The following is a 72,089-nucleotide window of genomic DNA, read 5'->3' as shown; positions in this document are numbered from 1 at the left end:
GTCTCTAACAAGAACTTAACTCATCTTGGAAGTGAGTCAACTCAAGTTTAAACTCTACATACGTTAAACTTTCCTCAGAAGTTAATCGTACGACTCCTACAGAAATGGAGATGAGAAGAGGAAAGCAAATAAACACCAACACAAGTAAACAAACATCACACACTATATCCATACAAGAGGCTCAAACAATGGATGGGCTTTAGTCAAGAGGGAGTGCTCAACCTCGACAAACAAGCCAAACTGTAAGGGGTAATCTGTAGCTCTTAACCACTAACATTGAACGTCAGGGTAAAGCTGATCAAAGTCTAAATGAGGATGAGACCTCATGCTCTTAACCCTGGCCAGGGTGAGCTCATGACACAGAAAGTGTGGGGATCCCGAAAGTGGGATCCTTTTCCACTTGACAGACTCTGGACAAAAGATCTGGGGCACATGTTCAGAAGCATCAGCACGTAGTGCGAGCATAAAGAACGACACATTGAATAACGGGGAATCGGTTACAGATCCCTACCTTCCGTCAATTGCCTCTTCTCTTGGAGGTCTTATCAAATATAACACATGCCTCTTCTTGGAGGTCTTTGGGCACAATTTCAAACAAACACAAACAGAGCCTCTGAAGGAGGACTTGCCAGCAAAATGCCTGCCAAAAAGGTGACAAGACTCCAGACTACATGAAGTAAGAAGCTAACTACCTGAGTGGTGTGTCAACCACAATCCAATGCTCAAGCAAGAGATAAAGCAAATAAGCAACTAAGGTACATGTACAAAGACTAAACAGTTAGTACTTCAGTCATAAAACCAGAAGACAAACAGTGAAACCCTCTAACAGTTACACAATTCAATGCATAAGTGCCCTAGCACTCAAATGAGCTCATGAGCTCACCACATCAATTAAAACCCTACAAAACAAAAATAGGTCAGAACTCAATGCATTTTGTATCTCACAAGATGAGAAAAAAACCCAATCATCAATGATGAATATCCAAACCTGAAACAAGAGACAAAGTTAGTTTATGTACATCCAATCAACACAACAAAGCATAAACAAACAATGGCCTGAGATGAATGGAATCAAGATCACCCCAAGTTAGAAGTAGGTTCCTTCAAATGACCACCCAATAATCCATACTTCAATGATCCAAAATCAACCATAAACCCCTTGAAAACTCAAGTAGAACAAGCTTGCACTCAAAACTTGCTCACAATGGCTTCATACCTCTTCAAACACTTCTTAAAGCCTCCAAAAGATATGAGAACCCCAAACAATCTCCATCCAACGATCACAAGCCCTAAACAGAACCATATGAACCCCTAAACATCAACCACCAAGGCCAAAGATCCACCATACTTCAAATACCATTCAATTACTTCAAAAGCTCCAAAATAGGCTTAAATCACTTCAACAAGTCACCACAAGCCTCAAACCATTCCAAAGTTCACAAGTCAGTAGGATCATGCTTCTAAAATAATCTCTATTGAGTCACAAATCCAACTTAGAAGCCCATCAATTCATCTCATATCAATAAGAACCTCCATCCCCTCAATACATTATAAGTCTCCTTGAGAATTCACTTGTGTTCCCAACCTTCAAATAAGCACCAAATAATGTATGACTTGAATGAATGCACCAATTCAATGACTCAAGACTCAAAAATCAGGGACCAAACCAATGCAAAAGAGGCAAAGGCTCACACTACAAAGAAGACCCTAAACTAAGTCAAAGAATGGACCAATAGCAAACCCTAAAATTGGGTCAAAACCCTAGTACAAAGACAAGATTCAAAACCTAACCAAATGACCAATCCAGGACCCATCCTTTTGCACATCACACATTCAAACACTCCCTCCAATGTCCTCAAAAGGACCAACATCAAATCAATGATCAAGTATCTCAACTTGCCTATGCAATGTAATGACCAAAAATATGCACAAAATGAACTTCCAACTTAGAAAATTCATATCAAATCAGAAATGCATGCAATGACTTTGGGATTTTTTTGTATAAGTTCCTTATGCCATGAATGTTCAATATGCAAAAGATTAAGTCCAGAATGATGCAAATACTATGTGAACAAAAATGCACCAATTCAATGTCAAAAATTTGACACAAATTGTCACATTTTTCTCTATGTGTCAAAAATGATGATAACATGTGAGAAAAAATCCAAACCAGTGACCAATAATTCATGCCAAGTATGAATGTCATGTATGCAAAAGAGTGGATCAAAAGGTTCAATATTGAGGATTTCACAATGCATTGAATGCACTAGGTCAATTTGGCACAATATTGATTCAAAAATTCACACATAAAGATCCATACATCAAAAATTCTTGAATTTAACACCATAAAAAAGTAGACACAAATACAAAACTATGAAAAAAAGTTGGGACTCAATTGGGAAATTTTTGGATTTTTTATGAATTAAACAAAATGACCAAAATAATTGCAATATAAAATAGAAAAAGGAGGGAAACGAATTATTTGAATTAAATCAGGAAAAACATAGACCACTGGATCTGGCGCGCATCTGAGATCAATGGTCCATATTCAAACTAGTGAAACGCACCGTTTCACTAATTGAGTCACCCACCCCAGTCAGCATTCAACGCCTGCGTGTCCTTAGTCAAACAAATCTCATCCAATCAACTTTCCACGCATTGAACCACATGGCGCACACTCAGCAAAACCCTAGTTATAACACAGACGTCGGAGCTCCGCTCCGATCATCTTCCCCGGCGAGTTCCCGGTGGCTCCCACGGTGGCGCCACCCTAAAATTTTCCAGAAATTCATCAGACTAGTGTCATTCCACTCAGATTTCCACGCTGATTCCAAAAATCATATTAGATTCTCCTAATTCTTCCTAGGTTTTGCAATTCTAAGAGGAGACATTTTCAGATCCAAACTTCCAGTCACAATGAAATCCTTAATATTCACTCAATCTCAATTCTAACCACATATTCATGACCTATGCAGCAAGATCTTCTATTCTATAACCTAAAAACAGCAACAACAAAAAGAGTGAAAATGGAGTCACCTGGAACTGGAGATCTCTGGAATCACGATCTCACGAGCTCAGCTGCTCCAAATCAACTCCTTTGAACTTCCTTTGAAGCTTTATGCAAAAAGAAATGGCTGAAACCTCTTGAATGTGCCTCAATTTCCAAATCCGATCATCATGATAATGCACTTGAACTGCTCGATTTCTTGAGGAACAACACCAAACGACGGGTGATTCTTGATCAGTGAATTGTGAGGATCAAGAATCTGCAATAATCTTTGAGATTTGTATGAATAAAATGCAAATTCGAAGAGAGAAAGTTTGAGAGAGTTTTCTTGAATTCTAGATCTGAAAATGCAGTTCTGAGGCTTGTGATTAGGGTTTCCCTACTTATACTTCTTGCTAACAACACTGATAATCACTTTAGCCATTTACTAAACATGATTAGTGAGTTGTTATGAAAATTGCAAAAATGCAAATTGAGTTCCCATGGCCATAATGCACGTGCTCAGCCCCATGCTAGGATTTTAATCCACTCAAGAGCAACCAAGGACCAGGATTTGAAGGTTGTTTTGCTTGCATCTTAAGCCAAGAATGGATGGTGAAGATTTGCTTCATTTTGAACATGTGTGAAACAAGGAACATACACGCCTCTATCATGCATGGCAAGGGCTCCTTTTTACTCAAATATGGTCTATGAAGAAGGCTGAAGTGAAGCCTTGCCTTGGTTCTTTGTGAATTTTGATTTGTAGCATGATATCATCCTTAGAACAAATGTGAAATAATGTGACTTTTGACCATGATTCCTTGAGGCTTAGTTTGCACAATTGAGTCAAATGATGTCATTTTGAAATTCCTTGAACATGAGAAGCACTTTGCAAAAAGAATGAACCAATTTGAAGCATTATATCAAAAGTTATGCCATTTTGAATTTCCATGCACACTTTGTGATCAAATGACCATAACTCCTCAACCATTCATCATATGGACATGAATTAGGACTTTTTGGAAAGGGGAGACAAAGATATACAACTTTCATGTTCACCAAAAATCCATTTGAAACTTATTTGATATTGAAAAGTCAAGTTGAAAGTGGACCAAAAACTTGCCAAATTTGGAAACTTTGAATTATAGGTCATTTTCCATTTTTAGTAACTCTTGCCATGGCCTTTGAATCTTCAAGATGGACATTTAGAATTATGAATAGACCCCATTTGGACATGATTGAGGTGTCTCAACTCATCTCCCCACCTCATAACCCTCAGTTGACTGCACAGTTGACTTTTGGTCCTCAGATGACCTTGAAATGTCTTGATCAACTTGAGCCTCTACCACTTGGTGAAGTTGCTTCAAAATGAAACCCTAGCTCAGGTAAGCTCCTTATAATAATCATGTGATCTTCATCCCAAGAAAATACCTCATCTCTTTGAGAAACCCTAGTTGGAAGAACTGCATTGATTAAGGTTGACCAGAGGTCACAACCCTAATCCAGAGGAACTTGAGGGTGAACTCTGAAACCCTTGATGATGATAGAACCATGATGATGGTGATATATCCTTGCAGATAAGATGATACTAAAGACCTTTGAAGAATCAAGAAACCCCAATTGGAGCCCATACCCTCAGATGGTTGATGATCAATTCATAGAGACCCTCAGGCTTGAATCACCTAACTTCCCCATCTTTTGAAAAGACTTTGGAGGATGACCTTCTCATTTTCATATGAGATGCAAAATGCAATGCCTAATGCCCTAAAACATGAAATGCAATGCCCCAAACTAGTCTTAAGAAGAGGAGGGCAAATTTTAAGGTGTTACAGCTGCCCCTATTCAATCCACTGTGAACCTGTCGATATGAACAACCTCGGCTTTCAGATGATCAGGGTGAAGAGTGGTTGAATACCAAGAACAAACGAACAATTTGAGCTCCACTGGAAAATTTCTTTTTGTTATTATCTTTTTGCTTTTCTTGAACCCCAAAAACTTCTTTGATTTTTTTTCTTGGACCCCTACACAAATATTTTTCTTTCGCGCGGATGATCCCTGATCACTGCATTTGAACCCCGACAACTTCATGTCACTCTTGCTGCCAGGCAATGAACCCCGTTCTCCATTTGAACCCCAGTCGCCTGACGATAACTCTCGATCGTCGTTATGAACCCCATTTTCCAGAAGACACCATGTGTCTCCTTTTCTCGATTTGAACCCCGTTCTCCATTCTCTTGTGATAATTCTGTTGGCAACGTCAAAAATAACACCAACCACTACTCTGATGGCGACATACCAGAGGGTACACCTTCATAAAAGGAAGGTAACATGTGTTTTTCTTCCCTTGAAGACACCCATAACGACTTCTCTTGGCCTCGCCAAAGTCTAAGGTGACACATGATCAGAAGACAATCCTGAGGACCTCATCCCGGATACAATCTTCAATTCCAATCTCCATCTCCAGTTGAACCCCGTTCTTCAGAAAATACCCAGCACTTCCTCTTCTCCTAGTGGACTCCAATCTCCGCGTTGATCGCGTAACGTTCTCCAATCTTCATTTCCATCTCCGAACGACGGAATCTCCCCCTCCAATATCGCGCTACTGGGGAATACTGTTGATTCAAAATCACGATGCCAAACTCCTCAGAGTAACATCTTCACCAACCAGCTAAACCAACTCTCAAACGGTAACCACGGCTCGAGACTAGCTTATACTTGCAATGCCGATGCATGAGTTTTACAGTGTAATGCTCCATAACCATGGAAATGCTACGCAATTAGTTATGCAATATGTTATGCTTCTCTAAATGATGAATGCATAAAAAGTATCCCCCTCAGGGGACGGCACGAGCAACTTTGTTGAGGAACTCGATATCGCTCCAATCTCCAACCCTGCTTGGGATAACACTGATGCCGAGGAAAGAGTAACCCTCACCGGGGATGACCTCCACTGAACTCGATCTGCTTGGGGGAAGAAAATCTACCAACGCGCACCCCTACCGGGGAAGCAGCAACCTTCAGGCCTGGCTGCTGAGGAAACATCGACCTCGAACCCGCTGGGGAGATACGGAATATTTGACACAGAACACCCGTCGACTCGTCGAACACTGGTGTCCACCATCTAACCACAGTGTCAATTTTCCACTTTTGAAAGCTCCCAGACTCATCCGGTCTTTTCCGATTCATCCCCTTGTACTCTCGACTTCTCCCTACTTCAAGAAAATCGACCTCCTTAAATTCGTGCCAACTCTCCAGTCTTCAGACTTTGAAGAGTCTTCTTGATTAATCCTCTAGGATCGTCACAATTCTTTCGCCGTCTCTACACCATTCTTCAATTCCTCGTCCCTGATCGGACCTCAAAGGAATCTTTTGTCAAAAAGAAACGCTTCGCACCACAACCTGCAAGTGAGTGAAAATAACCAACAGCACCTGCAAAAGAGATCGTCAGATAAAATGTGCCCCAGGCGCGCCAAAATTTCAACACCCAGGTCACTCAACCTTCTGAATAAGATTTCAAGTTTCAATCCTCTAAACATGCATTGGAAGAGACCCCTACATCTCAAAATGCAAAGATTCTTATCAAAATAAATGGATGTTTTTGCAATCAAAGCAGTAATGAAAACAGAAACAAAATTATTTGACTGAATATACATTTTATTGATTGGAAAAGGTGGCTCGTAACTGAGCAGTACACAGGAAGCAATCCCTGAAAAGAGGTAATTGCGCACAAAAGGAAAATCTATCCTAATGGCAATGTGAACCCGTGATCTCATCAAGTTCCAACCCGGTTACAACCCATATGTCCTCAAGACTCTCCGCGCTTTCTGCCTTCCGAAACAAGACGCTTCCGACCGATCTCAGCTTTGAGATTATCCATGTGTCATATCCAAACGACCATGCTAGACGCAGTTGTTCGTTTCACTCCCTCGTTTTCCTGGACCGCCCTTTCGGGTTTTCAGTCCACCGTGATACCCTTTTTTTCCCAAGCCGCCCTTGTGGGGTTTTCGACCTGCCGGGTGTACAGTTTTTTTCTTTTTATCCCTAATTTTTGCCCGAACCTTTTTCATTTTCATTTTTTTTGGTCCGCCGGGATGCCCATTTTTGCCTGGACTATTTTATTCTTTCCATCCAGCGGGTCTCTTATACGAAGTATTTTTTAACTGCGTCCGCATTCACAGGGGATGGAAAATCCTTACCATCCATGGTCGTCAACAACAAGGCTCCGCCAGAGAAAACCTTCTTGACCACGAATGGACCTTCATAATTGGGTGTCCACTTGCCCCGACGATCGTTCTGAGGAGGAAGAATCCTTTTCAACACCATATCTCCCACATGGTACACACGAAGTCGCACCCTTCGGTCAAAAGCACACTTCATTCGCTGCTGGTACAACTGCCCATGACAAATGGCTGCCAGCCTCTTTTCCTCAATCAGGCTCAACTCTTCATACCGAGTCCTTATCCATTTAGCCTCTTCCAATTTCACATCCATCAGGACTCTCAATGATGGAATCTGAACCTCAACTAGTAGCACAACTTCCATCCCATACACAAGCGAGAAAGGCGTTGCCCCAGTAGATGTACACACTTAGGTTCGATACCCATGTAATGCAAACGGCAACATCTCGTGCCAATCCTTATAGGTCACGACCATTGTTTGCACAATCTTCTTAATATTCTTATTAGCCGCCTCGACCGCCCCATTCATCTTTGGACGATAAGGAGAAGAATTGTGATGCTCGATCTTGAACTCCCGGCACAGTTCTACCATCATCTTGTTGTTGAGATTAGAACCATTATCAGTGATGATTCTTTCGGGAACCCCATATCTGCAAATGATGTCTCTTTTCAGGAACCTGGCCATGACCTGTTTCTTCACGTTTACATAAGACGCCGCTTCCACCCACTTGGTGAAGTAATCAATAGCCACTAATATGAACCGGTGCCCATTTGAAGCCGTAGGCTCGATCTTTCCGATCATATCAATGCCCCACATAGCAAACGGCCACGGAGACGACATCAAACTCAACGGATTTGGAGGCACGTGCATCTTGTCAGCATAAATATGGCATTTATGACATTTCCGCACGAAGTTGCAACACTGAGCCTCCATTGTCATCCAGCAATATCCAGCTCTTAGCAACCTTTTCACCATTGCATTCCCGTTGGCATGGGTACCAAACGATCCCTCGTGCACCTCTTTCATCAATTGGCTTGCTTCTTTGTCATCGACACATCTGAGCAAAACCCAATCAAAATTCCTCTTGTACAAAACCCCATCTTTATTCAAATAGAACGCCATGGCCAACCTCCTCGGAGTCTTTCGGTCCTTCTTAGACGCTCCCTCGGGATACTCTTGGGTATCTAGATAACGCTTGATGTCATAATACCACGGATTTTCATCATCAGGCATTGTTTCGACAACAAACACATAAGCCTGTCTATCCAGCCGTCCCACCTCAACACTAGGAACTTGATTCCACCACTGCACTTTAATCAAAGCGGCCAGAGTAGCCAAGGCATCTGCTAAAGGATTTTCTTCCCTCAGCACATGGTGTAATTCCACCTTGGTGAAGAACGTCAACAATCTCCTCGTATAATCCCGGTATGGAATTAAGTGGGATTGATGCGTATGCCATTTCCCGTTAACCTGGTTCACAACCAAAGCTGAATCTCCATAAATGATAAGGTTCTTGATTCGCAGATCAATCGCCTCTTCGACACCCAAGATACAAGCTTCATATTCAGCCACATTATTGGTGCATTCAAATGTTAGTCGGGCAGCAAAAGGAATGTGGGATCCCTTCGGCGTAACCAAAACAGCACCAACTCCGCTACCATTCACGTTAACGGCCCCATCAAACATCAGAATCCATTCGGACTCAGGGTCAGGCCCCTCCTCCGGGACAGGTTCCTCACAATCTTTCGATTTGAGAAACATGATGTCCTCATCGGGGAACTCAAATTTCATCGGTTGATAATCCTCAATGGGTTGTTGGGCGAGGTAATCAGACAACACACTCCCCTTTATTGCTTTTTAAGAAGTGTACTGGATATCGTATTTAGTCAAAATCATTTTCCATCTCGCAACCCGTCCAGTCAATGTTGTCTTCTCAAATATATACTTGATCGGATCCATCTTGGAAATCAACAAAGTGGTATGAACCAGCATATACTGTCTCAGTCGGCGAGCAACCCATGCCAAAGCGTAGCAAGTTTTCTTGAGCAGTGAATATCTTGTTTCAAAGTCGGTAAACTTTTTGCTAAGGTAGTAAATTGCATGCTCTTTTCGACCAGACTCGTCATGCTGCCCCAGTACACACCCCATAGACCCCTCAAGGACGGCCAAGTACAAGATTAACGGTCGCCCCTCCACAGGAGGCATCAGAATCGGAGGCTCCTGCAAATATTCTTTTATTTTTTTCAAATGCCGCTTGGCAATCATCATCCACCTGACCGTTTGATCTTTTCTTAACAACTTGAATATGGGTTCACACGTGGCTGTTAGATGAGATATGAACCGTGAAATGTAGTTCAATCTACCTAAGAAACCACGAACCTCTTTTTCCGTTCTCGGTTCAGGCATTTCTTGTATCGCTTTTGCTTTAGCAGGATCAACCTCGATTCCTCTTTCACTTACAATAAACCCTAGCAACTTGCCGGACCGCACTCCAAAAGTGCACTTATTCGGATTCAACCTCAATTTGAATTGTCTCAACCGGTCAAACAACTTGTCCAAGTCTACCAGATGCCCCTCTTCTGTTTGTGACTTCGCTATCATGTCATCAACATAGCATTCGATCTCATGATGAATCATATCATGAAACAAGGTCACCATAGCTCTTTGATACGTGGCACCGGCGTTCTTGAGACCGAATGGCATCACCTTATAACAAAAAGTGCGCCATGGTGTGATGAACGTTGTTTTCTCCATATCATCTGGCGACATTTTAATTTGATTATAGCCAGAAAAGCCATCCATGAAGGAAAACACCGAGAATTGAGTTGTATTATCTACCATTACATCGATGTGAGGTAACGGGAAATCATCTTTCGGGCTAGCTCTGTTCAAATCCCGGTAGTCCACACACATCCTTACCTTTCCGTCCTTCTTCGGTACCGGCACAATGTTCGCGACCCAAGGTGGATAATTAGTGACAGCCAGGAAACCAGCATCCAACTGCTTTTGTACCTCCTCTTTGATTTTCATGGCCATCTCGGATCGAGTTCTGCGCAACTTCTGCTTTACTAGAGGACAATCTTCTTTCAATGGCAACTTGTGTACAACAATATTGGTATCTAACCCTGGCATATCTTGATAAGACCAGGCGAAGATATCAACATACTCTTTCAACAGTGCTACCATTCTACTCTTGACATTCATCTCCAAAGCGGCCCCAATTTTTACTTCCTTTCTGACCTCCTCGGTGCCTAGATTAACAATCTCAACTTGCTCCTCGTGCGGTTGAATCACCTTCTCCTCTTGTTTCAACAACCTGGCTAACTCTTCTGGCAGTTCACAATCTTCTTCGCCTTCTTCTTCGGCATGATAGATCGGGTTGTCGAAGTCATATAGGGGTGTAACAGAATTGTCATCAATGAGATCCGGAGAATAATCGTGTCTGCATGAATGTTGATTCATGCGTTGCTTTAGAGTCGGAACGAGACAAATTAAAAGGAAGGAAAATGAAAATAAACATTGCCATTTTTATTATATTATTTTTTTTAACTGCAAAAATAAATGAAAAACAGAGAACACCGCTTTTAATGCGAAAAACATCCGTTTATTAATGATGCAAATACTGCAAAATGAAACACATGAGGTGGCCCTTACAATGAACCATTACGTTTCGGGTAAAACGTATGGCTTTCATGCAAACAGAATTAACAAACAGAAATATTACTCTTCACGCAGAGTGGTAGTGATGATCTTTTCGGCTTTCCAGTTCTGGATCTCCATTCCTGGTATGCACGGTTTTATCCATGAGTCGAGCTCGCAGTCACTGTTAGTCTCTTCACCCACAACACAGATACGGCCTGGGTCTAGCATTCCAGCACTGGTGAATGTGAACGGTTGGCGACAACCTTTATTCTGTCCAGACGAGCCTTGGCCTGACTGATAACCAATCCCAAACTTATCCTCCTTCACTATGACATCAATCATTCTTCCCCAATCTGGGGCCTCTCCACTTTTCACCACCTCCACAGCCTGTTTATAAGAAGCAATGGACGACTTCCTCTCTCTTTCGGCGAAAACGACATTCTCCACCTTGACGGTTTTGAACGCCTGGCTTGGTGTTTCAAATATTTCACCGTCCATTTCCACATATTTAAATGATGACAACTGGCTGACAAAAATATCCTCCTCACCGCAAACTGTCACGACTTTCCCGTCCAAGATATACTTTAACTTCTGATGTAGAGTCGATGTTACTGCCCCAGCAGCATGTATCCATGGACGGCCCAACAAACAGTTGTACGCCGGCTGAATGTCCATGACACAAAACACAGATTTGAACACCTCAGGACCAATCTTTATGGGGAGCTTAACTTCCCCGAACACAGCCCTTTTAGAGCCATCGAACGCTCTAACCACCAGATCAGTAGGCCTCAAAATCAATCCCTCCCAGTCTAATTTAGCCAAGGCCTTCTTAGGCAACACATTGAGTGACGAGCCCGTATCAATCAAAACATGCGAAAGCACAGCTCCTTTACACTCCATCGAAATGTGTAGTGCCTTATTGTGATTGCGCCCGTCCATAGTAAGACCGAGATCAATGAAACCCAACCCATGGCTGGCATTAACACTCGATACCACTGTCTCTAATTGATTGACTGTAATCTCCTACGGGACGTAGGCCCTCTTCAAGATCTTCAATAAAGCATCTCTATGACCTTCTGAACTCAACAGCAAAGATAAGATCGAAATTTTGGACGGAGTCTGCTGCGAATAATTAACAAGTTTGTACTCAGACTTCTTAATAATTCTCAAAAACTCCTCGGCTTCAGCGTCAAACTCACTTTCCGGCTCAACAGGCGCCTGTGCCACTCTAGGAGTATCCTCATTCACCACCTGCTTTCCTTTTGCCCTGGCTAAAGCCTCGGCCTTATCTCTCTGTTCTTTTTCTACATCGCCACCTCTCAACGTGTTAGGCGCAAACAACCTCCCGCTGCGAGTGAAACCACTAAGCCCGGCATTGTCCACCTTTGAAACGACGGTGTCAACTGCAGCCTGATCTTCCTTCTTTTCCCCATTGCAATACACATCACCACCATAGTCCCATGGCACAACACCATCACTTTCATACGGAATACGTCCAGGTACCGTGATGGTAATTGGAGCCACATCTGCCGGCACTGACAAGTGGACAGGATCGAAATAAATGGTTATTGTTGAAATATCCTCATTCTCCAAAGCAACTTTCTCGAATCGGAGACTTCCCTCATCCATCATTTTCTGAACCGTCTCCCTCAACGTTACACACCCATTTGCAGTTACAGTACAAGCAGCACAGTAATTATCACAACTAGGAAAAACTCCATTCTTTAACAAATGACTCTTGACCACAGACATTGGGGTCCTCAACCGATCCACATCCTTCACCCAGATTTTACTTTTATCCTCAGAAATTACATTCACCATCATCTGACCATGCGTCGGCATGGGATTAGCATTAACATTCGGCGTTGGTGCAAAATTGATGGCTTTGGAATCCACCAAGTCTTGAACAACATGCTTAAAGGCTTTACAACCCTCAATATTATGCCCGGGAGCACCAGAATGGAACTCACACTTGACGTTCTCATCATAACTTGCAGGCCGCTGATCTGGTCTTAACGGAGCTAACGTCCTCAACTGTACCAACCCGAGATCCTTCAACCTCTTCAACAGAAGGGCATATGTCATGGGTGGCCTATCAAACTGGCGATCTGCCATCCTTCCCCTAACTTGGTACCCAGCCCTTTGTGTTCTCTGCTGAGGTGGGTGATGTTGTTGTTGCTGTTGTGCGGGTTGATTACCAGCAGGAATTGTTACTGCAGCAGTATATTGGTGGTAATGACCCCTACTGTGTCCTCTTTGGGCATACACAGCACTCGAGTCACCCTCTTTCTTGCGCTGACCATTGCCGAAGGGCTTTTTCAATCCAGACGACGGAGCATTTCCTTGTATTTTTCCCAATTTCAACCAGCTTTCAATCCTCTCACCAGCCACTACTATATCCGCAAAACCAGTAACTGGACATCCCACCATCCTCTCAGCAAAAATCCCCTGAAGAGTACCCATGAACAAGTCTGACATCTCCCGATCCACTAATGGGGGTTGAACCCTGGCAGCCAACTCTCTCCACCTTTGTGCATACTCTTTAAACCCCTCGTTCGGCTTTTGAGACATACCCTGCAACTGGGTACGGCTTGGTGCCATGTTAGTGTTGAATTGGTATTGTTTTAAGAAAGCATCCCCCAAATCCTGCCAGCTCTTTATATCTGACGATCTCAGCTTGGTGTACCACTCGAGAGACCCGCCAGATAAGCTATCCTGGAAAAAGTATATCCAGAGCTTCTGATCCATGGTGTAGGCAGATATCTTTCGAACAAAGGCCTGAATATGAGTTTCCGGGCAAGAACTTCCATTGTACTTATCAAACGTGGGCACCTTGAACTTCTGTGGGATCACAATCCCCTCAACCAGCCCCATATTTGTCATGTTAATAATCCCAGGAGTGGTATGGCTTTCTAGAGCCCTAATTTTTTCTGCTAGTACCTGAATCTCTTTGTTCGGCGGTTGAACAGCATACTGACCGAACTGCTCATTCAGCATAGAGAACTGATCCTCTTCTTTATCCTCCACAGCCCCAAAGAAAGGAGAAAACTGAATTTCCTTCGGAGTGTTGCCAACATGACCTGGGCCACTGCCTGCAGCAAAACCAAGACCACCACCATTATTGAGGACTACACCACTATTAGTTGCCTTCTTTCTGGGATCGCCATCATCCCTAGAACCACCAGGACCATTGTTGGAGTTACTCTCTTGATTATTGCTATTATTGGCAATCGAAGTCAGCTCAAGCTTCTCCACCTTCTCGGTGATTGCTTTTTGCCCCAGGGTGAACCCTTGCATGGCGTTGATCAACTCACTCATCTTCTCTTTCAGCTCGAGAATGTCAGCGTTGGATGGATCCATCATTCTGGGTTTGTTGCGTCTGGTAAAGTATCTGTGCGGACGAGCTACGTGCAGAGGGATGACTCTGCGTGCGCGAGCAATGATTCCTGTAACAATCAAACACGTTAGAAACCGACACCTGCAAAATAGAGGACAAGTTATTATGATTCATGCATGAATGCAATGTCTATCCGTATGAGGAACATTCTGTCCTTCGATCCTGGCTTCATTGAGACGGATAATAATTCGACAGCAACATTTTGACATCAATCATCTGGCTTTGCCATACGGAACAGAAAGTCGTGCTTTAGCAAAGATATCACCTGACCATGTGTGTGTTACGTAAGTGTGACACGGAAAAGAAAATAAAGCTTTGAGATCAATCACTGACTGATAATAACCACTATGTAGCAAAAGTGCGTAACACGTGCGAGAGTCATATATCATATCTGATACAAATCAACTTTACAATCCTCCAGAATCGAAAAGAAATACGAGCAAGTGAATTCCATCAACATGCCTGACGGTAACCCAACACATGATAACAACTGCAATAAAAATCTAATCTGAAGAAGGTCCCACAGAAGGCTCTGCATCATCAACCATCCCGGTAAACTTCACAGTGAACCTGAGCTTAGTGTTCTCCTGCTGAAGTCTTCCCACATCTTTCTGATGAATCTTCATCTGCCGGAAATAATGGTCCCTCTCAGCAAGATAGTGATCTCTCTCGGCCATAATCTTCGCTTTCTCTTCTTCCTTAACCCTCAGTTTCGCTTCCCACTCTGTGGTAAGGGCTTTGGCTCTAGCTTCCCTCTGAGTCTTCACAAGGACTTGTCTCTTCTTTTCATCTTCAATGACCTTCAAAGCTCTAGCCAATTGCCCTTTGGTACGGTCGTGCTCATTCGTAGATGACTCTAAAGCTTGGCTGATCTTACAGTAATAGGCGGTGTCTTTCTCAAAACGCTTCACCTCCTAGGCATGTCTCTTAGCCTGGTCTTCTGCTTTCCCCTTGACTTCCTGATTAGCCAGTTGAATTCTAGCAACACTCATTTCTATCTCAGCCTTCTCTGCTTGTAGTTGATCTCTTGCCCTCCTCATCTCAATAAATTCTTCCATACTGACAGAAGAGCGTGGCTCCTCAATCAACGGATACCAAAGATCACTCACAGGAAATGGCAGACGAGTGAGTTCAACCCTCTTTCTGAGCCAATCATCAAATGGAGGAAAAGACCTGTTATTAGCTCTACCAAAAGGAATCTTGCCTTTCCTTTGAATGTTGCGCCATGCATCAGACACTTGCCCCAACAATAACTGATTACCCTCAACCGGGAAGTAGAAAGACTCCTGAATCTCACGCTCGAGGGGAGGAACCTCCATAGAAAATCCCATTTGTCTCTTAAGAAGCGTCGGGTTATAATTAATACACCCTTGAACTCCTATAAGGGGAACATTGGGAAAACTCCTGCAACTGTAAATAAAATCTCGTCCAGCCACATCAATGTGAGTCCAAGTTATGTCCTTGGCTCGCAAACCCATCAACTTGGTTGCCCAATTTACAGTATGGTCAAGAAAGACAAAGGCACCCTTGGAAGGCAAATATCCCATGAACCACTTATATAACAATTGAGCACAACATCCAACCAATCCTCCACGCTGTTTCTCGTTCCGATTATGGACTGAATAATAAACATCCCCAATCAAGGTAGGAATGGGATTCTTCTGAGCAAACACCCGGATGGCATTAATATCCACAAAATTCTTCTGATTAGGGAACAGAATAATTCCATAAATGCTTACGGCAAGCAAAGCACAAACAGTCTTCCAACTACCCAAAACAACATGTTCCTTGGCTTTGGCCTCCAAGAAACTCAGATGAAAACCGGGCAATTTTCCTTTCTCCTTCAAACCTTTCTTAGTCACTTCCGGGCTCAAATAAAGAGCACGAGAAATCTCAACAATATCAGGTTCTTCCTTATTAACATAAAAAGGAATCTGGTTTCTGACCCCGAATGCCCAGAATACCGGCATAATCCTCCATCAAAGGTCCCAACAAATAGTCTGGAAAGACAAAACATCTCAAACCCGGATCATAAAACTGGATAAGAGTATGGATGGCACTCTTATCCCCATCTGTGAGCCTGAAAACCATCTTCGTAATACTGCCATAAGCCTCGTGGAACATCCCCACATGGTCAGGCATAATCAATGTTATCATACCCTTCAACACGCTAATCTCTGGATCAAAGAAATTGTAGGCACCATCATCTTTTAAGTCGGTCCTCATTCTTGGAACAAGGATGTCTCTCAACCAGAATCTCAATCAAGAATGTACCCTGCATATGGATAAACATGAGTTAGATGCGGATAAATGCAAAATGGGAATGATGCAGATGCATGAATGCAATTCATAGTGCCATCCTCCAAGACATCTGAACATCAACTGTACTGGGTTCCAGTCTCAGAACTGATCACAACCATCTAAGGGACTAAGTAACCACAAATCCAACTCGGGGGTTCCGAAATAAACGGAACCGGAGGATACATCACCATCATCACAGGAAAGTCACTGAACGGATAGCAACAAGATCATCTGAACAAGTAACCCCAAATATAACCCGGGGGATCCGAAATAAACGGAACCCGCTAATAAATACCACGGACAAAACTCCGGCGTGTCAGAAATAAATATCCATAAATCCAACTTATAAATAGAAACCCAGATCACGAACCGAACCAAAGTCACCCTCCAAGAGTCACCAACAGAACCTGTACCTGTAGGAACCAAACCCCTCCCCCCACAGGTGAATTCTAATAAGGTCATCCTAAGGCGGATAATCGGTCTCGACAATCGGATGAGATACTCAACGGGTTTGCCCTTTCGGGAGTACCGTGCAGCTCTCATAAGATCATCTAAACCAAAGATCCTAGAAAGAACGGTCACCGAAGTCAACAGCTCAAAAGAGATAACCCAACCATAGTGGAAACTCCACAAGGAAGAGCTTTCTCAAAAGAACCTTGTCCGATTGTGGTATGTCACATCACAACAACATGTTGATCTAACATGAGAGGAGACATGAGACCACGCTAATCCTAGGTGTATACTCGGGCTTGGGTTTTAGCCCCACTCAGAACACCCACCCCCAAATCAGAGGAATCACACCTGTCCAGAATCCAGCACAGCGATAACATGATGCATGCAAACATATATGCAGATATACATAATCACAGTATAATAATCACAAATGCAATAAATAAAGCAGTAAAAGCAACCCAAACTACCCTAAAAACTACGCTAGAGAGCGCTAGGATTGACTCGCTTAGGGAAAATGGACCAGTAAGAGGTCAACTAACGTTCCCAGCAGAGTCGCCAACTGTCACAACGCGAAAAACTACCGGCGGGGAAAATACAGAGCCGCCACCGACGTTATTCATCCTATGACAGAAAGGGAGCGCAGGACTAACCTAAGAAAGGGAAAGGAACGGTCTTACGACCAGAGATTACAAGGTACGGGAGTCGGTTACGCAAGGGGAAGGATTAGCACCCCCTCACTTCCGCCGTACTCGACGGGATCCACGCTCAAAAGATAGCTCAAAGAAAAGGAAAGGGCTGCTAACAAATTGCTCAAAGAAACTGCACAAACTGGAACGATAAACAGGTGGGGGAGAGAAAGAAAATGGAGGAAGTGGACTCGGCAGGATGTTACATCCTGGGCCTACGTAGTTTGTCAGAAACAAACATCAGAGTCAACGTAGTTCGGAGAAAGGAGACATGCTCGCTAAGACATCGCATCTTATGCCTACGTATCTTCTCTATCCAGAGGAGAATCAGAGCACTCGTAGCTCGGCTAACGCACGCTGAAACAGGACACCAAAAGGGGACGCTGAGACGTCAAAAGAAACACCTAAAAGGAAACAGAATGCCAATACATGGACTTACACCCGACTCCCAACAATAACAAACGCTAACCAGCAAACACCAAAGAAAAAGGTTATCAGAACGAAGCCCAACAAAGTAACCAAATATCCAGAATAAATTCCCGATATGTATAACCAGTCACCACAAATGAACCCCAAAGATGAACCCTAAGTGAATAACAAGTAATAACGGAAAAAAATCCCCCAAGTCAATATAGGTGAACCCCGAACGGATAACAGGTAACCAAAGTGAACCCCAACTAGTGAACCCCGAATAATAACAGAAGAAATCCCCCAAGGTATGAACATACAACACCCACACACGCTGAACAAACGGGTACTCACACCAAAGAAAACAAATGCTAGAAACAAAGGCACAAAACGGTAAACACAAGTTGAGGATAAGGGTAAACAAACAGAGACTCAACAATGGAAGAGGGAAAGAGGAAACAACACAAATATAAAAGAAAACAACTAAGGGGTGAACACACGCGAAGACAAAGAAAATGGTGCCCGGAGAGATTGCCCTCAACCTCCTGCCTACGTATCTCATCTGGTATGAGAATCAGGGCGACGTAGTTCCCCTTACCAGGGGTAAAACACTCTCCTAACCAGGGACCGGGGAAACAACAAACTAATAGGGAGACTAAGACTCGAGCCTAATAGTTGTCATGAAATCAATATCACTAAGTTGAGGTCTCTAACAAGAACTTAACTCATCCTGGAGGCGAGTCAACTCAAGTCTAAACTCTACATACGTTCAACTTTCCTCAGAAGTTAATCGTACGACTCCTACAGAAATGGAGATGAGAAGAGGAAAGCAAATAAACACCAACACAAGTAAACAAACATCACACACTATATCCATACAAGAGGCTCAAACAATGGGTGGGCTTTAGTCAAGAGGGAGTGCTCAACCTCGATAAACAAGCCAAACTGTAAGGGGTAATCTGTAGCTCTTAACCACTAACATTGAACGTCAGGGTGAAGCTGATCAAAGTCTAAATGAGGATGAGACCTCATGCTCTTAACCCTGGCCAGGGTGAGCTCATGACACAGAAAGCGTGGGGATCCAGAAAGTGGGATCCTTTTCCACTTGACAGACTCTGGACAAAAGATCTGGGGCACAGGTTCAGAAGCATCAGCACGTAGTGCGAGCATAAAGAACGACACACTGAATAACAGGGAATCGGTTACAGATCCCTACCTTCCGTCAATTTCCTCTTTTCTTGGAGGTCTTATTAAATATAACACATGCCTCTTCTTGGAGGTCTTTGGGCACAATTTTAAACAAACACAAACAGAGCCTCTGAAGGAGGACTTGCCAGCAAAATGCCTGCCAAAAAGGTGACAGGACTCCAGACTACATGAAGTAAGAAGCTAACTACCTGAGTGGTGTGTCAACCACAATCCAATGCTCAAGCAAGAGCTAAAGAAAGTAAGCAACTAAGGTACCTGTACAAAGACTAAACAGTTAGTACTTCAGTCATAAAACCAGAAGACAAGCAGTGAAACCCTCTAACAGTTACACAATTCAATGCATAAGTGCCCTAGCACTCAAATGAGCTCATGAGCTCACCACATCAATTAAAACCCTATAAAACAAAAATAGGTCAGAACTCAATGCATTTTGTATCTCACAAGATGAGAACAAACCCAATCATCAATGATGAATATCCAAACCTGAAACAAGAGACAAAGTTAGTTTATGTACATCCAATCAACACAACAAAGCATAAACAAACAATGGCATGAGATGAATGGAATTAAGATCACCCCAAGTTAGAAGTAGGGTCCTTCAAATGACCATCCAATAATCCAAACTTCAATGATCCAAAATCAACCATAAACCCCTTGAAAACTCAAGTAGAACAAGCTTGCACTCAAAACTTGCTCACAATGGCTTCATACCTCTTCAAACACTTCTTAAAGCCTCCAAAAGATATGAGAACCCCAAACAAACTCCATCCAACGATCACAAGCCCCAAACAGAACCATATGAACCCCTAAACATCAACCACCAAGGCCAAAGATCCACCATACTTCAAATACCATTCAATTACTTCAAAAGCTCCAAAATAGGCTTAAATCACTTCAACAAGTCACCACATGCCTCAAACCATTCCAAAGTTCACAAGTCAGTAGGATCATGCTTCTAAAAAATCTCTAATGAGTCACAAATCCAACTTAGAAGCCCATCAATTCATCTCATACCAATAAGAACCTCCATCCCCTCAATACCTTATAAGTCTCCTTGAGGATTCACTTGTGTTCCCAACCTTCAAATAAGCACCAAATAATGTATGACTTGAATGAATGCACCAATCTAATGACTCAAGACTCACAAATCAGGGACCAAACCAATGCAAAAGAGGCAAAGGCTCACACTACAAAGAAGACCCTAAACAAGGTCAAAGAATGGACCAATAGCAAACCCTAAAATTGGGTCAAAACCCTAGTACAAAGACAAGATTCAAAACCTAACCAAATGACCAATCCAGGACCCATCCTTTTGCACATCACACATTCAAACACTCCCTTCAATGTCCTCAAAAGGACCAACATCAAATCAATGATCAAGTATCTCAACTTGCCTATGCAATGTAATGACCAAAAATAAGCACAAAATGAACTTCCAACTTAGAAAATTCATATCAAATCAGAAATGCATGCAATGACTTTGGGATTTTTTTGTATAAGTTCCTTATGCCATGAATGTTCAATATGCAAAAGATTAAGTCCGGAATGATGTAAATGCTATGTGAACAAAAATGCACCAATTCAATGTCAAAAATGTGACACAAATTGTCATATTTTTCTCTATGTGTCAAAAATGATGATAACATGTGAGAAAAAATCCAAACTAGTGACCAATAATTCATGCCAAGTATGAATGTCATGTATGCAAAAGAGTGGATCAAAAGGTTCAACATTGAGGATTTCACAATGCATTGAATGCACTAGGTCAATTTGGCACAATATTGATTCAAAAATTCACACATAAAGATCCAGACATCAAACATTCTTGAATTTAACACCATAAAAAACTAGACACAAATACAAAACTATGAAAAAAAATTGGGATTCGATTGGACAATTTTTGGATTTTTTATGAATTAAACAAAATGACCAAAATAATTGCAATATAAAATAGAAAAATGAGGGAAACAAATTATTTGAATTAAATCAGGAAAAACATAGACCACTGGATCTGGCGCGCATCTGAGATCAATGGTCCATATTCAAACTAGTGAAATGCACCGTTTCACTAATTGAGTCACCCACCCCAGTCAGCATTCAACGCCTGCGTGTCCTTAGTCAAACAAATCTCATCCAATCAACTTCCCACGCATTGAACCACATGGCGCACACTCAGCAAAACCCTAGTCATAACACAAACGCCGGAGCTCCGCTCCGGTCGTCTTCCCTGGAGAGTTCCCGGTGGCTCCCACGGTGGCGCCACCCTAAAATTTTCCAGAAATTCATCAGACCAGTGTCATTCCACTCAGATTTCCACGCTGATTCCAAAAATCATATTAGATTCTCCTAATTCTTCCTAGGTTTTGCAATTCGAAGAGGAGAAGTTTTCAGATCCAAACTTCCAGTCACAATGAAATCCTTAATATTCACTCAATCTCAATTCTAGCCACATATTCATGACCTACGCAGCAAGATCTTCTATTCTATAACCTAAAAACAGCAACAACAAAAAGAGTGAAAATGGAGTCACCTGGAACTGGAGATCTCTGGAATCACGATCTCACGAGCTCAGTTGCTCCAGATCAACTCCTTTGAACTTCCTTTGAAGCTTTATGCAAAAAGAAATGGCTGAAACCTCTTGAATGTGCCTCAATTTCCAAATCCGATCATCATGATAATGCACTTGAACTGCTCGACTTCTTGAGAAACAACACCAAACGGTGGGTGATTCTTGATCAGTGAAGTGTGAGGATCTAGAATCTGTAATAATCTTTGAGATTTGTGTGAAGAAAATGCAAATTCGAAGAGAGAAAGTTTGAGAGAGTTTTCTTGAATTCTAGATCTGAAAATGCAGTTCTGAGGCTTGTGATTAGGGTTTCCCTACTTATACTTCTTGCTAACAACACTAATAATCACTTTAGCCATTTACTAAACATGATTAGTGAGTTGTTATGCAAATTGCAAAAATGCAAATTGAGTTCCCATGGCCATAATGCACGTGCTCAACCCCATGCTAGGATTTTAATCCACTCAAGAGCAACCAAGGGCCAGGATTTGAAGTTTGTTTTGCTTGCATCTTAAGCCAAGAATGAATGTTGAAGATTTGCTTCATTTTGAACATGTGTGAAACAAGGAACATACACGCCTCTCTCATGCATGGCAAGGGCTCATTTTTACTCAAATATGGTCTATGAAGAAGGCTGAAGTGAAGCCTTGCCTTGGTTCTTTGTGAATTTTGATTTGTAGCATGATATCATCCTTAGAACAAATGTGAAATAATGTGACTTTTGACCATGATTCCTTGAGGCTTAGTTTGCACAATTGAGTCAAATGATGTCATTTTGAAATGCCTTGAACATGAGAAGCACTTTGCAAAAAGAATGAACCAATTTGAAGCATTATATCAAAAGTTATGCCATTTTGAATTTCCATGCACACTTTGTGATCAAATGACCGTAACTCCTCAACCATTCATCATATGGACATGAATTAGGACTTTTTGGAAAGGGGAGACAAAGATCTACAACTTTTACGTTCACCAAAAATCCATTTGAAACTTCTTTAATATTGAAAAGTCAAGTTGAAAATGGACCAAAAACTTGCCAAATTTGGAAACTTTGAATTATAGGTCATTTTCCATTTTTAGTAACTCTTGCCATGACCTTTGAATCTTCAAGATGGACGTTTAGAATGATGAATAGACCCCATTTGGACATGATTGAGGTGTCTCAACTCATCTCCCCACCTCATAACCCTCAGTTGACTGCACAGTTGACTTTTGGTCCTCAGATGACCTTGAAATGTCTTGATCAACTTGAGCCTCTACCACTTGGTGAAGTTGCTTCAAAATGAAACCATAGCTCAGGTAAGATCCTTATAATAATCATGTGATCCTCATCCCAAGAAAATACCTCATCTCTTTGAGAAACCCTAGTTGGAAGAACTGCATTGATTAAGGTTGACCAGAGGTCACAACCCTAATCCAGAGGAACTTGAGGATGAACTCTGAAACCCTTGATGATGATAGAACCATGATGATGGTGATATATCCTTGCAGATAAGATGATACTCAAGACCTTTGAAGAATCAAGAAACCCCAATTGGAGCCCATACCCTCAGATGGTTGATGATCAATTCATAGAGACCCTTAGGCTTGAATCACCTAACTTCCCCATCTTTTGAAAAGACTTTGGAGGATGACCTTCTCATTTTCATATGAGATGCAAAATGCAATTCCTAATGCCCTAAAACATGAAATGCAATGTCCCAAACTAGTCTCAAGAAGAGGAGGGCAAATTTTGAGGTGTTACACTTTGGAATAAATAAAAACCGATGGCGACTCTGTATTTTTCGCGTAGCGACAGCTGGCGACTCTGCTGGGGATACCTCCATAAGCAAGTCAAGCCTAATTTAGGTTATTTACTTGCATGTGTGTATGCTTATCCTTTTGATATTGCTTGTTTATTTATCGCCTTTTGCTTTAAATTTTGTAATATATTACATAGTTCCTTGGTTCTATGATATCGATGGATGGCACTTTGATTGCAAGTAACCTTGTGGGAAAGACTCTCCACCCGAGTCTAGAGTGAAAAACTTGAGATAGTAGAGGTTGAGTAGTATGGTCCACCGAGAAGCTTTTCTCGTAAGGGTCGATACGAGAACCTCGCTTAGAGTAGATTCTTTTGGAAACGTTGACGACCGTCAAGCTTTTGGCGTAAGCGATCAATGTCTTCATTAGGATCCATGACCCTAAAGACCTTTGTAGAACATTAAACCTATGACCTATTAAGATTGATGGTCGCGTAGTACGGGTCCCCGAGAAGCTTTTCTCGTATGGGTCGGTACGAAGATCTCACTCAAAACAGATTTTCTTGATGGAGTTGACGACCGACAAGCTTTTGCTGTAAGCGGCAAACAGTCAAGGAAGTCCATGACTTTGAGACCCTTGTCTAGAACCCGATGTCGATGGTCGCGTAGTTCGGGGGCCCGAGAAGCTTTTCTCGTGTGGGTCGGTACGAAGATCTCACCCAGAAGAGGCTCATTTGAGGGATTTGACGACCGGTAAGCTTTTTTCGTAAGCGTCAAACAGCCAAATGAATCAATGATTTTGGGGTCCCTATCTAACCCTAGACTTCGACGGTGAGATCCTAATTGAGGAAAGCAATCAGTGTTGCCCTCCATCCGTATTTTGAGACTTTGATCCTGAACCTGTTTGCGTGTACAACTTGTGAAGGCCATGCTTATGAACCAAATCACTCATGCATTCATATACTCATGCATCATGTGCATAGACAATAAAATCAAGGCTCTTAGTATCTGATGTTTATTGTAAGAAACTACGAGGACTTTGCAAAGCAATCATGAATTCCCTCCTCAGAAAAAGTACATTCTCCTTCAGGTACAAGGAACCCAGATTGGATAGCTTGAAAGCCCTGAGCTCCAAGATAGCCCCTGTCAAGTACAAATGCTAAGCGGCCTATGGGAACATTCTGGACTTGGTGAACGAGAGTGTGGACTACGTGGCCCTCACTACCTTGGCTCAGTACTATGATATCCCGATGCGTTGTTTCACCTTTCCTGACTTCCAGATAGCTCCCACATTGGAGGAATTTGAAAGGCTTCTGAACCGCTCCATCAAAGATCATAATCCGTTCCCCAAGATCGAAGAAGACTTTTCCATGCCCAAGCTAGCATCTGTGTTAGGGATCGAGGTAGGTGAATTGGCAGCCAGTTGGGCTCCGAAGGGAACTGACAAAGGATTCGCCAGAAAATTCTTGGAAGGTCATGCGTGGAGGTTCGCCAAAGAAAAGAAGTGGGATTCTTGCATAGCAGTGTTAGCATTGTTGATCTATGGGATCGTTCTATTCCCAAATATCGACAACTTCATAGATCAGGCTGCGGTGAACATCTTCTTGTCCGGTAACCCAGTGTCATTTCTCTTGGCCGACTTCTACCATACTTTCCACACTCACCATGAGAAGTGAAATTCTGGTATCAGGTATAAGATGTCGAAGGTAATGTCACGACACTGATATCTGTTAATACACAATGGATAAATAAATAGAATTGAAAAGCAAATCATACAAGCAATTGTTAACCCAGTTCGGTGCAACTCACCTACGTTTGGGGGCTACCAAGCCAGGAAGGAAATCCACTAAAATAGAATTAGTTCAAAGACTATCCGTACACTTCACCAAGTTACAGTCTTTCTCACCTAATCTCTACCCGTGCAATTTCTACCTAAGCACTTTTAGATATGAGAACCCACTCACTTCCCTTACAATCACAAACCCGTGATCTTAAACAACAATCCCTTGTGAAAAGAAAATACTTTTCAATTACAATATTCTTGATTTTACTTCACAGTTTCAATCAAGAAGACACACTCTTGATCTTGCTTCAAAGCTTTGATCAAGAAGACAAATCAGTCCAATTCAATCATCTATGGATGACTTGAATGAACTACAGACACAAACCCTAGCTCTCTCTCTAAATATCGCTCAGTATTGGTTGTGTGTACAATCAGGTTTTCTAAGTCCCTTTTTATAGAAACATTGGACAACTTTAAAACCCTAAATATATTTTCCAATTAAATCTTTTCATATCAGCTGTAAAGATCTCCTTGGTAAATAAACAAATCTGGTTGATATCCCTGATAGATTGCGCTAGCTAGCCATATCTTCAATCAACCAATGATTGCCACCAATTGTGCAATCACAATACACCAGACATTCATACTGAATGTTCTGTGTACAGGATGTCATGACATCGGGTCTGACATCTGGAAAAATCCTGCATAATCCAGTTTCCTTTTATAGCAGGTACAACCATATCAGTTACCATGACAATGAGTATGTCAACTGAAACAATCCTGCAGCATATGTCTTCCATATAAGCTCCAGCAGGTACACCCAATATCAGAAGCCTTATCTTTATATGTGGCATTCTGAAACAATCCTGCTTGCATATCTTCTTTAACTCCAGCAGGTACATAGGATATCTCATGTTAAGACATCACACATAACATCTTGTGAACACTCTTTGTTTTACCAAAATCACTGCCAACACTTAGAATCAACAAACTCCCCCTTTGGCAAATTTTGGCTAAAACATATATCTGTCCTTTTTGTTCACAAGGCAAACTATCAGCAGTTAAACCACTAAATAGTAGTTTAATCAGCAGCAGAAGCAAAACAATTACTAGCTATGGCTACTAGTAACACACACATGCACAAGGGTACTTCTCCTCCCCCTAAAACTGTGCAACAATCAACAGAATTACTAGTTATGGATGCAACTAGTAAGACACACAAATGCACAATGCACCAGGGTACTTCTTCTCCCCCTAAAACTGTGCATTCACCAAAAACAGCTACTATAACTCCAGCACCTGTACCAGCCAGAATGTCACACTGACATCTGCTATAACATCAGCACCTGTGCACCTCTTCATCAGCACCTGTGCACCTCTTCCAATAATAGTTGTACTTCTGTTCAGCCATCTCAGCCAGTACCCAGCTTCACCCAGCTCCATATACTTCTCCCCCTTTTTAGTCAAAATTGACCAAAGGTAAATAAATCTCATAGAATCTTTACACCAATCACATCTCTCGCTATACCATACCTCACAAAACTCCATACTCTTTTTGTGAGAACTATCCCCAGAATCCTTTGATTGCTATAGATTCTCATACACACAGATCCCCAATTTTCTTCTTAAACATTCAAATTGATTGGCATCCAAGGCTTTTGTGAATATGTCAGCTAGTTGCCTCTCTGTAGGAACATGCTCCAGTGCTATGATCTTTTCTTCCACAAGTTCTCTGATGAAGTGATGCCTGATATTTATGTGCTTAGTCCTACTGTGCTGAATAGGATTCTTGGAAATATTTATAGCACTCAGGTTATCAAAGTATAATGTCATGACTTCTTGTGTGACATTATATTCAGACAATATTTGTTTCATCCAGACTAGTTGAGAACAACTACTTTCCGCTGCTATGTACTCAGCTTCAGCAGTGGATAGAGATACACAGTTCTGTTTCTTACTGAACCATGAAATCAGATTGTTCCCTAAGAAGAAGCATCCTCCTGATGTGCTCTTCCTATCATCAGCACTTCCAGCCTAGTCTGCATCATAGTATCCAGTCAACATAGATCCAGATCCATGAGTATATAGCATCCCATAGTCACTGGTGCCATTGACATAATTCAGTATTCTCTTTACTTGGTTTATGTGACTGACTTTTGGTTCAGCTTGATATCTAGCACACACACCAACAGCAAATTCAATGTCAGGTCTGCTTGCTGTGAGATATAGCAGACTCCCTATCATGCTTCTGTATAGACTTTGATCTACACTGACACCATTTTCATCTTTGGAGATTTTTGCATGTGTAGGAGCAGGAGTTCTTTTATGACTTGCATTCTCCATGCCAAACTTCTTCACAATGTTCTTGGCATACTTGCTTTGAGATAAGAAGATAGAGTCTTCCATCTGTTTGACTTGTAGCCCAAGAAAGTAAGTCAGTTCTCCAACAAGGCTCATCTCAAATTCAGATTGCATTTGTCTAACAAAGTGTTCAACCATCTGCTCTGACATTCCACCAAATACTATGTCATCTACATATATTTGTGCCACCATGAGCTTCCCTCCTTCATTCTTCACAAATAGAGTTTTGTCAATACCTCCTTTCCTGTATCCATTATCAGTGAGGAATACTGTGAGCCTCTCATACCAAGCCCTGGGAGCTTGTTTTAACCCATAGAGGGCTTTCTTCAATCTGTACACATGTTTAGGAAGGTTTGGATCTGTGAAGCCTTTAGGCTGTTCAACATATACTTCTTCATTTAGGTAGCCATTTAGAAAGGCACTTTTCACATCCATCTGAAACAGTTTGAATTTCAGAATACATGCCACTCCAAGCAGTAATCTAATGGACTCAAGGCGAGCTACAGGAGCAAAATTTTCATCAAAGTCAATTCCTTCTACTTGAGTATATCCTTGGGCTACCAATCTAGCTTTGTTTTTAGTAACAACCCCTTGTTCATCAGATTTGTTCTTGTATACCCACTTTGTACCTATGACATTTACTCCTTCAGGTCTAGGAACCAATTCCCATACTTCATTCCTTTTGAATTGACCAAGTTCTTCTTGCATGGCATTGATCCAGAACTCATCAGTCAAGGCTTCCTTGATATTTCTGGGCTCAATCTTTGACACAAAGCAGCCATGTGAGATTACTTCTCTTGATCTAGTAGTGACTCCTTTATCTGGGTCTCCTATGATAAGGTCTTTGGGATGATCCTTCTGAATTCTGATAGAGGGTCCCTTGTTGATTTTGTCATCTTCAGGTTCAGTTTGAGGTGGTTCTTCTTCCTTATTCTTGTCTGAGGAGTCAGCTGGAGAATCATTCAGAGATGTCTCGACATCGTCTGTGACATCAGTCTGTTGATCATCAACCACTACATTAATGGATTCCATCAACACATTAGTTCTGGAATTGAAGACCCTGTAGGCTCTGCTGTTTGTTGAATAGCCCAAAAATATTCCTTCATCACTTTTGGGATCCATCTTCCTTCTTTGCTCATGATCAGCTAAGATATAGCATTTGCTACCAAATACATGGAAGTGTTTTACTGTAGGTTTTATTCCTTTCCAGACTTCATAGAGAGTTGTGGGAGTCCCTTTCTTTAATGTCACTCTGTTATGGACATAGCAGGCTGTGTTCATGGCTTCAGCCCAAAAATGATAGGGTAACTTCTTAGCATGAATCATAGCTCTGGCTGATTCTTGCAGAGTCCTATCTTTCCTTTCCACCACACCATTTTGCTGGGGAGTGATGGGGGATGAGAACTCATGATGAATTCCTTCTGAAGAACAAAATTCAGCAAATTTGTTGTTCTCAAACTCCTTTCCATGATCACTTCTAATTTTGATAACAGGACTTCCTTTTTCCCTTTGAAGCTTCAGACACAGCTCCTTAAAGACTTCAAACACATAAGATTTTTCTCTTATAAAATTTATCCAGGTGTATCTGGAGAAATCATCCACCATCACATATGCATATTTCTTACCACCAAGGCTTTCTACCTGCATGGGTCCCATTAAGTCCATATGAAGTAGTTCCAGGACTTTGGTAGTTGTGTCATGTCTGAGCTTCTGGTGTGACATCCTTGTCTGTTTTCCAATCTGACATTCTCCACAAATTTTTTCCTCATCAATCTTTAAGTTGGGAATCCCTCTAACTGCTTCTACTGATATGATTCTCTTCATACCTTTCAGGTGCAGATGGCCCAATCTTTGATGCCATATCTTCACTTCTTCTTCTTTGGCTAAGGTACACATTGAAGAGTATCCAGTTTCTTGAGAGCTCCACATGTAGCAGTTGTCTTTGGACCTAACTCCCTTCATGATTACTTTATTTTCTTTGTTAGTAATCAGACATTCAGTTTTTGTGAAGTTTACATTCAGACCTTAGTCACATAGTTGACTGATGCTTATGAGATTAGCAGTTAATCCCTTAACAAGTAGAACATCATCAAGGTCAGGAACTCCGAGGCAATCTAGCCTACCCATTCCCTTGATTTCCCCTTTTGCACCATCACCAAAAGTAACATAGCTCATGGCATGAGGATGAAGTTCAGTCAACAGGTTTTTGTTCCCAGTCATATGTCTGGAGTAACCACTGTCAAAATACCAATCTTCTTTGGCTGAGACTCTGAGGGAAGTGTGGGCTATTAGACTTGTGACCTTTGTCTTAAGAGCCCATTGCTTTCTGCTGACAGTCTTGTGATGTTTGGACCTAGATTGGTGTTGAGACTGAACCGGACCAGGATAGCCATATAGCTTATAACAGAAGGGCTTCAGGTGGCCAAATTTTCCACAATATTGGCATTTCCATCTTTGATGGTTCCCTTTCTGCTGTTGTGACATCTGATGTGACATCTCAGATTTGCTTCTACCATGACTGCTCTTAGGTTTGGATTTTGATTTGCAACTGCACTCACCCTTGAATCCAATGCCAGATTTGTTTCCAGTTATTTGCCCAGTCTGGAGAATCTTGTCTAGGGTGGCAGATCCATTGTTAAGCATTTTTACATACTTAGTCATCTCATCTAGTTTGGAATTCAAGAATACAGCCTCAGTTTCCAATTTTGAGATGGTTTCCATATACTCTTTCTTCTCATTTTTCAGCTGAGTTATCACTTCCTCCTGTCTTTAAACTTGTTTGCACAATCCTGCCCTTATATGGCACCACTCTTTGTAGGTAGTGTTCAGCTCTTCAAAGGATCTTTCATCATCAATTGACTCTTCCTCAGACCCCCATCTTCCTGTCAAAGCATTTGCATGACTTGTAGCTTCTTTAGTTTCACTTCCATCAGACCAAGAGGCTACAAGACTCCTCTTTTGTTTCCTGAGGTAGGTCCCACATTCAGTTTTAATATGACCATACCCATTACACTCATAGCACTGAACTTCTTTGGGCTTTTCTTCAGACTTTGTGGTCTTACCAAAGTTGTTGGATTTATTGATGTCAGATGTGATGTTTTTGACATTGCCCTTAGCTCTGACATCTACCTTTTTCATTAGTCTGTTGAACTGTCTTCCCAACATTGCTATCTCATTTGCCAGGTCTTCATTAATGTCGTGACCACCTACCTCATCTTCCTCTTCGGTGTTTGACACAAATGCTATGCTCTTGGCCCTCTTTTCAGCTCCATCACATATTCCCATCTCAAATGTTTGGAGGGACCCAATCAGCTCATCCACTCTCATATTTGAGATATCTTGAGATTCTTCTATGGCTGTGACTTTCATAGCAAATCTCTTGGGGAGTGATCTTAATATCTTTCTTACCAGTTTTTCATCTGACATCTTCTCGCTCAAGGCTCCAGAGGCATTGGCAATTTCAAGAATCCTCATGTAAAATTCATGAATATTTTCATCTTCTTTCATTCTTAAGTTTTCAAACTTGGAGGTGAGCAGCTGAAGTCTAGACATCTTTACCCTAGATGTGCCTTCATGAGTGATCTTGAGAGTGTCCCAAGCCTCTTTGGCTATTTTGCAGTTATTTATCAGCTTGAAAATATTCTTGTCCACTCCATTGAATATGGCATTCAGAGCTTTAGAGTTTCCAAGAGCAAGATATCCTCCTCCTTGGACCATTGTTCTTCAGGCTTCTTCTCAGTGGTGACTTCTCCTTCTTTAGTAATGACAGGATGCACCCAACCTGTTAGCACAGCTTTCCAAGCCTTGTTATCAAGGGATTTCAGAAACGCTACCATTCTCGGTTTCCAATAGTCATAGTTAGAACCATCCAAAATTGGTGGCCTATGAACAGATCCTCTATCTCTCTCCATTGTACCAGAAAGTATTGCCCCTAGATCTCACCCAGAACCAGAGCAGGATGCCTGCTCTGATACCAATTAAAATTCTGGTATCAGATATAAGATGTCGAAGGTAATATCACGATACTGATATCTGTTAATACACAATGGATAAATAAACAGAATTGAAAAGCAAATCACACAAGCAATTGTTAACCCAGTTCAGTGCAACTCACTTACGTTTGGGGGCTACCAAGCCAGGAAGGAAATCCACTAAAATAGAACTAGTTCAAAGACTATCCGTACACTTCACCAAGTTACAGTCTTTCTCACCTAATCTCTACCCGTGCAATTTCTACCTAAGCACTCTTAGATATGAGAACCCACTCACTTCCCTTACAATCACAAACCTGTGATCTTAAACAACAATCCCTTGTGAAAAGAAAATACTTTTCAATTACAATATTCTTGATTTTACTTCACAGTTTCAATCAAGAAGACACACTCTTGAACTTGCTTCAAAGCTTTGATCAAGAAGACAAATCAGTCCAATTCAATCATCTATGGATGACTTGAATGACCTACAGACACAAACCCTAGCTCTCTCTCTAAATATCGCTCATTATTGGTTGTGTGTACAATCAGGTTTTCTAAGTCCCTTTTTATAAAAACATTGGACAGCTTGAAAACCCTAAATATATTTTCCAATTAAATCTTTTCATATCAGCTGTAAAGATCTCCTTGGAAAATAAACAAATCTGGTTGATATCCCTGATAGATTGCGCCATCTAGCCATATCTTCAATCAACCAATGATTGCCACCAATTGTGCAATCACAAAACACCAGACATTCATACTGAATGTTCTGTGTACAGGATGTCATGACATCGGGTCTGACATCTGGAAAAATCCTGCATAATCCAGTTTCCTTTTATAGCAGGTACAGCCATATCAGTTACCATGACAATGAGTATGTCAACTGAAACAATCCTACAGCATATGTCTTCCATATAAGCTCCAGCAGGTACACCTAATATCAGAAGCCTTGTCTTTATATGTGGCATTATGAAACAATCCTGCTTGCATATCTTCTTTAACTCCAGCAGGTACATAGGATATCTCATGTTAAGACATCACACATAACATCTTGTGAACACTCTTTGTTTTACCAAAATTGCTGCCAACACTTAGAATCCACAAGAAGAAAGATGGAACTTTCCTATGTTGTGCTCCAATATTGCACATATGGATGAAGACTCACATGCCGCCAACCGGTCCCTTCGTGTCTAAAGATCTCCCTTGGTGCCAGAAGTTTGCGTCACTCTCGTCCAGTACCGTCCAGTGGTATAAAAGGGAGTGGGAAACCCAAAACATCATTCTCAGATGTGGAGGATTTCCGAATGTACCCTTAATAGGCACATATGGATGTATTAATTACAATCTTGTGTTGTGCATGAGGCAGTTTGGACACGCGATGAATGGGCCCCCTAAAGAGGAAGACTTAGCCCCTTTTGTCATCAACACAGTTAATCCACTCAACCCAGCGATGAGAAAAGTAAGGCAAGCCTGGAACAAGATTGTTAGAAATGGTCCGGAGCTTGGCAAGAAGAACGTCATTGCTAGAGAACCGTATGTGAAATGGGCAAAAGAGAGGGCCCGAATGGTCAAGATGCCTTTCTACTACGAGTCCACATCTCTCCCTCCAGTGCTTGAACCTGAGCCCATCTTACAAGAGGATGTCGACAAACTCACCAGTAAGATAAGTGAGCTCGAACTAGAAAATACCCGCTTACGACTCCAACTCATCAAGGAGAAGCAAAGGGGGGATGATCTAGAAGACGAAGGCAAAGAGGTGAAGACCTTGTATGAGACCAGTAAAAAGAGGGAAAGGGAGGAAAAAGGTAAGAAAGAATGGGGCGGCGGTGCTCTCCTAGGAGCAAATTCAGAGCTTGATGGACGAAACAACGAACTGGACCGAGCATGGCGTGTTGTTCGAGACTTGGAAAGAATTCTAGAGCTTACCAATAGGGATAAGAAGACCGCCAAGGAAGATTACGAAGCTCAGATCAGCGAATTGAGAAAGACCATCAAAGAATATCAAGATCACGTAGCCCGCGAGAAACTGGAAAAGGAGAAGATACACCGAGCCTACCTTCACGAAAAATTTCAGCTAGAAAGGGCTCATGAGAAGATCCGAAGCATGAAAGCTAGAATCATTGATGAAGAGTATCAAGAGATGAGGGATAGATGCCTATATTGGGAAAATGCTTACCAAAGAGCCGAAGAAGCTATAGCTGAGAGGGATGCCATCATTGGAAACCTGCAAGGGTTATATAATGAATGGAGGGACAAGTATGCTAACATGGCGGTTCTGACCAACTATGCCCTCCAGGACTTCCTTGATAAGCTGAAGGAGGAAGATCAGATCACGTGTCCTGATAATACGCCTCATCAAGTTTACAACTTTGTGAAATTTTGTAAGAAGACCATGGTTGAGCTGATCACAGATGTCGAAGCTCTCCGAAGTGCTCAAGGGGTGACCTTTCAAGTCAATTTGTAGTCTATTTATGATGTAATACAAAAAGGATTGTCTCTTTGATTTCCTTGTACCTGTTATAAAAAAAATGTATGAATGAATGAGGCTTTATGGTTCCATCTTGTGTGTGTCATTATTTTTTTGATTGCAATGCTAACTGTCTAAATTGTTCCTCGCAATAAATAACACGACAATTAAGAGCTTTGCCAGAAAAATATAATAACAAAAAACCAAATCATGCATCATTCTGCATAACATAAAAGCAAAACAAGGAACTTACCACTTGATCTTTCTCTCATCCAGAAATAGCAAACTAACTTCTCAACACCGGTACAACACCCGCAGCAAGCAGAAAACACTCATGGATCAGCTTGAACAAAACCAGAGCACTCTGAGGGAGGAAATGTTCGGTATGCGCGCCCAGATGGGGAAACTGATGGAGACCCTCCAAGTCGTGGCCAGGGGCCAAGAAGTCATTTCTAGGAGCCACGAGAAACTCTGCTTGGCCAATCAGAGAGCTGCTGCTAATACTCCTGTGTCGCCACCTTGCAACCCTCCAATCCAGATCCCTATGGGACCGCTAGGAGGTGCACCCCCACTTGGAGGAGGAGGTCCAGTGAACCCAAATCATGTTGTTCCCCCTGGCTTCGAGGTGGACGATCAGAATGACGCCTTCTACAACCCCAGGGAGGAATCGATCTATGATGCTTTCGGACCAACCAGTGTTGAAATCGACAGAAAGTTCTGGGCCATAGAGGAGAAAATGAAGGCCATGAAGGGACCCAGTGCCTTCGGCTTGGATGCTGCTGAGATGTGTTTGGTGTCGGAAATTCAAATACCCGCCAAATTCAAGGTACCTACCTTTGAAAAATATCAGGGGGTCAACTGTCCCAGGACACACATCCGAGCATACTGTAGGAAGATGGTTGCATACTCGAGAGATGAGAAACTACTCATGCACTTCTTCCAAGACAGCCTAAGTGGGGCTTCCTTGGAATGGTACATGCAGTTGGAGAGTACAACTATCCGAACTTGGAAGGATCTAGCGGAGGCATTCCTGAAACATTATCAGTACAACACGGATATGGCTCCGAATCGGACCCAACTCCAAAGCTTAACACAAAAATCTGAGGAATCTTTCAAGGAATACACCCAGCGCTGGAGAGAGCTGGCGGCTAGGGTTCAACCTCCACTCTTGGAGAAAGAGCTTATCGATATGTTCATGGGGACGCTCCAAGGACCCTATTATGAGAAGATGGTAGGGAGGACCTCGATTGGATTCTCTGATATGGTGGTCGTCGGAGAAAGAATCGAGAGCGGACTGAAAAGTGGGAAAATACCAAGTGTTGTTGGCCCGTCTAATGGGGAAAAGAAACCATATGTCGGTTTTGCCAGGAAAAAAGAGGGGGAGACTAACAACACGTTAGTGGCCAGAGGGAGAGGCAGAGCACATCGGGTCCCCTATCAGCAGGTGGCTGCCGTAGCACCTGGCCCATACCAGCAGGTGGCCGCCATGGCACCCAATCCGTATCATCAACCCTTCACCGTGCCAACCGGTTAGAATATGGGTCAACAGCCAAATCATTACCAACAACAGTATGCTCCTCCACAACAACAATACTACCCGCCAGGACAACAGAGGATAAGGAAGTTTGATCCTATTACAACCACTTACACTCGCATGCTGCCATATTTGCTCAAGGGGTCGCTAGTGCAATTAAGGGAACTAAAGCCTCCAACGGTACTACCACCTGGATATGACGCGGATGCTCACTGTGAATTTCATATGGGAGCACCCGACCATACGATTGAAAACTGCAGAGCTTTTAAACACAAGGTGCAGGATCTGATTGATTCCAAAGCCATTACGTTCGCACCTAATGGCCCTAACACCAATAACAATCCAATGCCGCAACACGCTGATCCCTCCGTGAGCGTGATTGAGGAAGAAAAGATGGTGAAGCAATGCGTAGGGGATATAAGAACTCCGTTGGCTATTGTCAAAGAGCAATTACTAATGAATGAGGTACATCCCGGGTGTGATGCCAAGTGTGAAGACTGTTTGATGAATCCCCAAGGATGTGAGAAGCTGAAGGTCGGTATCCAGAGGTTGATTGATCAGCAAGCATTAATAGTGGAATAGATTCCCGCTAGTAATGAAGTAGACATGCTCGAAATTCCATATGATCCCGTACGAGTACCTATCGAGATCCCTTATGATCCGGTTCCAGTGCCTGCTACAGCATACCCAATCACACCACTTGTGATTACGGTCCCTGCTCCATTCGCTTTTGATAACACAAAAGCAGTGTCATGGAATTACGACTCGAAGAAGCTAGTGTGAATGTCACTGGAGCCGGGGGCATAACCCGTAGTGGTAGGGTATTCGCACCAACATCTCCTGCAGGCGGCGTTGATCAAGGAACTTCAAACAGAAACCCTGGAAAACAAGTGGCAAATGATGATGGCCGAGGGCCAAATACAGCAGAAAAGGCAAATCCTAATGATGAAGTGGAGGAATTTCTCCACCTTATCAAGAAAAATGACTACAAGGTGGTTGATCAACTCAATCAAACACCGTCAAAGATATCCATGCTTGCACTCTTGATGAGTTCAGAGGCGCATCGAGAAGCTCTGATGAAGTTCTTAAGGGCCGCACATGTCCCTCAAGAAATATCAGTAAACCAGTTCGAAGCTGTGGTGGCCAACATATCTGCAAGTAGATGTCTAGGGTTCAACGATGATGAATTGCCACCTGAAGGTAGGAATCACAACAAGGCGCTCCATATTTCTATCGAATGTGTGGACACGGTCTTGTCCAAGGTATTGGTGGATACTGGATCTTCATTAAATGTCCTACCCAAGAACTCGCTTTCCAAGCTAACCATTGAAGGATTGGTGATGAAGCTTAGCTCACTCATTGTGAGAGCATTTGATGGGTCAAGGAGGACAGTAATAGGAGAGGTGGATCTCCCCATGAAGATATGGCCTCACATCTTCTTTATCACCTTTTATGTGATGGACATTTACCCCGCTTACAGTTGTCTCCTGGGACGTCCATGGATCCATTCGGCTGGCGCCGTAACCTCAACCCTACACCAAAGGTTGAAGTTCATGATTGGAAGCAATATGGTAGTGGTGGAAGGGGAAGAAGATATAGTGGTGAGCCATCTAGCATCATTCAGGTATGTCGAAGTGGGAGGAGAGATTCATGAGACTCCTTTCCAAGCCTTCGAAGTAGTGAACATGGAGATGACACCACCGGTGAAAGTAGCTCCGGGCGCAGAACTCCCTATGACTTCATGGAAGGACGCTAAGACTATAATCCAGGCTGGACACCCCACAGGTTGGGGCAGAGTACTTGATTTGCCTGTAAACAAAGATCGATCTGGGTTGGGGTTCCGTGATCACCAAAAGACTCAGAAGCCAAACATTGCTGATACGAACAAAGGGCCGATTCCCGCAATACTAGACACTTTTACTAGTGTGGGGCACCTCGGAGATGACTCCGTCTGTGTGACAGAAGCAGAGAGAAGCCTTCCAGAAGAAGCATGCCTTGTGTACCAGAGGGCCGAAGGACAAACACTCAACAATTGGACTGCCGTGGATATGCCAGAAGTCACCTTCATTGAAGAGTAATTTTCCTTGTTTTGCTTTAAAAGCTCTGCGCCCTGCCCAAGGCGTAGAGTAAAATTGTAGGGCCCCCCATACTTTCAAACAAAGTTTATCAATGAATAAAATAAGCGCCTTTGCATTCAATTTGTGCTCTCTGTCGTTCATTTTTATTGTTTTGTTTTTATTGGCAAAAAAAATGTATGGCAATGTTTTTCGTTTTTTGTCTTTTCCATCCTACCGTCCTAAAATAAAACATAAATCATGCAGATCCGCGTCAAGTTCCATTGATAATCAAACTGTTATAGCCCAATATGACTTCGATAGTCCGATTTACCAAGCTGATGAAGGCGGTGAGGAAGATTGTGAACACCCCGAAGAGTTGTCCAGGCTTTTACAACAGGAATCAAGAGTCATCCAACCGCATCAAGAGACAGTAGAAATTGTGAACCTCGGGTCAAAGGAGGAAAAGAAAGAAGTTAGGGTAGGTGCAGCCCTTGATGACGAGGTGAAAGGAAAGTTGATCAAACTCTTGCGAGAGTATATGGATGTATTCGCCTGGTCTTATCAAGATATGCCAGGACTAGATACGGATATTATGGTGCATCGATTACCTCTCAAAGAAGAATGCTCCCCGGTGAAGCAGAAATTGAGAAGGACTCGTCCTGACATGGCCATTAAGATCAAAGAAGAGGTCCAGAAGTAATTGGATGCAGGTTTTCTGGCAGTGGCAAGTTATCCTCAGTGGATGGCTAACATTGTACCTATGCCAAAGAAAGATGGTAAAGTACGCATGTGCATTGATTACCGAGACTTGAATAAGGAGAACCCTAAAGACGATTTCCCGTTACCTCACATCGATGTGTTGGTAGACAATATGGCCCAATTCTCGGTATTTTCCTTCATGGATGGGTTCTCTGGATACAATCAAATAAAAATGGCACCAAAGGACATGGAGAAGACCATGTTCATCACCCATTGGGGCACTTTTTGTTACAAAGTGATGCCATTCGGCTTAAAGAATGTGGGTGAGACATATCAGCATGTAATGGTCACTCTCTTTCATGATATGATTCATAAAGAGATTGAAGTATATGTTGACGATATGATCGCGAAATCCCAAACTGAGGAGGAGCATTTGGTTCATCTCGAGAAACTATTCGCACGGTTAAGGAAGTTCCGTCTGAGGTTAAATCCAAATAAGTGCACATTTAGGGTAAGATCTGGCAAGTTGCTAGGTTTTATCGTAAGCCAATGAAGCATTGAAGTCGATCCCGACAAAGTTAAAGCAATACAGAACATGCCAGCACCGAAAAATGAGAAAGAGGTTCGTGGATTCTTGGGGCGATTGAACTACATAGCTAGATTCATATCTCACCTCACGACCACTTGCGAGCCGATATTCAAATTACTCCGTAAGGATCAAGCAATCGAGTGGAATGACAAATGCCAGAATGCATTTGAGAAGATAAAAGAATACTTACAAGAACCACCGATCTTGATGCCGCCTGTTCCAAGAAGACCTCTTATTATGTACCTCACGGTTCTTGAGGGATCGATGGGGTGTGTTCTCGGACAGCATGATGAGACGGGTAGAAAAGAGCATGCGATTTACTACCTGAGTAAAAAGTTCACAGACTGCGAAAGCAGGTACTCATTGCTCGAGAAGACGTGTTGTGCATTGGCTTGGGCCGCCAAACGCTTGAGGCAGTATATGATGAAACATACAACTCTCTTGATATCCAAAATGGATCCTATCAAGTATATATTTGATAAGCCTGCTCTCACAGGAAGAGTTTCTCGGTGGCAGATGGCGTTAACAGAGTATGACATCCAATACGTCACACAAAAAGTCATCAAAGGTAGCGTGTTGTCTGACTACGTGGCTCATCAACCAATGGATGACTACCAGCCCATGCGCTTTGACTTTCCGGACGAGGACATCATGTTTGTCAGAGATTGGGGTGTTCTAGAACCAGAAAGGGGACCAGAACCAGAATCGCGATGGGCGGTCGTGTTCGATGGAGCCTCTAATGCTCAAGGAAATGGAATAGGGGCAATCATCACCTCCCCAACTGGGTTTCATCTCCCTTTCACTACGAGACTATGTTTCGACTTCACCAATAATATGGCAGAATACGAAGCATATATCTTCGGTTTGGAAGCGGCTATTAACTTAAAGATCAAGATCTTAGAAGTCTATGGAGATTCCACGTTAGTAATCAGCCAAATCAGAGGAGATTGGGAAGTTCGTGATCCAAAGTTGATCCCCTACAGAGAACATGTCTTGAAGCTGATATCGTATTTCGATGAAGTTACATTCCATCATATTCCCCGAGCGGAAAATCAATTGGCTGATGCTCTAGCCACCTTGGCTTCCATGTTTAAGGTCAAATGGAAGAATGAAGCACCTTCTTTCCAAATTGATTACTTGGATGAGCCAGCGTACTGTTTAGCGGCTGAAGAGGAATCAGACGGTCACCCCTGGTTCCACGACATCAAAAAGTATCTAGAGAAGCAAGAGTATCCAGAGGATGCATCCATTACGGACAAGAAGTACCTTCGAAAGCTCTCGGCTAAGTTCTTCTTAAGCGGAGAAGTGTTGTACAAGAGAAATTACGACTTGGTCTTGCTCAGATGCGTGGATAGACACGAAGCAGACCGGATCATAATGGAAATACACGAAGGATCCTTCGGTACGCACGCCAGTGGGCACACTATGGCAAAAAAGATCTTGAGGGCAGGTTATTACTGGATGACGATGGAGATCGACTATCATCGACACATCCAGACATGTCATAAATGCCAGACTTATGCAGACAAGATCCATGTGCCACCGGTTTCGCTCAATGTCTTGACATCACCATGGACGTTCGCCATGTGGGGCAATCGACGTAATTAGGCGTATTGAGCCAACTGCCTCGAACGGGCATCACTTCATCCTTGTGGCCATCGACTATTTCACCAAATGGGTGGAGGCAGTCTCGTATGCAAATGTCACGAAGCAAGTGGTGGCTCGCTTCTTGAAGAAGGAAATCATATGTCGGTATGGAATCCCTAATAAGATCATCACGGACAACGGGTCTAACCTCAACAACAAAATGATGAAAGAATTGTGTAAGGATTTCAAGATCGAGCATCACAATTCATCATTGTATCGCCCAAAGATGAATGGGGCAGTTGAGGCAGCCAATAAGAACATCAAAAAGATTATTCAGAAGATGGTGTAAACATACAAAGACTGGCATGAAATGCTTCCGTTTGCTTTACATGGATACCGTACATCGGTACGTACTTCCACTAGGGCAACGCCGTTCTCGCTAGTGTATGGAATGGATGCAGTGCTACCTATCGAAGTAGAGATTCCTTCCTTGAGAATATTAACAGATGTTAAGCTGGACGAAGTCGAATGGGTGCAAGCAAGGTTGGATCAACTTAACCTCATTGATGAGAAACGCCTGACGTCCATATGCCACGGACAGTTATATCAGAGGCGTTGAAGAGAGCTTTTGACAGAAAGGTTCGCCCCCGAAACCTTGAGGTTGGGGACTTGGTGATAAGAAAGATTCTGCCTATTCATCCTGATTTGCGTGGAAAGTGGACACCCAACTACGAAGGTCCTTATGTGGTAAGGAAGGTTTTCTCTGGAGGAGCTTTAATCCTATCAACCATGGATGGTGACGATCTCCCATCCCCCGTAAATGCTTACGCAATAAAAAAGTACTTCGCCTGATAAACCCGCTAAGTTGATCCTTAGGGACAATTTAGGCAAAAAAGGGTATCCCGGTGGATCGTAAAAAGAAAAGGGTCCAGGCAAAAGTTAGGGATAAATCAAAAAAGAAAATGAACCCGCTAAGTTGGTCCTTATGGGGCGACTTAGGAAAAAAAAGGGCATCCTGGCAGGCCGAAAACCCGAAAGGGCGGTCTAGGCAAAAGTTAGGGATTATATAAAGGCAAGTGGCGGCAGTTCGGGAAGGATCTTCGTACCCCGTCATCATGAACGAGGGAATTCCATAAAGGGAGGATTGATCCAATCACCGTGTTCGGAAGCGAAGAAACAGGATATCCGAGGACATAAGGGCTATAGCAAGATGAGAACCCAATGGAGGCTTAAGTCATTGTAACTATCTTTTCCATTTTTCGCAATTACCTCTTTAAGGAATTGCTTCCTATTGTAAATCACCCGTTTCGCGGGTTCATCATCAATAAAGAAAAGTATTATCATTCAGATATGCTCAGTCTTTTATAGTTTTCTTTTTTGTTTGCAAAGATGAATAAAACTTGTTAGTAAATAATGCTTTGAAAATAGTGGGGAAATAACAATAATACGTTCAAGGCAAGCATGAAGTTGCTCTTCTGTGAGAAGTGTCTGAAGGATAATCATTGTGTCCAAGATATGATGGTCCGGTCCATGTAGGATGTTTGACCCAGGAGTCTCGCCCTGGTTCAGTTGATTCCTCATGGAGAAAGATAGTTAGCCTGGTGGCTCAAATCCAGCTGGGATGTTCCGGGAGGCCCGAGGCTTGCTCAGTGTTATCCGTGACCCAGGAGACCGTGATGTTGGGAAGTCAGATCCCCGTGCCATTTCCTACCATGCCGTATAGCCAAAAGCTTGACCCCACATCAGTATTGCATATATAATAATCATGCATTACATAACATTGCATCCCCAAAAAGGACGTAGCATATTCCATCAAGATGGAGCATTATGCCATACAAAATAAACATGCATAACTTCATAAAAGTCTTTCTCGAAAGCATAAAAGAATCCTCCGTTGAGACATTCTTCCTCCCCAGTTGCGAATAATCTTCTGAAACCCTCGAGTGGTATTCCCCGCAGGTTTTTCGAAACTCCCCCTGAGGTTGCCTTTTTCAAATACCTTGGAAATCTTCAACCAGTTTCCTGGGAGGTCCCCATTTCTTTTTCAATACTCGTCCGTATTGATCTTCAACACTCGTTCGTGTTGGTCCTCTTTTCAATACCCGTCCGTATGGATTCTCAACACTCGTCTGTGTTAATCATTTCTTTGCCAATACTTGTCCGTATTGATTTTCAACACTCGTCCGTGTTGTTAACTTGTTTCTCTACTCATCCGTAGTGATCTTCTACACTCGTCCGTGTTAACCTGTTGCAATACTCGTCTGTATTGATGTTCAACACTCGTCCGTGTTGTTACCTTCTTTCAATACTCGTCCGTATTGACCTTAAACACTCTTATGTGTTAATCATTTGATTGTCAATACTCGTTTGTATTTATCTTCAACACCAATCCGTGTTAATTCTCTTTTTCAATACTCGTCTGTATTGATCTTCAACACTCCTCTGTGTTGATACATTCTCTTTCAACGCTCGTCCGTATTGGTCTTCAACACTCTTCTGTGTTGATACCTTCTTTCAATATTTGTCTGTATTGATTTTAAACACTCGTCCGTGTTAATCATTTTAGTTTCAATACTCGTCCGTATTGATCTCCCACACTCGTCCGTGTTGTTACCGTATTTCAATACTCGTCCGTATTGATTTGCAACACTCGTTCGTGTTAATCATCTGATTTTCAATACTCGTCCGTATGGATCTTCAACACTCGTTTGTGTTGATCATTTCTTTTGATACTCGACTGTATTGACTTCCAACACTCGTCTGTGTTGTTATCTTCTTTCAATACTCGTCTGTGTTGATCTACAACATTCGTCCGTGTTGGTTCTCTTGTCCTAAACACTCGTCCGTGTCGATCCTTTCTCCTTTTAATACTCTCCCATACTGATTCTCGACACTCGTTCGTGTTGTTATCTTCGTTTTCAATACTCGTCCGTATTGATCTTTAACACTCGTTCGTGTTAATCATCCCTTCTTTCAATACTCGTCCGTATTGGTCTTAAACACTCGTTAGTGTTGTTACTTTGATTTGTAATACTCGTTCGTATTGAACATCCACACTCGTCCGTGTTGGTCCTTTTTTCAATGCTCGTCTGTATTGATTTTCGATACTCGTCCATATTGAATTGATTCACTCGTCCGTGCCGATCCTCTTTCCAATACCCGTTGTATTGATCGCAACGCTCATCTGTGTTGTTAAACCCATTTTGATATTTACTTGTATTGGTATCCATCACTCGTCTGTGTTGACCTCACCCTCCTTCTTGACCTTTTGTTTGGAAGACTTTTTCCTAGTGCATAGGAGTCGTTGCCACCTATTGTGCGAGAAAATCGTATATCCCCAGCAAGACGCCTCCTTTGACTTTGCAAACGCCCATTTCTTTTACTGTCACGGGATCCTGTAGGAATACCTCGATCACCTGTTATATGCCAAAACATGATAGGGGAGATAAGAAAAGAAAAAAAGAAAAGAATGAAAAAGAGATATGAAAATAGAAAATGGAAAAAGGAAAAAGCTTAGAGAAAGACTAAAATAATCAATCATACTGCATTAGCATATGGCATATGTCATGCATACCCAACCACCCATATACCCATCTACCACATAACATTTTGATTCCCAGCAGCTGCCCTGCACAAACACTAGCTTATTCATCCCACATATCCTAGTGAAGAAGACCCTCCTTGTGACCTATCTTCACATAACTTTCCATTGGTTCCGCGTGGGCAAATTTTCCGATATTCTAGTTTTTAATCCCCTCCCACCTTGATTGTCCGGACGCCGTCACTATCCGTACATTCAGGTTCGAGAAGCTTAAATAAGGGGCAGCTGTCATACCCCAAAACTCACCCTACACCTTCACAATGTTCATCTAGGTTACTAACTTAAGCATTTGCATGTTATTAAGCATTCATTTTATTGTAATAAGCATGGCCTAACATAAGGGGACGAGTGACTTGAATTCATATCTTGGTGCTTTCTCCTAGTGGAAACTAGGATTTCTCAGCAAACTTAGGGTGGTCCCAATCAAACAACTTGGAGATGGTCTTGATGCTTGAGCAGTAGGCATATGCTTGGTGTGTCAATTGTGGCTTCTTGAGGAAGCAAAACCCTAGTTTGAGGGATCCTCACTTGGTCAAGGCTCCATAAACCCTGATCAGGTCAAACTCCTATTATGTGGCCTCCTAACCCTAATTTCAGCTGGCACATCATCATTCATGATGCTGGATCCCCTTGCTTGGTTAAATGGTATTCAACAACTTCTTGTTCCTGGTTCATTCATGTTGAGTTCTTGGTTGTGTTTCTATTCAATATGCTCATGACCATTGATTCTAGTATAAGTTCTTGGGCTCACTTCTTTCATTGACTCCCTTTCCTTCGATAGCCTTTCATCTAGACCACCCTCGTACTTAGTGTCTAGTTCATGGTTTGCTTAAGTCTATTTTAGTTGGTTGCTCTCACCCAAACCCCTTGCCATGCCTTTAGGTTTGGTCTATGTTAAGTCCTAGTTCATGACACATCTTGATCCTTGCTAAGGCCTTTGTTTCATGCTTATCGTTGATCATTCAAGTCATAACCTTGATCATCGTTTGTGATATTGTATTCAAGGCCATTTCAATCCATGTTATCCTTTCCCATTCATGTTCAGGCTATTATTGAAGTCCAGATCAAACCTATTCATTTAAGAGTTCAATTGAATGCAAGGATCATGTTCAAATCCACAAAGTCATTCATTTCAATCTTTTTCTCAAGCATGTCCATACAATGATTCTCATACAAGATTCCATATCCAAGCTTCTCCATTCATGAATATCAATTTCCATTACAAAGAATAAAATGTTCATTACAAAAAAAAAAAGAATAGAAGAACAAAATAAACACAAAATTGAAGTGTTGACCAAGGTTGACTTTGTTCAACGGTTAACTTTTTGGTCAACTTTGACCAAAGTCAACCCCATCCCAAAAACCCAAAGTCTACAATCTCTGATCCTAACCCTAGGTCTCAGTCCTATTTTGATCCTTGGTTTGACTTTTGTGACTTCAAGATTCCATTGTTATGCCATGCCATGTTCCAATCCTTTGCTTAGCCATGTTTGCTCATCCATCCAACCATGACCTGCATGATAAATAGCAACATGTGAATAAAAGTCAGAATACAAGCATGCCATCACAATCCATAATGGGTGAAGGCATGGTGAAGCAAGCCAGAATTAAAGCATGCTTGAACTGAGCCAGCATTGTGTCAATTACATGACCCTGTGACTGTGCACTTTGCTTGCCATGAAGAACCAAACCAGTGCCATTAACCCAGTTGTCCTGCAACAAAAATTTAATCCACAGATCATACTGCAGCCTATCAAATGCTGCAAAATCTAAGGCATGGATATAACCTACTGTGCAGAACCAGGTAAAGCCAACAATTGTGCCAAGCTGGATGTCTTAAACCTTACAAGTTGGAAGCATATGCTATCTGTATTGGCCATGAGCTTAAGGTTGCAGTCATACTGCAAAATGGTATTGACTACATACCTGCTGCATACCTGTACTTGACCTCACAACCTACAAAAACACCTGAACATAAGCCACAACAGACCAACTTAACACAACATCATGCATTTTGTGACAGACCACAAACACTCCATGTTGCAAAGCCAAAACAATATACCTTAGACAATTTGCAACAACTACTTGTAGACTCATCATCATGATAGTACTGCATTCTTGATCTGGTATGTGCATACCTAGTCCTACATGAAGAGTGAGATTTCTCCCAATACCATAACTACATACCAAGAGGGGACCTGGTAGCCTGCAGTAAACATGGGACTCATGATTGTTCAGCTAACTTTAACTTACTGATAACAACCAAAGTTGGAAGTGATGCATAGCAGGATAAATGGAAAAATCACCATGAAACTAAAGGATGGTTTAGGGTACCTTGCTACCATGAAAACTCAGCTTACAAGGGCATGTTATGGTCCAATCCTGCTACAACACCAAGTCAACAATGCAACCAGTTCAGGCCATGAGAATATGTTATGTTGCCAAGCTGTAAAACCAAACCAAAACATCAATGAGCAGTGCATACTTCAAGGACATGCAGGTTTAGTTCAAGACTAGAGCAACAACTCATGTACATGGGATCACATTCTGATTATTTAGCATTGTGTTCAAGAAATGCACCAGGGCAAAGGAATTTATTCCAAATAAGCCAACTGTTGCTTAACTGCTAGCTAAACCTAAGGAGGTCAAGACCTTCAGAATTGCAGCAGCAACAACGGTTGTACAACACCATTGGCTTCACTCAGAACAAGCATCACCATGGCAGGCTCATTCCATCCTAAACCTTCATATCCATAACACCATTCCGCATCAGTAATGCACAACAAGGTTAGAAGCATCGTGTGGTAGCAAGCAAAACAAATGGTAACATGTCCAATGCATATATGACCATACATACCAGATCAATGCATAATGACTAGAGTTGGAACATTTGGCTTGAGCTAAATCATATCGACCAAGCACCCCACTGCAGCTTCAGAGCTACTTGCAAAAGAGAACCAAGGTGATTCCAATGGCTACACCAGCAAAATCCATAACAGTTGGCAATGCAAGTCAAGAAATGGAACTAACATACTGTGCAGGACCAGTCGTGCTGCAGACTGACACTCAGTACCTATTGGCTGTAGACCTAACCCTTCCACCACCGTCATGGTTCTTGAATCAGTAGCATGAAGGAAAAGCACGCTGCAAGCTAGGTTGTGGCATGATGATCAAACTGTGGAACTTGAGTCATAATCATGGTATCCTACCTGTTGCACGTCCAAGGCCAAATCCAGCTGCATAATGCATGACAAGAGACTGCATATGGCATGTGATAAAACCTACAGAAACAGGGCAAGTTATACAAACATCCAAACAGTCTACAAGCCAAGACGCGAACATCGACCTGCAGCCAAGACCTCACATCCATCCAGTTTCTCCACAGTGGTGCAAATCTGCAATGCAACATTCATCCTGCAAAACAACGTTACCAAGCTCAGACCTCCAACCTTGCTCTTGCTGTAGCATAAACCTACACCATTCCAAACACCATTTAGCATCAAAGAAAATCCACTTACTCACTCTAGTGTAGTAAAAAGAAGGAGGTAGAAGCATCAAAACAATAAACAGTCCATGAAGCAAACAATCCAGTTAAGGGATCCAAACTAGTTTGGTTCAAAGCAAGTACCCAAAGTTGGGTCTTCAGCAAATAAGTCAAAGATTGAAGCATGTGCTATTCATTTTTCTAAATCCCACGTGACTTAATTCATAATTAAAACTCACATTCTCATTCACTCAACTGCCAGCTGGACGGATCAAGCGTAACAACTCAGACTCAATTCCCCAAATTACCCTCTTGGATCACGCTATAAAAGAGGCAATCATTGCCAATCATTGGGTTCAGAACTTTTCTCATCCAAAGAATCCTGCAATCATTCCCAACCCCTAGTACATGCTCATTTTCATTGTTGTGGGAGCTTCATCACTCGAAGCTCTACACGGCAGAGCTAAACCACCGATGGAAGCTTTAAAGCTCGACGATCACCATCACTCACACGCTTTGGATATGGAAGGAATATTTCAGCATTAAGAGAAGAAGAAGAGAGGCACTCAGAAGTGGATAAGAGGTGTACTTGTGACCTTCGTCATCATCGTCGCCGTCTTTGTCATCGTCCCCGATAGGTAGTTCACTTAATCCATACGCTCATGCTCTGATTCATTTGCCACAATGTTGTATCAGATTAGAGAGATCGAAGTCATCACCTGTTGGTGTTTGATTTTCACAGTATCGAGTTTAATTGTTGATAGAGTAGCTTAGGGTTCGTGTGTACTCTGTTGTAATTCGGATGGTGAGTTTAGAATTAGGAGACGTGGTTTGGAGATTCAGGACCGTGAGGTGGAGAAGACTATTTCGGTATCTAGATTTCATGATCGGAGCTCTGCCGCTGCCGGCGGTGAGCTAGCGGCGGACGCTTGTTTCATCGGTCAAAGTTGGAGGGAACATTTGAGAGGAGGGTACATGGTCTGACACGTGAGGGAGACTTTGGATCTCTTTTGTGAATCATCTTGAGCCTAGGCCCATAGAATTGGTATTCTGCACCTTGTTTTCCATTCCAGCACCCCCTATTCGGGCCTGAAACTAATCTTTCCGTCAAGGCCCATTCTGTTTTTCTGTTTAGGTCCATTGCACCTTATTTTTGTTTAATATTTGAATTGCAATTTGATTTTGGATAATTGTTTTAGTAGTTTGATTTTAACTTGATGATAGTTTTAATATTTGAATTTCAATTTGATTTTGGATAATTGTTTTAGTAGTTTGATTTTAACTTGATGATAGTTTTAATATTTGAATTTCATTTTTGATAATTGATTTAGTGGTTTGATTTTAACTTGATGATAGTTTTATTAATATTTGAATTTCAATTTGATTTTGGATAATTGTTTAGTAGCTTGATTTTAATTTTATAATAATAGAATTGTTTTAATATTTGGATTCGATTATTGATCCTCTTGATATTTGTTTTGATTAATCTTGATCTCTAACAATTAACATCTAACCATTAACTCTAACTTTTAAATTCCGCATTCTAACTCTTTTAAATTCTTGTATCTAACTCCTAACATTTTATTTTTTGTCATTTACCTTATGCACTTTTATTTTTATTTCACTTTTATTTTGCTTTTTATCATATTGTGCATCATTCATCCCATTCTAAAATGAATCTAAAAATGGTTAAGACTTTAAAAAATAAAAAAGATAATAATTTCCCAAGCATGGAGAGAACTTTGGACAATGGACTTAGAGACTCATTAGGACCCATATGCAAAAAGACCTTGGACAAATGTGACCTAACATGGAAGAAGCGTGCAAGAATCAAGAAGGATTTGTAATCTTTTAATTGTAATCTTTTACATGCTTTCCAATTTAGAACACAATTGCACACACATGGCTTTCTCTTGGGCTACCTGACAATGAAACCTTTTATTTCCTGCACTCCCTTGTACTTTACATGTACCCCCCTCCCCTTTCCGATGTACGCATTTACTTGCTTTCTTTTATTGCTTGTTAGCTACTCCTTAGGCATTAGGAACGTTCACCATTTCGCAACCAATAATCAAACCCTTGATCCAACGTCAAGTGATCCTTTTCTTAAATCAAAAACAATAAACAAACCCTTGATCCAACGTCAAGCGGTCATTTTCCAAATCAAATTCAAAAACACCATAAATGGCGATTAGGATCGTACGTCACGAGCCTTAAGCGATAAAGAAGGGATGAGACTGGAGCTTTCCTACACTCATTCTGAATGCTTCGAACACAAGACGTTTGACTTGACCGTTTGAGGTATTCACCTTTATCCATAGTCTTTAGTGCAATCCGAAATCAATAACACTTTCTCAAAAACATAAAAATAACTCAACACATTCAAACCTTTTGTTTGAGCCTTAGGGCGACACCAATCGAAAACCCTTCTTCAAGGTAATAAAATCAACAAAACAAACAAACAATTTCAAAACCACGAACTACGAAGGCTCTGATTTCTCACTTCAACAAGTGGGCACGAGGATCCAATCCTTGGCGAACACACTAATTTAAAATTTACCTCCACTCCGTATACCTTTGGCAAGCAAACATTCGATAAACAACACACACGTAAGCGCAAACATCCTAGATGGTTCCCATGGAGTACCATGGATGTGAGGGGTGCTAATACCTTCCCCTTGCATAACCGACTTCCGAACCTGTTCGTGGTTGCGACGACCATACTTTGGGGTTTTCTCGATATTTTCCCTTTCCTTTGGAATAAATAAAAACCGATGGCGACTCTGTATTTTTCACGTAGCAACAAGCGCCACGAAAAATACAGAGTCGCCACCGGATTTTATTTATTCCAAAGAAAAGGGAAAAGAGTGATAAAACCCCAAATGAGAGAAACTGTCTCGCAACCAAGAGCGGATTCGGAAGTCGGTTATGCAAGGGGAAGGTACTATCACCCCTCACATCCATGGTACTCCATGGGAACAACTTACTCGTATCAAATGCGCATGGATGTTTATTTATCTGTAATTTGCTTGCTATCGGGAATGAGATGAAAGAATAAGGTGGGAAGAGAAAATAAGTTTTAAGTTAGTATGCACGCCAAGGATTTGGGCCCTCATGCCTATGTATCCCCAAACATGCAATGAGGAAGTCAGAGCTTCTTAGTTCGGATCAAAAATTGCATATTGGTTTGGTTGTTTTTACTGAATAGTATTGACGTTCGCACGCTACTGTTCAATTGCTTGTACACTCTGTCATCTGAGCGGAAACTATTTGCTTGTTTGCGATAAAGTGGATATGCTTGGTTCGCACTCTAGCAGTTAAACATTACTTGCTCACACATGGAGGCTTAAGCTTCATTCACGGTAGAACATAAGTAACACGTCCTTATTGAAAGGTTTTGAATAGAGTGCACTAAGGCAAAAGATGATTTGATTTGTTAGGGTCGATTTTATGCATGGAGACAAGCATTAAACCCTTGGCTAAATACAGTCAACGGTCCAATAACTTGGGGGTTGAGAGGACAAGTTATCCTAACCACTCTTTTTCGTCCAAAAGAGATTTGAGTTGTGAAAGAAGTTTGGCAAGTCTAATCGTTGAAACTTAGAGGGAGACAAGTCTCGAATCCTTGACTAAGTACAATCAACAATCAAAGTACTTGGAAATCGAGAGAATAATAAAGTCCTAACTATTCTTTTTCATCCTCATAGCACCTAGATCTAACTTGTTTGAATCATTAGATGTTTTAAGGGGGGAAGTCAAGTGTCGGGTCCTCAAGCTAGGTACGGCCGACAACCTAATTACTTGAATGTTGTGTACAAGCACGTATACCTCATCATTCCAATTTGTTATGAAAATGTTTTGAAAAAGGGACTTGATGTTGGATCAAGCATTTGAATTTATTATAAAAATAACGAGTGAAGGAATGGAGGTGAGAGATAGAATGAGATCGAGAAGAGAATGGAGAATAGGTGTGAATGAATGAATCTTGGAGTGGATGGAGAATGATTGACGTTGGATCAAGCATTCACGTTGCAATGGTGTGATTTTATTCGGAAAATAACTTGACGTTGAATCAAGTACCTTTTGTTTTCTTTTGAAATGCTTTGTTTATCGTTTTGTGTTTTATCTTTGATTATTAACATGCATATCAAACTAATTAGAAATCAATAAATCTAAGTTATTACATGGTGAAGGGAGGGGGAACATTTGACCCATAATGGGGGGATGGATCCATACCATACAATGGAATGGGAATGGAAGGAAACTACAAGTTATAAACTACTAAACTATGTACCATGCCTAAGGCATACAAGTGACATGGTACTTCAAACAATACAAAGTTATTGAATGAGAATAAAATGGTTAGGATCATGGCTAGCTATAGGTGAACTTGAAACAAAACCACAAATGAGTTAGTACGGGATAAAGTTGGATGATGCTACGATATGTAAGCACATACAATGGTTAAAATCGATTCAAAAGGAAATGGATTAATCAATGAAAAGTAATCAAAAATCTATCCTATGACCAAGAAAAATGAAATTAGACATACCAAGTATTCATTACCTAAATTGAAATGGGATTTTCAATTTACAATATGATCATAAACCAATGAATCGATTAAATGGACAATTAAAGTGGATATTAATTCTATGAATTAAAATCTACCTAAACATGGATTAGGGTCCCAATTAATCAAGTGAGAAAATTAATAACCTTCATGGAGAATTGAATATAATGGTCATGATCATACAAATCAAGTCGAGTGGAAATTAACCTAAGGTCTAAACATGCTAAAATCGTGCGTCAACCATATTAATCACAACAACAATCCCCCAAAGAAGAATTATCAAAACTTAATGACTAACAATCTAATCAAACTATGTTAATAGAATGAATGTTGATTCTGGAAAATTAAGCAGATTAAATCTAATCTAAAATTTGATTAAATCTAATTTCTAATTAACTATCTAATTAGCTAATCAATTCTATTAACTAATTAATCAACCAAATTTCTAAATTCCTAAAATCTAAAAAATCAAGAACTATCCTAAATCAATTAAATCAACCCTCCAACATCAAGATTATTAAAAACAGAATTTAACCCTAAATAATTAATTGTTAATTGTGGATTAAACGGAGGATTAAGAACCAAATTAATATTGGACCCTGGGGGTGACATGAAAACGGATAGTGTATGTGTGCCAAGCTCCAAGATGAGTTCACATGCCACTCGGGTCACCGAATCCATGGCCATGTCACTACAGAGAGATTCCAAGGTTAACACAGCTCAGCATGAACATCCCTAAGAAATCAAACTCCACATTCTTCCGGCGTTCAACAATCGTCCAGAACGCGACCTTGCTTTGGCTTCGAAACGAAAAATACGAAAAACTCACGCTAAAGATTGAAACACAAACTCACCTTCGGTGGCTGTTCGAATCAACATGAATTTGAAATCGACTTCTCCGATCTGTTTTGTCGTCGGTGACGCGTTGAATGAACAATGACGATGATGCTCCGATTCGAAATTTCGACGCAAGGTTATGATCTTCTCCTTTGGTTATGCTCCGTCGTCATCGTCCGTCGATTCTGTTATGGCGTCGTCGCTTTGACGTTGCATGGTATAAGTGTTGCGAGTCGTTATTGCCGATGGATTGTGCTGTGGCGTTGCAGTGAAGAGGGAAAGGCGTTGGATCCTTTCTTTGAAGAGGGAAGATAATCGCTTCTGAGTTCCGCCGAATCCCGAACAATGAAGTCCTTTCCCTGAAACCGTGAGTTTTCTCCTTCTTCTTTTTTCGGTAAAAGTTCTCTCTTCTTCTGCTTCGATTTTCTTCTGTTTGTGGACCGGATTGTTGTTCACCTCTTCTCTCTTGCTGCTTCTGTTATTGCAAGTTCCATCTTTGCAGAATTTGTGTTGTTGTCGCGCCTTCAGAGGAGCGAGGTTGAGGGTTCAAAAAATAAAGAGTGACGGAAAGGTTCTCAGTTGCAGAGGTGATGGATTCAGTTGGAAAATTGGAAGAAGGTTAAAGAGTTTTTTTTTCAGAGGTGATGAGTCGGGTTTTTGATTGGAGGTTGAATGATGGTTCCGACCAATGGTCGAAGAGTGGAGAGGATGGAGTAGAGAGTGGAGTGGTTCAGAACTTCCTGGAAGCTATCCTTGTGAGGTTCTTGAGGGAAGTTCCTTATGAAGCTTCTTTGTTATGATTATCCGTTTCTCGATTCAGAATTGGTTGTAGCAGTTAGAAGTGTGATTGAAGGTTGATGGTTGAGTGTGAATGGTTGCGGGATTCTGTTTTTAAAGGGGCTTGTTGTTGATTGAAGATTATTTGGAAGGGTGGTTAGAGAATCGGTTAGGTCTGTTGTTAAGGGAAGTTGTGAAGATTGCGCTTGGTTGGAGGGAGTTTTAGAATCGGTTTTTCTGTTGAGTGATCATTCTTTAGTTAGAGTTAGTTGGAGGTTGTTATAACAGTTGGGATTTGAAGACTCTAAGGGAGTGGTTCAGTTTCAGTTTTTTTTCCGGGTTATTTCAGTTATGAACATTAGCTATATTGCAGGTTTGTTGATACTGTTTGTTATGATTTTGCGCAGGACTTGACATTGCTATGCTTGGACTGCACGAACTCGGTCTACATCGATTATGTGGAGTGCTAAGGATTTGAGGATCATACACTTCAACCCTCTTTCCATTCTATTGCTATGTTTCCGCAGGGTATTTGTTGTACCGACCATTGGCTGAAAACAATGCCCTTGGATCCGGAGGAGCGGAGATTTTCAAATTCATTCAAAGGACCAGTTACCTTGCATGACTCTACCCGGTTCTCCTCGATATCCACCTGAAGTCGAATCTCAGTAGGGGCGGTGATAACATCCTGCTTGCTGACCATTTTCCTACAAACAGGACATAAACCAGAGGTAGAATTTCGCCAACTTGTCAAGAGGCATTCCTGGCAAAGGCGGTGAGCACATGGTGTCAACACTGCATCTTCAAATGCTTCAAGACATATTGGACACTCTCCCTGTTCCCTTTACGTAGCTCTTCCATAACTTCATGAACATAAGCTCGTGAGAGTGCACCTTTTTCTTCACCTTCTGAAGCATTACTGGTTCCTTTGACTGTTTTGTATATTGTTGAACGAATTTTGTTACTAGCGAGTACTGTTGTGGTTTTGAGCGATTTTAGATCACCTTAGAATCCTTCTCTTTTCCATTTTTGCAGGTTTTCTCCTTTATGCTATTGGAGCTGTTTTTGATTTGTTGCTGCGTATTGATTGTTGTCTTCGTTTTGCTTCGCCCTAGCTTGCGTTGTAGCTTATTGTAGCTTACGTGGGCTGCATTTTGTATTGCAGCATCGTGGCTTTTCCATTTCAGCTTGTAGTTTTATTCCTGGTTTTGGTGAAGTGATTCTGTTGGGCTGCATTGCACCATGGGTAAAAATCCAAGATTCCGACTTTGGTTCGTTGCGGTTTCAGCTTTTCATCTGGTTTTGATTAAGCTTGAAATGACGGTGAATGAAATGTGCGACTAATGGACTGTTATGCATGAGCTACCCCAGAATTTTTGGATTTTTGGAATGCTTTTGATCTGAAATTTTGGGATTCAAGATTGTGGTAATGTAGGATTTAAATGATTGTAAGAAATGTTGCAAATTTGAAATTGAATGCATGGGAAATTGAGTTGTATTAAAATTGGTTAAATGCTGTGGAATTGGAATGTTTGAAATTGAATGTAATGAGTGATTAAATTGTATTAAAAGTGGTTAAATGCTTTATTAGAAATGAATGTGAAATTGTTTAGTTAGATTAAGGGATATTCAATGCAATATGGATATTTGTTTTAAAGGTGGATATGAATTAATTGGTTTGGAAAAAGAATTAAATGGTTAAATGGATTGTTTTAGAAATTAGGAATTAGTAAAATGAAATATGGATTTGGAAAGAGGATTAGGATTACTAATGGATTTGTATTGTGAAAATGGATTTTAAAAAAAGGTTATGGATATGCAAATGGGTTATTGAAAATTATGGATCAAATGGATATTAGGAATTGGATTTGAATAGATATCCGGTTTATGGACATTTGGTTTTAAAATACGGATGTGGGTTATGGGTTAGCAAAATGGATAATTGTTGAAATGGACTTAAAACGGATTTGGCCCACTAACAAAATAAAATGGAATTGGATATGAATGGGTATTGAGATTCGACTGAATTGGATACGCATACAAAGTGTGTTTAAAATATATGAAGATGGTAAAAAATGAGTTTTCGTTAGATAGTTGACTTTGGTCAACTGGTTGACCAAAAAGTAAACATTTGACCAAAAGTCAACTTAGGTAAAAATGTCTGTTTTCTTGTGGAATGAATTTGGATACGAGCGAAAAGCCCAATGTTCTTAAACCAAATAAAACATGTCCATCAAAGACTCAAAATACAATCAATCAAAGCCAACCGAATGATATTCAATCAAGCACCCAATTGTAGCATCTTGAATGAGTCTTGGCCAACGAATCAGAACCATGAATCTTAACCAAACAATTGAACCATTTACAATGAACCAAACGAATCAGATGCACCCCCCTGAATTAGGGTCTCCACTATGCTCCCTGGTGAACACCCTTGAACCCATGATTTTATGCTTTTTTTCGAATACAAGTGGAATGTGTTATGATACCATGAATATGTAGATGAGATGAATGCAAATCAGGAGATGAAAATACTTAAGGTCAGTGGCCTAGATGAACTTGTGAAAGGTATGGTGAATTTTGGGGTATGACAGACCACACCAAACAGTGTATTACTTTGCAACTCCTCAACAAGTTGAAGAAATAAAAAATTTGAAGTAGAATAATCTCTATTCCAACACGTACAATCCAGGTTGGAAGAATCATCCTAACTTCTCATGGAAAGATCAGAAAGGGAATGTTCCTCAACAAGGTCAAGGTCAATATCAAACTCAATATCAATAACAGTAGCAACAACAAGTCCCTTTCTTGGGAGATTGCCATTGAAAGAATGGCAGCTCATAATGTTCAACTCCAAGAAGAAACTAGAAACAATCAGAAAAACACTATCGCTTCCATAAAAAATCTTGAAGTTCAGATGGGTCAGATAACACAGTTGCCGGGAGTTTAGCCACTCACATTATTCATAGAAAATACAATATTCAAATTAGACATTACAAGATATGGGGATTCTGTTGATCTTCAATCGTGATCACTCTTGAAGAACCTCCGTTCTCCGAAACTCCTGACAGTACCAATCTTTAATCATACGATTCCTTTCTTGAGCAAAAAGTCCCTCTTCTTTTCCTCAAAAAGTCCTTTAAATAGTCACTGATCAATTAGCCGATGTAGTAAATACCCAAAACGCCATCCGAGGTCAGAAACATTAAAAATCAAATAAAATCAGAAGATGAGGCATCTAAGCCAACACAGGCCGTGTCAGGCAACACAGTCGTCCGTGTTGGCTTACTGTTTCTCTGTTTACACAATGCCAGTACCAGACCTGCTGACACAGGCACCCGTGTCAGCCCACTGTTTTCTTCCAAAACTTCTTCTTTTATCCTTACCCTGACCCGGGTCGTGTCAGGAGACACGGGTGGCCGTGTCAGGGCCACTGTATCTTCTAAAATCCTTCTCCGTGAGTCCGGAATGCCCGATTTCCTTGGCAACTCTTTGGGCATTCTTGTTTGAACCTGGAAACCAATAGAACTACCAAAAGAAAGGATAAAACGTAGTACATTGCATAAACCAAAGAAAATAACCAAATACGAATGGAAATGCGAACATACAATTTACTTGGCAAAATAATAAAAAGGTAAAACAAAGTGTTACCGATTTCGCGAATTCATGCCGAATAAGTGTCAGAAAACTAGTAGAAATGGTGACCGATCACTTGAGAAAGGAATTATTGAGCTTGTGTGTTTGAGCAAAGAAGTATAGGGCTTGTGTGCTTGAGCAATGAGGTCTTGAGCTTGTGTGCTTGAGCAATGAGGTCTCATACTTATGTGTGTGAGAAAGGAAGTCTTGAGCTTATGTGATTAAGAAAGGAGGTCTTGAGCTGTGTGCTTGAGCAAGAAACTCTCAGACTTATGTGTTAGTGCAAGGAAGTCTCATAGTTATGTGTGTAAACAAAAAGTCTCTTGCTTATATACTTCAGCAAATCATAATCTTGTTTGATTACAATGAAAATGTCGTGTAAGTATAAGGGGAATAAACTAATCTTGATTTGTGAGAGGAATCAAGATAACTCTGTGTGTTATTTTTTTTCTTGCATTTTATATCCACAATATATCTCTAACTATCTCGGATTCTATAACCTTGCGTATAGAATATGATCATTTGTTTAACAAGATTTTCTAATTTATTGTTTTCTAAACTGAAATTTAGTTGTTTATTAATCTATTTGTTGAAATTGCTTTATTTTTTGTGAAGGTTGAACTGAAAGAGAAGTTAGCAAAAAATTATTATGTGAATGACCCAAACAAGCATGCTTCGCAGCTTGTTGAAGCAACAAAGGAAGAAAACAAACAAAGTGATGCAAAATTGGCTCATGTAGTTGATATTGAAGATGCTCCGAAATCTGAGAAAGTATTCAAATCTATCACTTTGGAAATGTTATAAAATACTATCATAATATTATCCTACAATGATTCACTAATTTACATGTACTCTGTTTAACAACAATGTCACACTGTCTAAATGATTTTTGTGGATATTGTGAGATCTTTTTTTCCTATAGCTCATCACGGGCTTTAGTTGATCGTAAAAGGAAATAAGAAGCAATTAGACTTGTTTAGCTATCAGTTGAACATGTGCTCATCATGAATGGAAGATGGAAACAGTTAGTTATACATCAAGAAGGAGAAGAAGAAAGTAGTTACATCCAAGAAGAAAAAGGAAAGGAAAAAATACTGTTCCATTCAATGATGAATAATGAGTTACAATATTGTTTATATATACAAGAAGAAGGAGTATGGTAAGCTAAAGTGGAAAAGTTGTACAATATACACTGTTAATTCTAATATTCCCCCTCAAGGTGGACTTTGGATATTACAAAGGCCAAGCTTGGATAGAAGAGAAGTGAAGAGTGGAGAATGTAAAGGCTTAGTGAACACATCTGCCAGTTGTTCTTTAGTAGAGATAGGCATCAAGTGAATAAGCTTGGACACAATCTTTTCTCTAATGACATGACAGTCCAACTCAATGTGCTTACTCCTTTCATGAAATGTAGGATTGTGAGCAAGATACATTGCGGATTTGCTGTCACAGTAAACAGAAGCAGCCTGAGGAAATTTAATGAGAAAATCACAAAAAAGAAATTGAAGCCATTACAGTTCACAAGATAAGGAGGCCAATGATTTGTATTCTGCTTCAGTGGAAGAACGAGAAATAGTTTCTTAGATTTCCAGCAAATGAGTGAGGATCCAAAGATAACACAAAAACCTGTAATGGATTTTCAAGTTTCTGGACATCTGGCCCAATCTGAATCTGCAAAACCATATAGTTTGAGAGAACTAGCAGCAGAAAAGAAAACTCCCTTAGCAGGTGCAGACTTAAGGTATCTTAGGATTCTAATGGCAGCTTGGTAATGGGGGGTAAGAGGCTTTGCAACATATTGGCTTAAATGATGTACAACATAAGATATATCAGGCCTGCTATTAGTAAGATAGATTAGTTGACCAATGAGTCTCCTGTAAGATGATGGATCAGCAATAAGTTGGCCAACTGAAGCAGACAATTTCAGATTGGGATCAAATGGTATGGATGATGGTTTGGCTGCCAAATAACCCATGTCTTCAAGCAGATGGAGTGTGTATTTCCTTTGGTTCATAAAAATACCTTTAGTTGACCTAGCAATCTCAAAGCCCAAAAAATACCTCAGCTTGCCTAAATCTTTGATGCTAAACTGTTGATTCAAAAGATGCTTAACAGAGTTAATTTCATCAGGGAAATTACCAGCTAGAACTATGTCATCCACATACACTAGTAAAGCTGTGAAACTGGTGGAGGTGGATTTAACATACAGAGAGCAATTAGCTTGAGATTGTGAATAGCCAAGAGAGATCAAAAAGGAAGAAAGTTTAGCATACCATTGCCTACTAGCCTGCTTCAAACCATATAAGGATTTGTGAAGTTTGCAGACCTGTGAGGGATTGGAAGTAACTAGGCCAGGAGGTAATGTCATGTACACTTCTTAATGTAAATCTCCATGCAAAAAAGTATTATTAACATCTAATTGCTCTAGGTGCCAACCTTTGATTGAAGCTATAGACAAAAGAACTCGAACTGTGGTTATCTTAGCTACAGGAGAAAAAGTATCAAAGTAGTCTACTCCCCCCATTTGTGTATAACCCTTTGCCACAAGCCTTGCTTTATATCTTTCTATGGATCCATCTACCTTGTATTTCACTTTATAGACCCATCTGCATCCAATTGGTACCTTACCAGGTGGAAGATCCACTAATGTCCAAGTATGGTTATCATCAAGAGCCTGCAATTCAACATTCATAGCATGCTTCCAACATTCAAATTTGTTAGCTTGTAGAAAACTAGATGGTTCAGGGTTAGAGGAAATCGAGCAACAAAAATGGTGGAAATCTGGGGAGCAATTGCTGTAAGACAAAACTGCAGACAGAGGGTAAGTAACTTTAGAAGAGGAAGGATTTGCAGCAGTAGAAAAACAATGATAATCAGCAAGATATGAGGGAGGGTTAGAGGCTCTAGTAGAGTGTCTTACAGGAGGCTGATCATCATTAATATTCACAGGAGGATGAGTAGGACTGATGGATAAAGGGGATGGTGGAGAGTTGTGGACAAGAGAGCTTGGGCTGAGATTGTCATTAATGAGGAGATTGGAAGGAGAGCCTGAGTTAAGAGTATGAGGAACATTGGACAAGGTATTATCTGATGGTTGCATTGCAGGAAGGTTATTACCTGATGGTTGCAGTGCAAGAAGGTTATTTCCTAATGGTTGCAGTTCAGGAAGGTTATTGTCTGATGGTTGCAGTTCAGGCAGGTTATTATCTGATGGTGCAATGGGGACTGTATCATCATATAAAGGAAAAGCAGGATTTGTACTGTCAATTGAGGCAGAGCTTTGGCTGTCTTGGGAATGAATTCGAGATTTGAAAGAAAAAGTGTTTTCATAAAATATCACATGTCTTGAGACAAATATACTATGATGAGTCAAGTCATAAAGGATATAGCCTTTAGTTCCTTCTTTATAGCCTATAAAAACAGCCTTGTGTGCCTTAGGGTCAAACTTGGTTCTATGGGCCATAAGAGATGTAGCATAGTGTAATACCCCAAAATTTACCCTTCATTTTTCCTGGAAGCATGGGATTATGTTTTACACTTCATTAGCATCATATTACGTCATACTCATTGCATACTGCATTAGTGACATGGAGATCAGGTTTTGATCGATCACTCCTTAACAAAAGGAGCCCACACAAAGCAAGATTGAGAATTGGACTTCATTTTATAAGTATACAAGTCTCAAGGGTCTCAGGGGGGTCCAAATATCTTATTATGGTCCCCAGTTCATCAGTGAAGGATTCAAAGCTATCAGAGTGTTCATCTGGATTTAATCAGAAATTAGGGTTTCATGGCTACCTGCAACAGGCAATGTTTGGTTGGAAGTAGAGGAGCTCATCCATGTCATGATTAGAGAGGCATCTTGGCCTAGGAAGATTCACAATTATCTCAGAAATATCCATTGGCAATCAGTGCAATCAGTTCTAGATCATTTTGCCCTAAAACCAGGGTTTGGTATAAAATCAGTTTATTTCTGATTCTTTAGGTGAAACTCTTTTCCATCGCCCTCCATATGTCCACAAGGGTCTACATACAAAAAATCAGCTCTTTATTTGAGCTAGAAGTGCTTCAATTGATCAATGGAATCGGGAATCAGACAGTTTGGGAAAAGTCAACTGTGGGGCCAGAAAAGTCAACTTCTGACATTTTGAGAGTGGAATCTCAAAATCCATGCCTAGGGGATCCTACATGTGAAATTTGATCAAGGTTGGGTCATGGATTCATCATTTAATCAGGAATTGGAAAAGTTATTTAATTTGGAAATGGTTGACTTTCCATTTAGGGCAAGTTTTCATGATCGTTGCACTCACTTTAAGCCTATTTTGTATCAAGATAAAAACTCCATTTGAAACTTTCTCTAACATGAAAGTTGTTCCTCTTTTTCCAAGATTTCTAGAGTTATAAAGTTTGCTCCATTTGGATTAGAATTGAGAAAGTTATGCTTAGTCAAAGTGAGACATTTTTTAGGACACTTAGAAAAATTTCTAAGTCCAAAATCTTCAAAATTTGTCAAGACTTCTTGGCCAGTTTTCTTGCACTTCAAGGCATTATTTGAAAATACTTTCTTCACAACAATTGTACCTTTCCATGTCCTCTTTCACATCCTTTTGGAATCATCTCATTTGGATCCATGGTTTAAGAGATACATTCATTTAAAGTGGGCACCATGACTTGATTTTCTAGGCAGATTTTGGGCCTGGCTGGACCAATCAGATTTTCTAAGCATGTTGCACAAACCAGTCACATTTTTTTTTTACCTCTTTTGGCCATGCATTGGACATCCATTCACTTAAGTTTGGCCCAAAATAACAACATTTTACACCTCACTTCACACTTTTATTCTTATGGATAAATCACTTATTAAAAAGCCCATGAGAACACCTAATCCACCCTATTTAAGAAGCTGAAACCCTAACCCTAAAGGAGCATTGGAATTTCGTGGCAAGGAGACAAAGCTTCATCACATATCAGATTCCATTCCACTTCTATTTTCCATTAGGTAATCATCTCTTCCATGACCATGTTTTGATATATCTACGCTTGCTTACCATGTTCATCACCATTAATCCTTCCATTTTCATATTTCTTTTTCTTATTTAAAATATTTTCTTCGTCCATAAAATTACCCAAAAATATTTTTCACTTTTCTTAACGTTTTATTTAATTTTATATAATTTTTATTTTCGTATTTTTTTATATTAATATTTTATTTTAATTATTTATTCTAAATGGTCCATTTTAACACACTTTTTTGATTGATTTTATTTTTATGACTTAAAATTATTGTTAGCTTTTGATTTTTGGGATGAAGGTTGACCACTGTCTCATGGTCAACCTGACCTTTTCTTGGAATTTTATTTTACATTTTCAATTTATTTTGGATTTATTTTTGACCTAGTTTGGTTGGTGGACTTTTAATTTGACTTCTGTTTTATTTTAATTAATTCACATACCAATTTTCATTATTTTTAAAATCTTTTTAGGGGATGATGAAGTCCTGACCCCACCTTATTTAGTTTAATTTTTCATAATTTTCTTGATTAATTTACTATTTATTCTTGATTTATCTCTAACCTAGTCTTATTAATTGACTTTTGGTTTGACTTCTGTTGTATTTTAATTAATTCACGTACCAATTTTCATTATTTTTAAAAGCTTTTTGGGGGATGATGATTTCCTGACCCCACCTTGTTTAGTTTAATTTTTCATGATTTTTTTGATTAATTTACTATTTATTCTTGATTTATTTCTAACCTAGTCTTATTAGTTGACTTTTGGTTTGACCTATGTTTTGTTTTAATTAATTCACGTGCCAATTTTCATTATTTTAAAAATATTTTTGGGGAATGATGATGTCCTGACCCCACTTTATTTAGTTTAATTCTTCATAATTTTCTTGATTAATTTTCTATTTATTTGTTATTTTTGAAGTTGACTTGAATTTTCAGTTGACTTCTTTATGATCGATGTTTGACTTAGGGATTGCTTATGGCAATTGAAGAGATCTTTTGATCCTCCCTCGTTCATCTCATATGCCATGTATTAGAGGCCTTTTAACTTGATTTTATTTGGTCCTTACCTCATGTCCTGATTAAATTATTCAGTGGACCCTCCGTGTGCATATTTTCATCTGTTTGATTCATCTGTTATCTTTTATACTTGTTTCTCTCATTCATGCTTTCTATTGCTTGACTATTTAACATGTTCATACTCCCATACATTGTTTAAATGCTCCATTATTTGATTCTTTGGTTTGATTATATATTGTTTATTTATCCGATCTAATTGATAACTGTTGCCTACTTGTATGATGTATGAGGCATATATTCTTATTGTTTGTTTGCCATGAACAATCCCCATTCATAACAAATGTACCCCTCTCCCATAAAGTGTATAATATTTATTTCTTTATGTCTTTAGTCACCTGTTAATACAAGAATTAAAACGAACATCCGATAACCATTTCAAAATAAGATCAAAAGCTCGATCCAACGTCGAGTAATCATTTTCAAAACTTAACAGAACCAGCACACATTCATCCATCCTCTTGTAAGTCGATTGCCTCAGGTATCGCCATCTACCTGTAAGTCGATTGCCTTCGGCATTGCCATCTACCATTATTCGTAACTCCTCCCCGCGCTCCATCCGTCGACTCTTGTTCCGTTTAGGTAGCACCCATTAGGTAGAACCCTTTGTATGATAACATAGGTAGAATTCCTTTATTCTTTGCATGCTAACATTAGGTAGATGTTCCCATTTGCAAATCCTAACACATCCATATTGCATGACAACTCTAGAGCAGAGCTTCCCCACTTTTAGACCTTCTGTGCGTCTCAGATCTTGTGGCATGTCAGTCCGTTTTATTGCAAAGAGGTAACTACCTAAGACTCGATTCAGCGAGCTGCGACACCTACTGCTAGGACGTTGAACACACTGCCCACCCTCCTTTGACAAAGCTGGTGTCCTCTTTTGTAAGTCCATGTTCAGATGGCAATCCTTAACCCCTAGTTAGCCGAACTACATTTTGCTCTGATTCTCATTCCAGATGAGATACGTAGGCATAAGACGCGACGTCTTACCAAGCACACTTCTCTTTAACCCATAGGTAGCCGAGCTACGAAGACTCTGATTCTCATACTCAGATGAGATGCGTAGGCAGTAGATGCGACATCCTTGCGAGTCATTTTCTTTTAACCTTCCTTTTAGTAAATAGTACTTTAGATATACCTACACCCTTTAGACTAGAACAACACTTATGAAAAGGGCTCCCTAGGAGTACCTAGGATGTTTTAGGTGCTTAAAATCTTCCCGTTGCATAAGCAACCCCCTTACCCAGATCTCTGACATTTTTACTAATTTTTGATTCGATAAAACTTTTAGGTTTTTGTTCGCTTTCTAACCATTCCTTTGGATAAATAGAAGTGCGGTGGCGACTCGACTTGTATGGTTTACCTTGGATTTAGTCAATATCTCTAATGGTAACGAATACCCCGCTACAGAAAAGTGGCGACTCTGCTGGGGATAATCATTTGCCTAGTGGGTTTTGCCTGCTTTTCATATTTGTTGTATTGTATGGTATATTGCTTTGTGACATATTTTTGTGCAATTTGGGATTACTGTATTGTATGTAATGATTGAATTGTTTGAATATTAATTCCTTGTATGCTTGGTGATCTTCGTGAGATGAGTTCTATACCCGAACTCGAGTGCACTTAGGATAGGAGAATGGCATAGTCTTGTTGACTTGTGTGGAGTTATTCCTTAGCAAGTTGACTTGCAAGCCCATTCACTTAGTGGAGGTTATGTTGGGATCAATAATGTCACACGAGTAGTCGTGGTTAGGCATTACTCTTTCTAATATATGCCTTAGAAGCCAAGGACCTTAGTTTACCACGCCCATCTTGGCCTATTTTTAGGACGTAGTGCGAAGATCGTTCAAGTGTAAGATTTGATACGATTGTTACGCGATACTACACTCATAAGAGTCTCTCTTGAGAATATTTTTGAATACGAGTAGTCGTTTATCCGATAATATCCGAAAGATGGGATGATGACTATGGGAACCTCTTGTAGAACATGATTGTCAGGTTTAACCATAGTACACTCCCTTTGGGTGGTTCTTAGCCAAGACTCCATGCTCGCGACTCGCAACAAACCCTTGATTCGTGGTTGATTCGTTCTTGTGTATCCTTAATATCAATGGAACTTGGGTGTTGATAAGGTGTAAACCATAATCCACCAAAATGGATGATTGATATTAAGGATGACTTAATCCATCCCATGACCTTTGTGTGGTGTGATTTGCTTGATCCTTGAGTGTGATTGTTGCATCCATGCATTCATGCATTCATACACATCCATATCATCAACAATGAGAAAACTTTCAAGGAACTTAAGAGGTATATTTGCAAATTTTCAGACATGGATAAGCAAAGAAGGAATACGAAGAAGTACAGTTTCAGACAACCCGACTTGAAAGAGTTAAGGAGTTTGACATCCTATGTATTAGATCCCTTGGAATTCAAGACTCGTCATGGGAAGCTTCTGTCTATTCTGGCTACTCAAGTGGATGAAGGTCTAATGAGTGTGTTGGTGCAGTTCTATGATCCCTTGTACCGTTGCTTCACTTTTCCGGATTTCCAACTTTTGCCGACGCTTGAGGAGTATGCCTATCTTGTGGGCATACCTATCTTAGACTAGTTGTCATTCAGTGGCTTGGAGAGAGTTCCTTCTTCTCAAGAGATTGTTGATCTGTTGCGTATAGATGAATCTATTATTGGTGCTCATATGACTACCATAGGTGGAATTCAAGGTCTCCCGTCTGATTTCCTCATTGATCAAGCTACTATGTTTGGGAAGGCCATGAGTGAGGACGCCTTTGAGGCCATATTTGTACTTCTCATCTATGGGCTAGTGTTATTCCCCAACATCGACAAGTTTTTGGATGTGAACGCCATTAGGATTTTCTCTACTCTTAATCCCGTTCCTACTCTGTTGGGTGACACTTATTTCTCTTTGCATATGAGGAATGCAAAGGGCGGTGGTACCATTGTGTGTTGTTTGCCTCTGTTGTACAAGTGGTTTATTTCGCACTTGCCTCAAACGCTCGCCTTCAAGGAGAACAAAGGATGTCTACGGTGGTCCACGAGACTTATGTCTCTCACTAATGATGATATCTTTTGGTACAACCGTGTATATGATGGTGTGCAGATTATCGACTCTTGTGGTGAATTCTCCAATGTACCTTTTCTTGGTACATGCGGTGGAATTAACTATAACCCTATTTTGGCACGTCGTCAGCTTGGGTTTCCCCTAAAGGATAAACCCAATAACATTCTGTTAGAGGGTGTGTTCTTTCAGGAGGGTAAAGATCCCCAAGGCTTGAAGGGCAGGATGGTCCGCGCTTGGTGCAAGATCCATAAGAAAGGAAGGAAGGAGCTAGGTCCAAAGAACTGTATCGCTTTGGAACCCTATACCTCTTGGGTTAGGAGGAGAGCTTCCGAGTACCTCATGCCTTATGAGTATCCAAGACCCACACCTTTGGTTGTGGCTGGGCCTTCAACTCTCCCTAGCCAAGGAGTAGAGGAGTTGAGAGACGAAGACCGTTCGCGTGCTTGGATCCATGAACGAGAGGAGTTGCTTCAGCAGATCAGAGAGAAGGATGCTTTGATAGAGTTCCTTGAGCACCAGGTTATTGATGATCCTGATGACGCATTGACTTCTCTACTTCCTCAGTTTTCCAAGTTTTGGAAGAGGAAGTATGATCGACTCGCTAAAGAGAAGGCAAATATGGAGGCAGCCTATGAGAGGGAGGTGAAGAAGCTTCGTGCAGCTTATCTTTCGGTCTCGAGGGCTTTGGACGATTGCTTCTAGGGATCCATAGGATGTTCATTTTCCTTCTCTCTTGTATTGTATTTGGTTACCAAGACTATACTTCTTTGGCGTAAAAACATTTCCAAATATTAATTGACGTGATATTTCTGTATGTGATAAACGTTTAATATTTCCAAAATTTGTAAATAAGACTCTAAAGTTCCTCTAATATAAAAATTAAATCATAAGCATTGCATGCATCATGTTTATCTATTCCTAGGGGTTTATATCTTCTTCTTGATTCTAGTCGGGGTTTTCTTACACTGTTTATCTAATGTGAAACTGGAATCAAGGGGTAGAATACCCTTTGAAATTGATAAACATGTCATTGCATTTGCATATTCATTAGCATGTCTTGCATAACAGGTACCGCCGCAATGTTCTCATCTTGTTTGGTATTCCATTATTAGGATAGCCGACTCAGGCATTCACCGATACGGTACCCGAAGGAATCAACAGAGAGCAATGGAAGGTTTACAAGCAGAGCTCGCTGAGATGAGGATTCGCATGAATCGGTTCATGGAAGTGGTCCAAGGAGTGGCTCAGGGACAGCAGGAGATTAGATTGTTGGTACAGGGGAATCCCCCTACTATTCAACCGGAGGTTGTAGCTGATCCTCCCGCTGGAGAGGCTAATGGACCCAATGGACCGGGGCCTATCCCAATCCCACATGGCAACCTTGGTCAATAACCCATCCATGATGATCAGGAGGATCAATTCCCCCTGCTTTAGGAGGACTTTGGCATGGGCCATGGTATGGACCCTATGTTTCGGAGACTGGAAGAGAGGTCGAAAGCTGTGGAAGGGCAGAATGCTCTTGGTATGGATGTTGCTGACTTGGGGCTGGTCCCAGGCGTGAGAGTTCCGCCAAAATTCAAAGTCCTCGTGTTTGATAAATACAATGGCAACTCTTGCCCGAAGACTCATGTACAAGCTTACTTCCGCAAGATGATCGCATATTCTGATGATGAGAAGCTGCTCATGCACTTCTTCCAGAACAGCCTAGCTGGGGCATCCTTGGAGTGGTATATGAGGCTGGACAGAGCCCATATTCACTGCTGGAGAGACTTGGCTGAGGCCTTTGTGAAGCAATATCAATACAATGCGGATATGGCACTTGACAGGACTCAGCTCCAGAATTTGTCTCTCAAGAGCAACGAATGCTTCAAAGAGTATGCTCAACGCTGGAGAGAGTTGGCTTCCCGTGTTCAGCCTCCGATGTTGGAAAAAGAGATGGCCAACGTGTTTATGAACACACTACCTGGATCTTATTTGGAGCGTCTGATGGGTTGTAACGCCTCGAATTTTGCTGATGTGGTCTCTACCGGTGAGAGGGTGGAGAACTACTTGAAGACATGTAAGATCCAAAATGGGGTTGGATCATCTTCGGGGTCAAAGAAGCCGTTCTTAGGAGGACAGAAGAGGAGAGAAGGGGATGCAAATGCCATATCTTCTTATCAGAACAAGGGTAACCGGAGGAATAACTTTCAGAATTACCATCAACAACCTTATGTTGCAGCAGTGACCATTCCGGCTGCAGCACCAGTGCAACAACAACAACCTCAACGTCAACAAAATCAATACCAACAACAACAGGGTAACAGACCTGCTTATCAACAGAGACAGAGGATGATGGATAGGCGTTTCGACACTCTTCCGATGTCGTATGCCCAGTTTCTTCCCAACCTTCAACATTTGCAACTTGTGCAGTTACGCACTTTGGCTCCTCCCGTTGGCAGGCTTCCAGTGGGTTATGACGCCAATGCTAGGTGTAATTTCCACTATGGGGCAACCTGGCCACACTATTGAGAATTGCAAAGCTTTTAAGCACGTAGTTCAGGACCTTATTGATTCAAAGGCCATTAACTTTGCACCGACTCCTAATGTTGTCAACAATCCTATGCCGCAGCATGGTAGAGCAAATGTTAACATGGTTGAAGGAGAAGTCAAATTAGTCAAGGAGGTGTTGAAGCTGAAGACTCCGCTGTTAGAAATCAAAGAATACTTGCTAAAGGAAGATGTTTCCCCCGGCTGTGGGAGCGGTTGTTTGGGTTGTGTTGCACATAGTGGGGGTTGTGTGAAGCTGCAGCAGGGTATCCAGGCCTTGCTTGACGATGGTATCCTCCAAGCTGAAGACTTATCTGCCCAAAGGTCTGTTGAAGGGGTTGTTGAGAATGCAGATGTTGATCCTCTCTTTCCTGAAGATGCTGAAGAATTTACAAATGTTGTTCCTGCTGATTTTGTAATTCCCAATGATGTAATTAATTTTTCTGATGCTGTTGTTGATATTCCAAACATGGTGTTTGATTCTGATGTACTTGCTGAACTTGATTCCGATGTTTCGGATGTTTGTACTTCAATAAACAAGATTTCTGAGTATGACTGTGACGTTGCCACTATCACAATTTTCTACCCGACCGCTCAGATCAGTGCACCAGTAGCGCAACCGGTACCACCAGTGCGACCGCATCAATCCACTATGACCATCACGACCCCTGGTCCTTTACCTTTCACCAGCGAAAGGGCCATTCCTTGGCATTACGGGGGGAGTGTGTACACGCATGATCATGGAGTGGAACAGCCACTTAAAGTAGAAGAGGTGCAGGATCAGAAGTCTGAACCTGGAATTGAGATAAAAGACCCCGCAGTGGACAATGTTGGTGGAATCAGGCGATTCACCAGAAGTGGTAGACTGTTCTCACCACCGGTTACCCAACCTGATAGTGCTGACGCTGCGACGAAGGCCAAAGGCAAGCAAGTTGTGAATGAGGGTACCTCTGCACCACAGGCTGGCTCTGAGCCTGCTTTTACGAAGGATGTGGATGAACTTTTGAGAATTATAAAGAAAAGCGATTACAAGGTAGTCGATCAGTTGATTCAGACGCCATCCAAGATATCTATTCTCTCACTCTTGATGTGTTCGGAGGCACAAAGGGAGGCACTCCTGAAGGTCCTTAATGCTGCATATGTGCCTCAGAGAGGTAGAATTACCAATTCAGATTGGATCACAAACCTTCAACACCGTATTCTATGTGATGGATATCAGTCCTTCGTATAGTTGCTTGTTGGGTCGTCCTTGGATCCACAATGTTGGGGCAGTCTCCTCGACCTTATATCAGAAGATCAAGTTCCCGGTCAACGGAAGAATTATCACTGTCTGTGGTGAGGAGGATATTCTGGTCAGTAACCTGTCTACATTCAAGTATGTAGAGGTAGAAGGTGAGATTCATGAAACCCTATGTCATGCCTTTGAGGCAGTTCAAGTAAAGGATGCAGCTATAGTGGAAGAGGTTGAAGCAGGTGCATCTTTGTCGTCCTTCAAGCAGGCATAGGCCTTGGTAAATTCAGGTGTTGCTCCCGGTTGGGGACGTCTGGTGGATTTACCTGTAAAGGAAGACAAGTTTGGGATTGGGTATCAGCCGACATTGACTTCTACAACTTCAACGCCTCAGACTCGTTAGGGGCCGATTACTTTCTCTAGTGCTGGCATCATTCAGTACGGCCAGGTCTCGGCAATCAACAAAGAAGACGGGGATAATGATTGCGACATTGACAACTGGGTGCGTCCAAGGGTCCCGGGTGAAGTTCTCCCCAACTGGTCTTCTAAAGAGATTATCCAAGTCACTCTTCTTAAAGAGTAATTTTCTTTGTTTATTCATGTATATCCAAGTCTTACGTTCCGCCCAGGGCGTGATGACTCATTGTAGGGCTCATCTATGTGGGTACCTGCATTTTTTATCATAAATAAAGGACGTCTTTATGCATTCAAATATTTTGTTCACTTTCTTTCTATTTTTGCAGTTTTCAAAAAAATCAAAAAAAAAAAAAAATATACATTTGGCAATGTTTTGTTTAGTTTCACTTCTTGTTCACACTCATAAGCACATACCATCACTCATGCAGATGCACATCACCGGATCCTATTGATAACAGTTCTGCTATAGCTCGCTTCGACTTTGAAAATCCAATATTTGAAGCTGAAGAAGAGGGTGATGAAGACTGTGAACTCCCTGAAGAACTTGCCAGGTTATTAAAACAGGAGGAAAGGATCATTCAACCGCATAAAGGGTCTGTTGAAGTGATTAATCTCGGCACCGAGGACGCCAAGAGAGAAATCAAGATAGGGGCTGTTTTGGAAGATAATGTGAAGAAGGGGCTGATTGAATTGCTGCAAGAGTATGTTGACATCTTCGCTTGGTCTTATCAGAACATGCCAGGGCTTGACACAGACATTGTGGTGCACCGTTTGCCTCTCAAAGAGGATTGTCCTCTGGTCAAGCAGAAGCTCAGAAGAACAAGACCAGAGATGGCTGTCAAGATAAAGGAAGAAGTGCAAAAACAGTTGGATGCAGGGTTTCTAGCGGTTACAAATTATCCGCCATGGGTTGCAAATATCGTTCCAGTACCTAAAAAGGATGGAAAGGTACGGATGTGTGTTGACTACCGGGATCTGAACAGAGCTAGTCCTAAAGATGATTTCCCATTACCTCACATCGATGTTTTGGTGGATAACACGAGTCAGTTCTCGGTATTCTCCTTCATGGATGGCTTTTCTGGCTATAACCAAATTAAGATGGCACTAGAAGACATGGAGAAGACAACTTTCATAACCTCATGGGGCACCTTCTGCTACAAGGTGATGCCGTTTGGTCTGAAAAATGCTGGGGCAACATATCAACGAGCTATGGTAA

General features: G+C 41.2%; 1 protein-coding gene and 1 long non-coding RNA gene across 2 annotated transcripts; both read left to right on the top strand.

Moving 5' to 3' along the window:
• The first annotated feature begins 39,039 nt into the window (after window positions 1-39,039).
• On the top strand, window positions 39,040-41,472 carry LOC127131455 (uncharacterized). Its single transcript, XM_051060375.1, has 2 exons — window positions 39,040-40,216; window positions 41,222-41,472. The coding sequence occupies exons 1-2, from the start codon at window positions 39,040-39,042 to the stop codon at window positions 41,470-41,472; spliced, it is 1,428 nt and encodes a 475-aa protein (XP_050916332.1).
• An 11,355-nt stretch (window positions 41,473-52,827) lies between these two features.
• LOC127127947 (uncharacterized) lies at window positions 52,828-55,460 on the top strand. The gene is made up of 2 exons (XR_007805561.1): window positions 52,828-53,479; window positions 54,297-55,460. It is a non-coding gene; the product is annotated as an uncharacterized LOC127127947 (long non-coding RNA).
• The last annotated feature ends 16,629 nt before the right edge of the window (window positions 55,461-72,089 follow it).

Source organism: Lathyrus oleraceus, chromosome 3 (genome assembly GCF_024323335.1).
Source record: "Lathyrus oleraceus cultivar Zhongwan6 chromosome 3, CAAS_Psat_ZW6_1.0, whole genome shotgun sequence".
Taxonomy (NCBI): domain Eukaryota; kingdom Viridiplantae; phylum Streptophyta; class Magnoliopsida; order Fabales; family Fabaceae; genus Lathyrus; species Lathyrus oleraceus.
The sequence above is the reverse complement of the archived record's forward strand: the minus strand, read 5'-3'. Positions and strand labels throughout refer to the sequence as shown.

What these genes read in the sequence shown, in the direction of transcription:
- LOC127131455 (XM_051060375.1), top strand. Translation starts at nt 39,040, where the DNA reads ATGCCAGCACCGAAAAATGAGAAAGAGGTTCGTGGATTCTTGGGGCGA. An exon ending in GGCTGAAGAGGAATCAGACG is followed by an intron (nt 40,217 to 41,221) that starts GTCACCCCTGGT and finishes TGCCACGGACAG; the next exon opens with TTATATCAGAGGCGTTGAAG.